At 44.4% G+C, this 64,813-nt stretch overlaps 1 protein-coding gene and 1 long non-coding RNA gene across 4 annotated transcripts; one reads left to right on the top strand and one right to left on the bottom strand.

The window, feature by feature from the left end:
- Positions 1 to 32,222: 32,222 nt before the first annotated feature.
- On the bottom strand, positions 32,223 to 47,596 carry BTNL9 (butyrophilin like 9). 3 transcript variants are annotated; one of them, XM_037002071.2, is made up of 11 exons: positions 47,423 to 47,596; positions 43,711 to 43,844; positions 41,645 to 41,992; positions 40,013 to 40,294; positions 37,134 to 37,262; positions 36,989 to 37,021; positions 36,740 to 36,760; positions 35,596 to 35,616; positions 35,340 to 35,366; positions 34,359 to 34,385; positions 32,223 to 33,522 (listed from the first exon to the last, which is right to left on the bottom strand). In XM_037002071.2, the coding sequence occupies exons 2-11, from the start codon at positions 43,820 to 43,822 to the stop codon at positions 32,897 to 32,899; spliced, it is 1,626 nt and encodes a 541-aa protein (XP_036857966.1). In that variant the 5' UTR covers positions 43,823 to 43,844; positions 47,423 to 47,596; the 3' UTR covers positions 32,223 to 32,896. The 3 variants fall into 3 exon arrangements, with proteins under 3 accessions (XP_036857966.1, XP_036857968.1, XP_036857967.1); XM_037002073.2 differs by lacking the exon at positions 47,423 to 47,596 and having other exon boundaries at positions 41,645 to 41,903; positions 43,711 to 43,848; XM_037002072.2 differs by lacking the exon at positions 47,423 to 47,596 and having other exon boundaries at positions 41,645 to 42,061; positions 43,711 to 43,848.
- A 6,072-nt stretch (positions 47,597 to 53,668) lies between these two features.
- Positions 53,669 to 59,516, top strand: LOC140845937 (uncharacterized). Its single transcript, XR_012124854.1, has 2 exons — positions 53,669 to 57,641; positions 58,039 to 59,516. It is a non-coding gene; the product is annotated as an uncharacterized lncRNA (long non-coding RNA).
- Positions 59,517 to 64,813: the final 5,297 nt, after the last annotated feature.

Below are 64,813 nucleotides of genomic sequence, written 5' to 3' on the forward strand. Positions count from 1 at the left end.
CAAGTCACTCTTAAGAGAAATTAAAGGGGACACTAACAAATGGAAACTTATCCCATGCTCATGGCTAGGAAGAATTAATATCGTCAAAATGGCCATCCTGCCCAAAGCAATATACAGATTTGATGCAATCCCTATCAAATTACCAGCAACATTCTTCAATGAACTGGAACAAATAATTCAAAAATTCATATGGAAACACCAAAGACCCCGAATAGCCAAAGCAATCCTGAAAAAGAAGAATAAAGTAGGGGGGATCTCACTCCCCAACTTCAAGCTCTACTACAAAGCCATAGTAATCAAGACAATTTGGTACTGGCACAAGAACAGAGCCACAGACCAGTGGAACAGATTAGAGACTCCAGACATTAACCCAGACATGTATGGTCAATTAATATTTGATAAAGGAGCCATGGACATACGATGGCAAAATGACAGTCTCTTCAACAGATGCCGTTGGCAAAACTGGACAGCTACATGTAGGAGAATGAAACTGGACCTTTGTCTAACCCCATATACAAAGGTAAACTCAAAATGGATCAAAGACCTGAATGTAAGTCATGAAACCATTAAACTTTTGGAAAAAAACATAGGCAAAAACCTCTTAGACATAAACATGAGTGACCTCTTCTTAAACATATCTTCCCGGGCAAGGAAAACAACACCAAAAATGAGCAAGTGGGACTACATTAAGCTGAAAAGCTTCTGTACAGCAAAAGACACCATCAATGGAACAAAAAGGAACCCTACAGTATGGGAGAATATATTTGAAAATGACAGATCCGATAAAGGCTTGACGTCCAGCATATATAAAGAGCTCACACGCCTCAACAAACAAAAAACAAATAACCCAATTAAGAAATGGGCAGAGGAACTGAACAGACAGTTCTCTAGAAAAGAAATACAGATGGCCAAGAGACACATGAAAAGATGCTCCACATCGCTAATTATCAGAGAAATGCAAATTAAAACTACAATGAGGTATCACCTCACACCAGTAAGGATGGCTGCCATCCAAAAGACAAACAACAACAAATGTTGGAGAGGCTGTGGAGAAAGGGGAACCCTCCTACACTGCTGGTGGGAATGTAAATTAGTTCAACCATTGTGGAAAGCAGTATGGAGGTGCATCAAAATGCTCAAAACAGACCTACCATTTGACCCAGGAATACCACTCCTAGGAATTTACCCTAAGAATGCAGCAATCGAGTTTGAGAAAGACAGATGCACCCCTATCTTTATCACAGCACTATTTATAATAGCCAAGAATTGGAAGCAACCTAAATGTCCATCGGTAGATGAGTGGATGAAGAAGATGTGGTACATATACACAATGGAATACTACTCAGCCATAAGAAGTGAAAAAATCCTACCATTTGCAGCAACATGGATGGAGCTGGAGAGTATTATGCTCAGTGAAATAAGCCAAGCGGAGAAAGAGAAATACCAAATGATTTCACTCATCTGAGGAGTATAAGAACAAAGGAAAAACTGAAGGAACAAAACAGCAGTGGAATTACAGAACCCAAAAATGGACTAACAGGTACCAAAGGGAAAGGAACTGGGGAGGATGGGTGGGCAGGGAGGGATAAGGGGGGTAAGAAGAAGGGGGGTATTAAGATTAGCATGCAAAGGGGGGGTAGGGAGAAAGGGGAGGGAGAGCTGTACAACACAGAGTGGACAATTAGTGATTCTACAACATTTTGCTATGCTGATGGACAGTGACTGTAAGGTGGTTTTTAGGAGGGACTTGGTATAGGGGAGAGCATAGTAAACATAGTATTCTTCATGTAGGTGTAGATTAAAGATTTAAAAAAAAAAGGAAAAAGAAGAAAGAAAGAAAGAAAAGTGGGATTACTCCTTGATAGGATAAAACAATTGGTAAATCAAAGATCAACGCATGCTTTAAATATCCTTAATGTTGATCACTGAAAGGGTGTCAGATGATCGGCTATGGAGGTACTCTTTTCTGATAATATTCCTTTCTCTTAATAAAAAAAAAAAAAGCAGTTCCTGTGTGCTGACCTCCAATGAGTTCTACACAGTGGTATAGAGGGCATGTCAAAGTGTGGGCAAAGGGTCTGTTTGTTTCTGTGCAGAAGATCAAGGCCTAGCTTGGATACCCAGAAAATGGACTAAGATACGATATGAGGAGGAGCTTCCGGCATCAGCACTCTCTGGAGGACTCGTGCCGGGGGATGATCATCAAAAAGCCTCCACAGGGATCCGGACGATGCTGCGGTTGTGGCTGCATCCACCCCACCATCTCCTGGACTTGCCAAGGAATGAGGAGGGAGATGTCTAGGCTGGCATGTGCCTACAGTGAGACAATGAATTTGACTGGATCTGTACTGTTGGAACTCAACCAGGAGTTGGGAGGGGTGCAAGTTGTAGCGCTCCAAAATCTTATGACTATAGACTATCTACGGTTAAAAGAACATATGGGATGTGAACAGATCCCAGAAATGGGTTGCTTTAATTTGTCTGATTTCTCTCAGACTGTTCAAGTACAGTTGGACAATATCCATCATATCATAGACAAATTTTCACAAATGCCTAGGGTGCCTAACTGGGTTTCTTGGCTTCACTGGAGATGGCTGGTAATTAGAGATCTGCTTAGTTTATGTCACCATATTCCTATTATGTTAATATGTGTGCACAAGTTAGTTAGTAGTTTAAAACCTATACATGCTTTAGGTACTCTACAAGAAGATATGTCAAAGAAATAATCAATCCTCCCATGTTTTCTTCCATATGCTACCTCTATAGCTTTTCTTCTTCCTTCCTAATTACAACCCTTAAATAGAATTCGTGCCTCATATCAAATTTACCGAGCATCATAATTCCTCCAGGTGGTAAAGATACCTCGAGACAAGTGCTGGGCATAGAAGCCACAGGGCATAAATCTGCAAAGAAGTAAAAAGCTAACCTTTGCAAACAATATGGCTTCTCTCTCACTTACCAACTTTACATTTCCCTGTATGGCCCCAGAAGATGACTGGTTAGCCAGAGATGGGTAAGATTCCTCAAGGGAGGAACAACCTAAGACAGGCACAGTCGCAGGGGGGCCATCAGGTGAGAAATTGGGGATCAACAGTGGTGAAACTTAGAACCTCACCCCCCCCCCTGTTTTGAGAGAAAGCTTCTGCATCCGTGGATGTTTTATTGCCCTTGTCTAGCTCGGATTAGCACATAGTCTACAGGCACACACATGATCATCTACAATTGCTCTCTTACAACACTAAACTATGTTTTCTACCTTTATCTTGCATCTACCTACCACTTCAGCATTTTATCAAAAATAAAAATAATAATAATAATAAAGGGAGCAATGTGGGATCCACATATAAATCAGGTATAAAAATCAAAGAAATATTCATTTTTGACCTGATTGTTTATAGTTCATAATGCATGATCAAAACCGAAAGTTTCTGTGATGACTGCCCTTGTACTCTTCACCATGTAAGAACTTATTCACTATGTAAGAATTCGTTCACCATGTAAGAACTTGTTCGTTATGCTTCAGAAGATTGGAGACTGACGAGAATTAGGCTTGAGATGGATTAATTTTTGTGCATTGAGCATTGACCCCCCTATACAGAATTTTATTGTTGTTAACAACCATTTGATCAATAAATATGAGAGATGCCCTCACACAAAAAAAAAACATAAAAAACATCACTTAAACAATAACTAAAGCCAATAAGCAACAAAGACATATCTGAGGAGGGTGAAGGATCTGATTTACAGACTTACCACATCATAATATTAAAAATGCCTGATTTTCAATGAAATATTACAAAACATAAAGAAAAAAGAAAGCATGGTCCATTCACAGAAAAAGTGAACAGAAATGTCCTTGAGAAAGCACAGACACTAGACCTACTAGACAAAGACAATTATTCAACTGACTTAAATATTCTCAAAGAGTTGAAGGAAACCATGGAGAAATAAAACTAGAAGAACAATGTGTGAATAAGTAAATATCAGTAAATAAATGGAAGTTATGAAAAGGAACCAAAAAAAATTCTGGGTCTGAAAAAGTGTAATAACTGAAATGAAAGCTGACTAGAGGCTTTCAGTAGCTGATCATTTTCTTCTGATGGAGGAAAATCAGTGAACTTAATGATAGGTCAATTCTGATTATCTGGTCAAAGAGCAAGAAGGAAAAATAATATATGTCTCCTGGGAGGTCTTTGGAAAACCATCAGGTATAGCAATATAGGCATTTGGGAATTCAAGAAACAGAGGAGACAAAGGTACAATAAGAATATTGAAAGAAAACTTTTCAGATGAGATAAAAGAAATGGATCAATGCATTTAAGTTCAGTGAACTCCAGGATGCAAATCGATCCAGGCAGATACATTATAATCAAATTTTTGGAAACCATAGACAAAGAGAGAACCTTGAAAAAACAAGGGAGAAACAACTAATCACGTACATCGGCACAATAAGATTAACAGGAAGTGGTGGTGAGGGGGGGAGATAGCCAAGTAGGAATGCAAGGCAGAAACCTCCTCCCACAAAAACACCAAGGAAGCAACTACAGCAAATACAACCAAACCTGAAAATGACCGGAAGACTGCAGAACAGACACCTATGCCTGTTGAAGAAGAGAAGACCACACAGAGAAGGATAAAGTGGAAGAGATGAGACTGAGCAGGTCCAAGACATTCCCTTATCTCAGCCCATAGGCAGGAGGAAGAGGAATGGAGCTGGGGGTGGAGAGGCACTCATGAACACCTGAGATCTGCTCTGGAAACATGAGTCCAGGTTGCACTGGGTCCTGGTGATGAATGGGGCTAGACACCAGGGAGAGCTGAAGCACCTGGGGAGGCTGAGATTCTTGCCACTTGTGGAAGACAAGCATGTTCCACTGGCACTGCTGAATCCCAAAGCAGAGGCAGCAGTTTGAATTATTTGCCAGAAGTGGGAGGGGTGAAAGGGTGGATGAGAGTTGGACAGAGCTCTCTCTGCAGGAGAAAGGGCAGGTGGATGACACTTCCCCATATTTTGCTTCGCCCAACTTCACGTACTCTTGGGAGCCACAAATGCTCCATCCACCGTGCTGGTAGGTCAACCCAAGGTGCTTCCCTGTGCATCTGTCTACCCGCTAAGCTTAGCAACATCAGACTTTGCTAGTTGGCAGGCAAAGGGAGGCTTTCCCACCTTTCCTGACCCTGTCTCAGCCCAATTAGAGAGTTGCCTGCAGAAGCCATCTCCAAACCTGCCTTCCTCCTTTCAAGTGACACAGCCCAGTGCCTAGCACTGTGTGCCCACTCCAGAGCCATGCAAATGCCCCACCTATGCCATTAACCCAGCAGGCCCACCATAGCTGCAAGGCAGGCAGAGGGTGGCCCTATGCACAACAATCCCAGCAGAAGCACCACTGCTCTAATCACAAAGGGCCAGCTGAACAAGCTACCCTCCACAGAATACTGATAGAGACCACTGTAGGCAGTGAGAAAGATGGCCCTACACATAGCCCAACAACAGCAATTGAAGCTCTTCCACAAGGAGAACCAGGCACTGGAGAATAGTGTCTTGAGCTTCTGGGAACCACAGGATGCCTTCTTCATAAAGTCATTACTCTCTAGACCAGGAAACATAGCAGGTCCATCTAATATAAAGAAAGAAACAAAGAAACCCTGACAAAATGAGGAGACAGAGAAATATGTTCCAAACAAAACTACAGGACAAGACATCAGGAAGAGGGCTAGATGAAATGGACATCACTGATCCTCTGAACAAAAATTACAAAGTAACAGTCATAAAGATGCTCACTGATGTATGGAAAAGTATTGAAGATCTGAGGGAGGACTTCAACAAAGAGACAGAAGAGCTGAAAAAGCCACACAGAGCTAAGGATACAATAACTGAAATGAATGCACAATGGAGGGAATGAATAGTAGATAGCTGCAAGTAGAGGAGAGAGTCAGTGAGCTGGAAATTACAGAACAGGATGAAGCTGAGGAACAAAGAGAAAAAGGAATCTAGGAATGAAAGAATGCTAAAAGATCTGTGTGACAACTCCAAAGGAAACAATATTTGCATAATAGGGGTACCAGAAGGAGAAAAGAGAAACAAAGGGATGGAAGTCTCTTTGAGGAAATCATTATTGAAAGCCTCCCCAACCTGGGGAAGGAAATAGACTCTCACATCATGGGATCAGAGAGCTCCTGAAAAAAGAAACCTGAGGAAGATAACACCAAGATATATACTAATTTAAAATGACAAAGATTAAGGATAAGGAGAGGGTATTGAAAACACTCAGGTACAGAAAAAAGATTACTTATAAGGGAAACGCTATCAGGCTATCAGCAGACTTCTCAGCAGAAACTCCCAGAAGGGAGTGGCATGAAATATTAATGCATTGAAACAGAAGGCCATTCAACCAAGAATCTTCTACCCAGCAAAATTACCATTCAATTTTAAAGGAGGGATTAAATATTTTCCAGATAAATGAAGACTGAAGGAATTTATAATCACTAAACTGGCATTACAGAATATGTTAAAGAGATGTCCATAGATGGAAATGTTCCTATTCCTAAATAGTTTCCACCAGTGAAAAGAAACTGACAGTAAAGGTAGTAGACCGATTACTTATCAAGCAAGTATGGAATTAAAACAAAACAAAAGTAATAAAACCAACTATATACAAAATCAGTCAAGGGATGCACAAAAAAAATGCAGATTGTGACATCTAATACATGGAGTATACAGAAGGAAGAAGAAAAAAATAGTACTTTTAGATTGTGTTTGAAATAGAGCAGTTAGCAACTTAATATACTGTTATATAGTCAGGAAGCTATCCTTGAACTTTTGGTACTACCCACAAACCTAAAGCCTATAATAGATACACAAAAAATATTTTTAAATAACTCCAACCACAACAATAAAGAAAAATTTAAATAACAAGAGAAGAGTATAAGACAGGAAGAAAGGAGAGAGGAGCTATAAAAATGGGAAACAATTAATAAAATGACAATAAATACATACCTATCAATAATTACCTAAAATGTAAATGGACTAAATGCACTAATAAAAAGACATAGAGTGGAAGAATAGATAAAGAAACAAGACCCATCTATATGCTGCCTACAGGAGACTCATTTCAGACCAAAGATACACAGACTAAAAGTGAAGGGATGGACAAAGATATTCCATGCAAATAATAAGGGAGAAAAAAGCAGGAATAATAGTATATTACTTATATCAGATGAAACAGATTTCAAAACAAAGAAAGTAACAAGAGACAAAGAAGGACATTCCATAATGATAAAAGGATCAGTCCATCAACAGGATATAACCATTATAAATATCTATGCACCCACATAAGAGCACCTAAATATGAAAAACAAATACTTACAGAATTAAAGGAGGAAATAGACTGCAACACATTCATTTTAGGAGATCTTAACACATCACTCACATCAATAGACAGATCAACCAGACAGAAAATAAACAAGGAAACAGAGATACTGAACAATACATTAGCTCAGAGGGACATAACAGTTATCTACAGAACATCCCACCCAAAAGCAGCAAGATACACATTCTTCTCAAGTGTATATGGAATGTTTTCCAGAATATATCACAAACTAGGCCACAAGAAGAGCCTCAATAAACTCAAAAAGATTAAAATTGTTTCAAACATCTTCTCAGACACCATGGTATGAAACTAGAAATAAATTACACAAAGAAAACAAGCCTACAGATTCATGGATGCTAAACAACATGCTTCTAAACAATCAATGGATCAATGACCAAATTAAAACAGAAATCAAGCAATACATGGAGACAAGTGAAAACAAAAATTCAACAGTCCAAAATTGTGGGAGGTGACAAAGGCAGTACTGAGGGGGATGTACATAGCAGTGCAGATCAACCCCAGGAAACAAGAGGAATCCCAAGTAAACAGTCTAAACTCACAACTAAAGAAACTACAAAAAGAAGAACAAATGAAACCTTAAGATAGCACAAGTAGGGACGTAATAAAGATCAGAGCAGAAATAAATAATCTAAAGAAGAATAAAACAACAGAAAAAATATCAACAAAACAAAGAGCTGGTTCTTTGAGAAAATAAACAAAACCCCAATAGTTAAACCCCTAGCAAGACTTATCAAAAAAAAGAGAGAATGTACACAAATAAAATCAGAAATGAAGAAGGAATAGTCACAATAGAAACCACAGAAATACAAAGAATTATTAAAGAATACTGTGAAAAAATTACATGCCAATAAATTGGACAACCTAGAAGAAATGGATAAATTCCTACAAAAATACAACCTTCCAAGACTGACCCAGGAAGAAACAGAAAATCTGAACAGACCAATTACCAGCAATGAAATTAAATTAGCACTCAAAAAACTACCAACAAAGAAAAACACAGGACCAGATGGCTTCACTGTTGAATGCTACCTAACATTTAGAGAGGAGCTAATACCCATCCTCTTTAAAGTATTCCAAAGAGCAGAGAAGGAATATTTACAAACTCATTCTATGAGGCCAGATAGCTCTAATATCAAAATCAGACAAAAACATTACAAAAAAGAAAATTATAGACCAATATCCCCGAAGAACATAGTAGCAAAATGAATTTAAGAATACATCAAATGGATCATCCATCACGACCAAGTGGGATTTATTCCAGGGATGCAAGAATGGTACAACATTTGTAAGTCAATCAATATCATACACTTCATTAAAAAAAGGATAAAAATCACATGGAATATTATTCAGCCATCAAAAATAAAGAAATCCTGCCATTTGAAACAACATGGATGGACCTAGAGGGTATTATGCTAAGTGAAATAAGCTAGGTGGAGAAAGACAAATGCCATATGATTTCGCTTATTTGTGGAATATAAGAACAAAACAAAACAAAATGAACAAAATAGCAGTGGACTTATAGACTTGAGAAGTGACTGGTGGTTACCATGAGGAGAGGTGTCGGCATGGGTGTGTGGGTAGGGAATTTTAGGGGTATAAAATGACACAAGAATTCTCAATCACAATGTAATCTGGTCATGGGGAAGTAGTACAGCATGGAGAATATAGTCAATGATTCTGTAACATCTTCCTGGTGTTGACACATAGTAATTGCACTAATGGGGGTGAGGATTTAATAATATGGATAACTGTTGAATTGCTTTGATGTATACTTGAAACCAATATAAGATTGTGTATCAATGATACTTCAATTGAGGGAAAAAAAAGGATTATCAGATTTGTCATCAGAGACCATGGAGACCCAAAGAAAGTTCGCTTGCCATTTTAGATTACTTAAGAAATCTAAAGGAGAAATTAGACATTGCTATTGAAACAAAAGCTGAGGGAGTTTATTGTTAGTAGGCCTTCTGTACAAGAAATACTAAGGGAGTTATTCAGGTTGACACGAAAGGACATTAGACAGTAACTTGAAGCCATATGAAGAAATAAAAAACTCTGGTAAAAGTAACATATGTAAATATAATACCTAATATTACTGCATTTTTGGTTTGTAAGTTTTTATTTTCCACATTATTTAGAAGAGAAATACATTTAACAATAATTATAAATCTGTTAATTGCATATAATGTATAAAGTTTTATATTAGTGACAAGGACAATATAAAGGGCAATAGAGCTATGTAGGAACACAGTTTTTATGTTATAAAAGCTAAGTTCATAATAATTAAAATTAGATTATTACAAGTTTAGGATATTAATTGTAATCCCTATGGTAAACAGAATTTTTAAAATATACAGAAAGAGAAATGAGAATGGAATCAAAACAGTACACTGCCAAAAAATCAGTTATATGCAATGAAGGCAATAATGGAAGAAGGGAGAAACAGAAAAAGACATCACATATAGAAAATAAATATCAAAGTGGCAGAAGTCACTCTGTCCTTATCAACAATTACTCAAATGTCAATGGTTTAAACACTTCAGTAAAGAGGCAAAGATTGACAGAATAAATTTTTTAAACATGATTAAACTATATCCTATTGATAGAATCAAACATAATAAAATATCTAGGAATAAATTTAATCAATGAAGTGAAATATCTGAATAATGAAAACTACAAGACTTTTTTTGAAAGAAAGAAAAAACCACACAAATGGAGATATCTTATATTCATGGATTAGAAGAATTAATATTGTTAGCTGTCCATAATATCCACATCCATCTGTAGATTCAATTCAGTCCCTATCAAAATTCCAATGGCATTATTCACAGAATAGAAAAAACAATCCTGAAATTTGTATGGACTGACAAAAGGCCCCAAATAGCCAGTTAAAGCAACCCTGTGAAAGAACAAAGTTGGACAAATCACACATCCTGATTTCAAACTGTACTACAAAGTTGTAGTTATTAAAACAGTATGGTACTAGTAAAAACAGACAATAGACCAATGGAACAGACTAGAGAACCCAGAATTAATCCCCAAATACATGGTCAACTAATATTTAACAAGGGAACTGAGAACATCCAATGGGGAAAGGAAGTCTCTTAAACAAATAATGTGGAATACTGGATACATGCATGCAGAACAATGAAATTGGATCTCTATACTACTCACAAAAAAGAACTCAACATGGATCAAAGACTTAAACACAAGACTTGATGCCATAAAACTCCTAGGAGAAAACAGGTAACAAGCTCCTTGACATTGTTCTTGGCAATGATTTCTTGGATATTACACCAAAAGCATAGACAACAAGAGTAAAATTTAACAAATAGGACTATGTCAAACTTAAAAGCTTCTTCACAGCAAGAATAACAATCAACAAAAAGAAAAGGTAGAATGGGAGAACATTTTTGCAAACCATGTATCTGATAAGTTAATATCCAAAATATATAAGAACTCAAACAACTCAATAATGATAACCAAAAAACACAAATACTCTGATTTAAAATGGCAGAGAAACTAAAAAATAGACATTTTTCCAAAGAAGATATCCAAATGGCTAACAGGCACATGAAAAGATGCTCCACATCACTGATCATCAGGGAAATGCAAATCAAAACCACAATGAGATATCTCCTCACACCTATCAGATGACCGTCATCAAGAAAACAGTATTAACAAGTGTTGGTGAGGATGGGGGGGAAAGGGAACCCATGTACACTGTTGGTGGGAATATAAATTGGTGCAGTCATTATGGAAACAAGTATTGAGTTCCTCAAAAATGAAAACTAGATCTGCCATCTGATCCAGCAATTACACTGAAAGGAAGTGAAAACAGGACATCAAAGAGATATCTGGACTCCCACGTTTGTTGCCATATTATTTACAATAGCCAAGATACAGAAATGACCAAAGTACCCATCTATGGACGAATGGTAAAGATGTGGTATTTATACACAATAGAATGTTCTTATTCAGCCATAAGAAAGACAGCCTGTCATATGAGACAACATGGATAGATCTTGAGGGCATTATTCTAAGATAAGTCAGACAAAACTGTACACTATCACTTATATGTGGAATCTAAAAAATCCAAACTCATAAAACTTAGAGTATGAGGGTAAACTTAGAGTACAAGGGTAATTACCAGGGGTTGGGGTGGATGTATGGGACAGATGTTTAAAGTTATGAATTGGCAAGTAGTAAATAAGTCCTTGAGATCTAATGCACAGTATATTGAATATAGACTACAAAGCTTTCCCACTCCTGGCTGCCTTTGAGTCTCTGCTGAAATACCAGTGATGGTGGCTGACTCGCGTGCTATAGCAAACTCCAAATAAATAGCTTTTGTTTTTCTCATTTGGCTGGTCTTTATTTTCACAGTGCTCAATCATTATTTTTTTAATAAACTTTAAGTACCAATAATTGTGTTAAAAAACAAAACTAAGTGAATTTGTTGTCAGGAAGGTATAAGATAAATTCTAGCCCAAATAAGCAGGCGATGAGAGACAACAAAGGGCCCAGCAGTTTATTTGAGCAAAATTCCCGGGTGATGTTCCTCAGTCTGAAACACAGGCTGGGCAAGTCACACTTGATCAGGGAGGTGGGGGCTTATAAGCGGTTAGGAGGGGGAGGAGTGGGCAAGCTATCCTAGGGGGCGTGGAGAGGTATGATTGGCTAAAGATGACATAATAGACAACTAGAAACTTTTTTTCCTTCCAAGAGGGAGGAGGCTGACATCCGGGTCTTAGTTGTCACATCAGCAGGATGGAATTCAGGAAGAGCTGTCCCCTTTCCATATAAGGCATGGACCTTGGGGTCTGGTCTGTTCTCCTTTTACGGTATCTCTCTGTTCTGTTTGCATGTCCTTGTTTTTCCTTCCTCCAGCTTAACAGAAGGCAGTGCAGGCAAGCTCCAGACGTGAGCAGCTGGTGGAGTTTAAGCAGGGGTGGAATATTCATCATGATGGAGGGGGATTTCCAGGAAATAGGGTGATGCCCTCTTTTTGTCCTCAGATGGTCTTCCTTGGAACTGTCTTGGTGCCAGGGATGTGATATTAGTCTGTTAATCAGCACATAATGCACTTTGAGGTGAAGTCAGGGTCCCCTTCTCCTTATGTTGGAACCAATCAGTTTTGGCAGGTCTGTTACATATACCCTCGCTACTCACATCTGGGAGAACAGTTTAAATGGGATGTTTAGAATATAAACAAGCACCTAATTGAATGTAAGCACCATCCAAAGTCCCCAACTCCCTCTCTGTTCATATCTGTCTATCCACCTACTATAAAAAATTGAGGATCTAATTGGCATTTGTAACTCTGGGGGGAAAATCCCAGGGCAAAATACCTTTGAAACTGGCATCAGTTAAAGGGAGAGATAAAGTTAACAAACCCGTTTACTCTTACAAGCAGCCATCCTGTCTCTTTCTTGACTAAGCTGTAGCAGCAGAGAGCTCCACCCAACCTCTCTGGTCCAGATAAGCCCTCACACGCCCTTGTAATTACCTATTGATATATACATGGACCACTTCTCTGCACCCCTTGAAATACCTATTGATATGCAGATGTACTAAAGCCAGGCAAGAGATTCTGGAAATATTACAATTTTACCCACATCCCACCCCTCCAGAAATCTTGCCTCACAATCTACACGTTCCCCATCTTCCACAATGGTCCCTGGGCAAGAAAACTGGAGCATTGTAACCAGGCTAATAACATAAAATAGCAATAGCAATAAAATCATGACAATCCTCAAGCGGGAGGATTCAGCTAGGTTCAAAGTCCTAGGCAGATGAAGTCCATAGCTCGTCCTTTCCACAGGCGGTCAGTAGTCGAACAGGTAGGGAGTTCAGAGCAATCATCACAAGGCAGCTGCAGGCAGGGGGCGCATCCAGGCCACAGGGATTGTAGGAGAAAATAACCGTAAGGGCAATAAGATACATGTTTTAATGACACCAGCATAGGCAAATCTTGTCCATCAGTTAGGATGCATGCAAGAGAGTGGCCCTGTGATAGGACACTGGCAGAACTGGGATTTGGTCCTGGTCTAGTACACCGGACTTTCACCCCCCTCCCTGTGGGAGTTACAGATGGGTCAGTATATAGAGGTATGTGCACTGGCTGTAAAGATAAAACAAAATTTCCCCGTAAGATGCCTTACCTCCCAGACATTTTGGGTACACTACCATGATCTTTGGGGGCCACTCTGCCATTACTCCAGGAATACACATGAGGCCATTTCCCCAAGGTGCCAGGCCACAGAGCATCCCAGTAAGAGGGTGCTAGAAATGGATTTATTATGGGAATAGGACTCTAGCTGGTGATTTGTTGAAGGAAGCAGGGTTGATCCTATGACTGGGTGTTGTGGTAAATCCTACCTGTGATAAAGCCATAATGGGGCAAGAGAGGCATTGGCCCGGAGAGGGGTGGTTAGTATTCTGTGGTTTGCACTGTGACCTTGTTTTTGCCTGAACTTAGAGAAGACTGTGGAGTATTTGCTGCCTTCTCACCTCCTCCCAGGCTCACTCAGAGTGGCCTTGATGTTGGTGTTCTGTGAAACTGCTTCTGTTCCCCAGGGAAACACCAGGGCCTGGTGGTGAGCTGGCTTATGGCGCCAGGCCAGTTTTGACTTGTCAGGGGCTGCTTTTCTCTTTCCTAGGATTTCTCAGTGTAATGAATGTTAAAGTAATTGACTTGCTGCTGAGAAAATAAAGACTGCTTTACTTACCATACTCCAAAATACAGAATAAGGAGATAAAAGTAAGCAAGCAAACCAAGGGATACATTCACCTTCAACTAACAGTAGAGAGCTCCTCCTAAATTTTAAATCTCAAAGGATTGATATTGGATATAATAATCTGTTTATCAAGATATTCATGTATAAAGCAGATAAATGACAAATTGGTAGATTGTTAACTGGCCAAAAGGCAGAGTTTGATTAACATCCCCGATATACGAAAAAACCTGTTAAATAGAGATACATTTTCACAGAAACAGGGACAAAACCCCTAAACAGTAGTAATTCATGGAAGAAACAGAAATTCATGACCAACGAGTATGAAAAGCTAGTGTGTTTGTTGATTCCTTTTTATCATGAGATACCTTTCCACCCAGCAAGTTCTTACACAGATTGAAAAACTCTGCCTGCAGGCAGAAAGAGGGTGGAGCTGGCTGCTGTTGGGCAAACAGGACAGAGATACAGCCCATCTGGGGTGGGGCTCCGGGTGGGGCCCCAGAATGCATTCCTGACCAGCTCCTGGCGGTTGCACCCTGGCCACTGCGAGCGGAAGTGCCAAGTTGTAGTGGTGCACATCCTACCCCCACAGAAGTCACAGCTGCCTACAGATCACATTGCTATTACATTGTAATTGTTGCAGATGCCTCAAAATACTGTTTTCACTTATTTGAAATGACATCATTTCTAGACCCATTGCTGTGGAGCTTGTTATTTATTGTCTAGTAAGTACATATCACCGTTTGGTTGAATATGATATTACTCTTATTAGACTATTTTTGACAGAAAAAAATGGCTTGCCCAATAAAGCACATTTGTTTTAACTTTTGATGGCCATATGTTAATACAGTGGTTTTCCTTTGGAATACTATGTATCTTGTGGTTTTACAAACTCTGAGCAGAGGCCTGTGGTACAATAAGGGTAAAGATCCCTGCTTTGGTGCAATGGTGCTCCTCCTTCGAGGAACTCATTAGAATTACCTGCAAGCCTTAAGTGCTTTTATCTGGGTCCCAACTGAGGACTTTGGATTTAATTGATCTGGAGTGGACCACATGCTTCTAATAGGCAGCTGAAGTTCAGAACCATTGCTTGCCGTGACCTCTTCCCCTTGAAATCCTGGAACGGGGAGAGTAAACCTGAGGCGAGCCTCCAGTCCCGCTGGGAACCAGCTGTCTCTCCCCAGCACACTGTCCCGGAGCAGAGAAAGGCCCAGACTCTTGGGCCTTGATCAGTGAGTCTCTTCAGTTGATTACTTAAGTCACCCAGCTTACTTGTTGATGGAGCAGATTTTGAGATCTATCTCCAGAGGTTCTGATTTAGTCCGTTGGGCATAGGCTTAAAAAGGTACTTTCCCAAAAAGCCTCCGGGTAGACAGGTGCAGGTGAGCCACCCACACCTGGGGTGCCTCATGGGGGCTGTTCTTGTTCTTTGCACTTGGCTCGGGCCTCTCCCCTCTGCAAAGCCTGCTCCAGTCCTCCTCACTAAGCCCCTCACACCGTCTCACACCTGGAAGCCTGTGTTCCTCCTGTGGATGTGCTGTCAGTTGTCTCCCAATTGCTTTCTGCTGCCCTGGGGTGGGGACGCCTGGAGAAAGGAAAGGTACTAACTCCAGAGGGAAAACCCCACTCCCCATCCATTGCTTCTAGTAAGAGCTAAGGAAGGCACAAACCTCCCGTCCTCCGACCTCCCCCCAGCCCACCCAGCCAGTTTCTTGTCCTTGGCCTCCAGCCCCTCCCATCTCCTCCAACCCTGTGCTCATTGACTATCCTCCGCCCGCTTCCCCAGCCTTGTTTCCTGCCCACTGTGGGGGTTCCCAAGGTCCAACCGTGGCCTCATTGTGATTGATTCCAGTTGTCTCTCAGTAGCGGGGCACTCCTTGGGAAGAGTGTTCATCCCTGGTCCCCAGTGCCCAGCATTTAGGGGACTTTACTGAATCCATGTTCCATTCCCACCCAGGCGGACTGCAAACGCCTTGATAAAGTCTCTCACGGAGGCTTGCAGGTGAGGTGGGAGAAGCGGCTGTACGAGGAGCACTGGCAGCTGTTGGTGATTGGCTGATCCACCCAGCAGCTCAAGGCCCCTCTGCAGGGGGTCTCCAGGGGCCTCACCCCCTTCCACAGCCTGGCAGGGATGCTGCGCCTGCAGATAAAGCGCGTGAGTGACCCCTGCTGTCACGGGGCCAGTGCCTCTCAGTGCAAACAGTTCTTAGTGAAAGTGGTCCAGGTTGGAGATGAATGTGGTAGGATTTAGCCCAAGGGTCTACACGGTCATAAAATCACCTGAGCAGCTCCAGGGTGGGGGAAGGGTGCAAAACCGTGGCCAAGGTAATTGATTGAGTACAAGCTCTCCTTGAGCAAGGTAACCTGCTTTGCTGTTGCCCAAACAAAATGACAATCCTCCCAAATATGAATCTGGCCATACTGGCCAGAGCACGTTCTGCCCGGTTACAGCATGAAGTGGTGGTGATCCTGTTTTATTCTAGAGACTGAAGGGGAGAGAGGGCAGCAGGCTCAGCACCTTGTTTCAGTGCCCTAAGGGACAGCTTGTCAAAGTGGACTTAGCCCGAGGTGGGCTGGGAGAGCAGAGGGACCTACCGCTGCAGTCCAGGCACTGGATCTGGTGATAAATGGTGTGATTCTGGGCTAACTGGGAAGGCCAAGCTGAGAGAGTTTGCTGACATTCTAGGTTGGTGTGCTGTCCTTTGATAAAGTGTTAAGGATGGCACCAAGACTGTGTATTGAGTGACAGAAAGAGCTCAGTCAGTTACCTTACCTGCAGGGGAGCAGGCTGGCTGGGGGAGGCTGGAGACGGCAGCGGTCCCTTCTGTCCAGGTTATGCTCGCAGTGCCTCTCAGACACCCTACTTACCCTCACCACCTGTCCAGGCCACCATTCCCTTCTGCTGAAACCTGAGAAATGACCTGTCTCCCTACACTCACTTGTCACATCCAGACGACTCATTTTCTAGCTTCTGCATCCTGAAAGAATACTTAAAAGTGAAAAATCTGATTTGAATTGTAGGCATGACTGTCTTCCAAGGCCTCCCGGCCTGGCCCACAAGCCCTCCAGGTGCTCTCCTTACCCCAGGCCTGCTGCAGTTTTTAGGTTCTCCCTGCCTCTGCCACATGCACTGTGCCCCTTCCCTTCCCTGTTGCTTTCTGCTGAGCATGCACGTAACTCCTCATCTTTCAGACCTCTCCTCCTCCTAGAAGCCCTCCTTGTCCCTGCCCTATCCACTGCTCAGGTAGGGACCCCACCATGCCCCACTTCACCTCCCAGGGCTCTCCCTGTCTCTCCTGCTTGATTTTGCAGAGGGCTTTGTGCTGCCTCATGGGTCTCTACTGAGCCTCATCCCTTTTCTTTTCAACTAGCATCACTGCCATATTTCTCCCGGAATTCCTCTGGCTCCGTCACACTGTGGTTCTGAGCTACTGACCGACCGTTCACAGGTGTGTGGCTCTGGGTCCCAGCCCTGCATTCTCTGCACTGGTGAAAACCTGCTTTCCTCAGATCTAGGCTCCCTTTTTTCTTATTAATAGGCTTTATTGTTCAGAGCAGTGTTAGGTGTAAGATAAATTTTAGCCAAAATAAGCAGGCAAAGAGAGGCAACAAAGGGCCAAGTAGTTTATTTGAATGCCACTCCCAGGTGATGTTCCACAGTCTGAAATAAAGGCCAGGGAAGTCACACCCGGTCAGGGAGGTGGAGGCTTATAAGGGGTTAGGAGGGGGAGGAGTGGGCAAGCTATCCTAGGGGACGTGGAGAGGTATGATTGGCTAAAGGTGACATAATAGATAACTAGAAACTTTTTTCCTTCCAGGAGGGAGGAGGCTGACATCTGGGTCTTAGTCGGCACATCAGCAGGATGGAATTCAGGAAGAGCTGTCCCCTTTCCATATCAGGCACGGACCTTGGGGTCTGGTCTGTTCTCCCCCTATGGCATCTCTCTGTTCTGTTTGCATGTCCTTCTTTTTCCTTCCTCCAGCCTAACATTAGGTTTACAGAACACTGAGCTGAAAGCACAGAGGGTCCCTGTATACTCTCCTCCCTGTCACCCGCCTCTGTGATTAACACCTTGCATTTGTGTGATACATTTGTCTCAAGTGGCAAACCCACATTATTATTAACTAAAGTTCCCAGTTTACACTGGGGCTCACTCTTGGTTTGGATAGTCTATCGTTTTGCCAAAAGCATAATGTCACGTATTCACCATCACAGTATCATACAGAATAGTTTCACTGCTGCAGAAATGCCCTGTGCTCCACGGATTCACCCTCCCTGTCTTCCCCTGTGACCCTGGCAACCATTGCTCTTTTTACTGACTCAATAGTTTGCCTTTCTGAGAATGTCATATGGTTGGAGTCATACAGTATGTACTCTTTTAGACTGGCTTTTTCTAATCACTAATATGCATCTAAGGTTTTTCCATGTCTTTTCCTCACTCAATAGATCATTTCTTTTATTGGTGAATAATATTCTATTGTCTGGATGTACCACACTTTGTTTATCCATTCACCTTTTGGAGAACATCTTGGTTGCTTCCATTTTTTGGCAATCATGAATACAGCTGTCATAAGCATTCACATTCACATCTTTGGGTGTACATAAGTTTTCAGCTCATTTAGGTTAGAGCGAGGTTGCTGGATCATATGGCAAGACTGTCTTATGGCTATGAGACTATGTTTAGCTGTGTAAGAAACTTCTAAACTATCTTTCAAAGTAATTGTATCATTTGGCACTCCCAACCAGCAATGAATGAGAGTTAATATTACTCCACATCCTTGTCAGCATTTGGTGTTTTTCAATGTTTTGGATTTTAGCCATTCTAACAGGTATGTAGTGATATGTCCTTGTTTTAATTTGCAGTTCTCTAATGGTGCAATTCTCTAAGTTGGGTATGTTTTCATTATATGTTTACTATCTGTATATCTTCTTTGGTAAGGTGCCTGTTCAGATCTTTTGTCCATTTTTAAATTGGATTGTTTTTCTTATTGTTGAGTTTTAAGTGTTCTTTGTATATTTTGGATACAAGTCATTTATCAGATACATATGCAGCAAATATTTTCTCCTACTTTGTGGCTTGTCTTTTCATTTTTTTAAACAGTGTCTTTAATAGAGCAGTAGCTTTTAGTTTTAATGAAGTCTGACATATAAATTTTTTCTTTCACAGATCATGTTTTTAGTGTTATATCTAAAATCTCATCACCAGACCCAAGGTCACCTAGATTTTCTCCTCTGTTATCTTCCAGAAGTTTTATAGTTTTGCATTCTATATTTAAGCCCATGATCCATTTTGAATTTTTGTTAAAGGTGTAAAATCAATGTCTGGATTTATTTTATTTTTTGCATGTGTTTCAGTAGTATTGGACTGCTACTGGCCAGTTGTTCCAGTAGCATTCCTTGTCAAAGATCAGTTGGCTGTATTTCTGTGGGTTTATTTCTAGGTTCTCTATTCTTTTCTGTTGTTGTTTTCTTTAAAAAAAATTTTATTATCAATTAATATTTGATAAAGGAGCCATGGACATACAATGGCAAAATGACAGTCTCTTCAACAGATGGTGCTGGCAAAACTGGACAGCTACATGTAGGAGAATGAAACTGGACCTTTGTCTAACCCCATATACAAAGGTAAACTCAAAATGGATCAAAGACCTGAATGTAAGTCATGAAACCATTAAACTCTTGGAAAAAAAAACATAGACTAAAACCTCTTAGACATAAACATGAGTGACCTCTTCTTGAACATATCTCCCTGGGCAAGGAAAACAACACCAAAAATGAGCAAGTGGGACTACATTAAGCTGAAAAGCTTCTATACAGCAAAAGACACCATCAATGGAACAAAAAGGAACCCTACAGTATGGGAGAATATATTTGAAAATGACAGATCCGATAAAGGCTTGACGTCTAGAATATATAAAGAGCTCACACGCCTCAACAAACAAAAAACAAATAACCCAATTAAGAAATGGGCAGAGGAACTGAACAGACAGTTCTCTAGAAAAGAAATACAGATGGCCAAGAGACACATGAAAAGATGCTCCACATCGCTAATTATCAGAGAAATGCAAATTAAAACTACAATGAGGTATCACCTCACACCAGTAAGGATAGCTGCCATCCAAAAGACAAACAACAACAAATGTTGGCGAGGCTGTGGAGAAAGGGGAACCCTCCTACACTGCTGGTGGGAATGTAAATTAGTTCAACCATTGTGGAAAGCAGTATGGAGGTTCATCAAAATGCTCAAAACAGACTTACCATTTGACCCAGGAATCCCACTCCTAGGAATTTACCCTAAGAACGCAGCAATCAAGTTTGAGAAAGACAGATGCACCCCTATGTTTATCGCAGCACTATTTACAATAGCCAAGAATTGGAATCAACCTAAATGTCCATCGGTAGATGAATGGATAAAGAAGATGTGGTACATATACACAATGGAATACTACTCAGCCATAAGAAGTGGAAAAATCCAACCATTTGCAGCAACATGGATGGAGCTGGAGAGTATTATGCTCAGTGAAATAAGCCAAGCGGAGAAAGAGAAATACCAAATGATTTCACTCATCTGAGGAGTATAAGAACAAAGGAAAAACTGAAGGAACAAAACAGCAGCGGAATTACAGAACCCAAAAATGGACTAACAGGTACCAAAGGGAAAGGAACTGGGGAGGATGGGTGGGCAGGGAGGGATAAGGGGAGTAAGAAGAAGGGGGGTATTAAGATTAGCATGCATAGTGGGGGGAGGGAGAAAGGGGAGGGAGGGCTCTACAATACAGAGAGGACAAGTAGTGATTCTACATTTTGCTATGCTGATGGACAGTGACCGTAAGGTGGTTTTTAGCGGGGACCTGATATAGGGGAGAGCATAGTAAACATAGTATTCTTCATGTAAGTGTAGATTAAAGATTAAAAAAAAAAAAAGAAAGAAAGAAAAGAGGGATTACTCCTTGATAGGATAAAACAATTGGTAAATCAAAGATTAATGCATGCTTTAAATATCCTTAATGTTGATCACTTAAAGGGTGTCAGATGATCAGCTATGAAGGTACTCTTTTCTGATAATATTCCTTTCTCTTAATAAAAAAAAAAATCAGTTCCTGTGTGCTGACCTCCAATGAGTTCTACACAGTGGTATAGAGGGCATGTCAAAGTGTGGGCAAAGGGTCTGTTTGTTTCTATGCAGAAGATCAAGGCCTAGCTTGGATACCCAGAAAATGAACTAAGATACGATATGAGGAGGAGCCTCCGGCATCAGCAATCTCTGGAGGACTCGTGCCGGGGTATGATCATCAAAAAGCCTCCACAGGGATCCGGGCAATGCTGCGGTTGTGGCTGCGTCCACCCCACCGTTTCCTGGACTTGCCATTGGAATGAGGAGGGAGATGTCTAGGCTGGCATGTTCATACAGTGAGACAACGAATTTGACTGGATCTGTACTGTTTGAACTCAATCAGGAGTTGGGAGGGGTGCAAGTTGTAGCGCTTCAAAATCTCATGACTATAGACTATCTACGGTTAAAAGAACATATGGGATGTGAACAGATCCCAGAAATGGGCTGCTTTAATTTGTCTGATTTCTCTCAGACTGTTCAAGTACAGTTGGACAATATCCATCATATCATAGACAAATTTTCACAAATGCCTAGGGTGCCTAAATGGTTTTCTTGGCTTCACTGGAGACGGCTGGTAATTATAGATTTGCTTTGTTTATGTCACTGTATTCCTATTATGTTAATATGTGTGCGCAAGTTAGTTAGTAGTTTAAAACCTATAAATACTTAAGGTACTCTACAAGAAGATATGTCAAAGAAATAATCAATCCTCCCATGTTTTCTTCCATATGCTGCCTCTATAGCTTTTCTTCTTCCTTCCTAATTACAACCCTTAAATAGAATTCGTGCCTCATATCGAATTTACCGAGTATCATAATTCCTCCAGGGGGTAAAGATACCTCGAGACAAGTGCTGGGCATAGAAGCCACAGGGCATAAATCTGCAAGGAAGTAAAAAGCTAACCTTTTCAAACAATATGGCTTCTCTCTCACTTACCAACTTTACAATTCCCTGTATGTCCCCGGAAGATGACTGGTTAGCCAGAGACAGGTAAGATTCCTCAAGGGAGGAACAACCTAAGACAGGCACAGTCGCAGGGGGGCCATCAGGTGAGAAATTGGGGAACAACAGTGGTGAAGCTTAGAACCTCACCCCCACCCCCCTGTGTTGAGAGAAAGCTTCTGCATCCATGGATGTTTTATTGCCCTTGTCTAGCTCGGATTAGCACATAGTCTACAGGCACACACCTGATCAACTACAATTGCTCTCCTACAACACTAAACTATGTTTTCTACCTTTATCTTGCATCTACCTACCACTTCAGCAGTTTATTAAAAATAAAAATAATAATAATAATAAAGGGAGAAATGTGGGATCCACATATAAATCAAGTATAAAAGTCAAATGAATATTCATATTTGACCTGATTGTTTATAGTTCATAATGTGTGATCAGAACCGAAAGTTTCTGTGATGACTGCCCTTGTACTGTTCACCATGTAAGAACTTATTCACTATGTAAGAATTCGTTCACTATGTAAGAACTTGCTCATTATGCTTCAGAAGATTGGAGACTGACGAGAACTAGGCTTGAGATGGATTAATGATTGTGCATTGAGCATTGACCCCCCCATACAGAATTTTATTGTTGTTAACAACCATTTGATCAATAAATATGAGAGATGCCCTCTCAAAAAAAAAATTTTTTTATTATCAAATGTACATCACAATAGTTCAACAGTCCCCCTCCTGTCCCTCCTGCCCCACCCACTCCCCTCTCCCTTGGTAACCACTACTCACTTCTCATTGTCTATGAGTCTAATGCTATTTGGTTCCTTCTATTTTGCTTTGTTTTTATATTCCACAAATAAGTGAAATCATATGCTATTTGTCTTTCTCTGCTTGGCTTGTTTCACTGAGTATAATACCCTCTAATCCATTCATGTTGTTCCAAATGGCAGGATTTCTTTCATTTTTGTAGCTGAATAATATTCCATTGTGTATATGTATATGTACCACATCTTATTTACCCATTCATCTATTGATGGACACTTTGGTTGCTTCTATATTTTGGCAATTGCAAACAGTACAGTGATAAACATAGGGGTGCATATATCCTTGTAAATTAAGGATTTTGTTTTCTTCAGATGTATTCTTTTCCATTAATTTATTTATTCTTTTTTCAGTATTATACTGCTTGTTTACTATAGCTTTATAGTAAGTCTTGATATTGGATAACATTAATCTTCTGATTTGTTCTTCAGTATTTGGTTGGTATTCTGTGTCTTTTGCCTATCCATATAAACTTCAGAATTATTTTGTTACTATTCACAAAAAAACTTGCTTGGATTTTGATTGGGTTGCATTGAATCTGTAGATAAAAGTAGGAAGAACTGACATTTTAACAAAATATTGAGTCTTACTGTCCATGAACATGGAAGCTCTCTCCATTTATTTAGAACTTTATTTATTTATTTTATCAGAGTTCTGTAGATTTCTTCATATAGATTTTGTACATATTTTTTCAATTTATTCCTAAGTAGTACTTCATTTATTATGGTGTTAATGTGTTGATGTTCTGTTTTTAGTTTCAAATCCTAGTCATTCATTGCTGGTATACAGGAAAACAAATGACTTTGGTATAACTTTGTATTCTGTAAATTTGCTATCACTTCTTAGCTTCAAGAGTTTTTTGTCAATTCTTTGGGATTTTCTATATAGACAATCATATCATCTATAAGCAATGACACAAACTTTTATTTTTTCCTTCCGAATCTGTACAACTTTAATACCCTTTTCTTGTCTTATTGCATTATCTAAGACTTCCAGTATAATATTGAATGGAGTGGCAAAGGGAGAACATTCTTATGTTATTCCCAATCTTAAGAAGAAAGCATCTACTTTCACACCATGAAATATCACTTTAGTTATACATTTTTATAAATGTTCCTTATCAAGTTAAGGATGTTCTCTACTCCTAGTTTGCTGAGTCCATATAATTTATGGGTGTTGGATTTTGTCAATTTTTCTGCATCTATTTATATGATAGGTGATTTTTTTCTTTAGCTTGCTGATGGGATGGATTACATTGATTTTTGAATATGAAACATCCTGGGATAAGACTTGGTTATGGTATATAATTCTTTTTATACATTATTGAATTATATTTGCTAACAATTTATTGAGGGTTATGACATCTATGCTGGCCTTACAGAATGAGTTAGGGAATGTTAGCCCTACTTGTATTTTCTGGAAGAGATTGTAGAAAAATTGAAATAATTTACTTTGTTATATATAATAACAGCCTAAGTGTTTGGTAGAATTCACTAGTTAACCCATGTGGACATGGTGCATTTTCGTTTGGAAGATTAGCAATTATTTTTTCAGTTTCTTTAATACCTACAGGCCTATTCAGATTGCCTGTTTGTTTTTGTGTGGGTTTTAGTAGATTAGGTCTTTTAAGGAATTGGTCCATTTCATCTAAGTTGTCAAATTCGTAGGCATAGAGTTGCTCATAGTGTTCCTTTATTACACTTTTAGTGTTCATGGGATCAGTAGTGATGGCCCCTTTTTCATTCTGCCATTAGTAATTTGTGTTTTCTTTCTTTTTTCTCTCAAGTAGCCTGGCTACAGGTTTATGAATTGTATTGATCTTTTCAAACAATCAGATTTTGGTTATAGTGATTATTTTTTTCTATGGTTTTCCTACCTACATTTCCATTGATTTCTGCTTCATTTTTTTATTTCTTTTCTTAATCTTTGCATTTATATAGCTCTTCTTTCTCTAGTTCTCTAAAATGGAAATTTGTTTTGGTTCTGTTACTCTGTCTACAGACTGTTTTTTTCTTGTGTTTTAGCATGTCTTGTAATTTTTGTTGAAAACCAGGGATGTATTGGACAATAGGGATGAGATAATTTGCCTTTAGTGTGATGTTTTATGTTGGTCTGGCTGGAGTTACACTGTTTGCTGTAACTGCTGGTACCTGAGGCTTCAAAATGTCCTCACTGCCCCTGTTTTGGTCTCCCTTAGAAAGTTCTCTTTAAATAAGAGTCTGAGCCTTGCAGTTTTTCAGCTATAATCCTCTGTTATTGTGTAGGGGTCCAGCTGAGGAAGCATGTATGGTCCTTTGATTTGGTCTCAGTCTTTGTGGGCCTGTTCCCCTGAGAAAAGGCCTTCACAAGTGCTTCTCAGCTTCTTCCTGCTTAGATGTTCTAGGGAGGCGAGAGGGGGCTGAGTTTGCTAATTGCCCTTCCCCAGGTCAGATAAAGTAGTTTTACTTGAGTCCTTGATAGAGAGAATTGGAGGAAGGACAGAATGTTCTGGTGTATTTCAAACTGGTGCTTTTCTCCTGCCCCTGGTGGAAGCATGAGAATAGTCCTCGATTTTCAAGCAAGAACCTAGTGGGGCACCTGCAGGTAAAATTCAAGGAAGTGTGGGCATCCAGTTTTAGTTTTGAACCCTAAGCTAGTCTATACTGTGCCTCCAGCAGTTGGTCAGTTATGGTTTAAATGTCCCAACTGGTTCTGGTTCTACCTCTTAGGCTCTGGAGAAGCTCTGGTTCTCTGTATCTGCCTCTCTCTCTCTGCCCACCTAGTTTTCAGAGCAAGAGTTTGGCCTGTGACCTCACTTCTCTGATGGATCTAAAAAGAGATGTTTTTTAGTTTATTCAGTTGTTTTCTTGTGAGGATGGGTGTAGAGGTCCGAGCCGCGGCCGAGGTCGGACCCCAACCCTTCTAAGATGGCGCTCACATCCGGTAATGGCACATCCCACGCATCTGCTCCGCCGAGTAGGAGAAGCCCCCTCCCAGACCTTATAAGTAGTTCCGTGCTCGTGCACACCGCATCATTTCCGCCCTGTCGCCAATAGAGTTAAAGGTCACGCATGCTCTCCCCTTTGATTGGTCTAGGAAACATATATATAGCGGTAGTTAGGCGTAGTGAGGAGAAGACAGCAGAACCATAAGTCAGCGAGCCATCCTGCAGAGCCAAGAGGAATAAGCTAGAGAGAAACTAAAAGAGCTCCTATTCATACTTGCCTGCGTACAAGCTGCAATCTTTCTGTAACACCGCCTGTGAGAAGAAATTAAAGCGGATTAAAACCGAACCAGGTCTCCTGTGATCGCGTCGACTGGACCCACGGGAAGCGGGCGCGATAGATGGGAGTGATACTTGAAAATTCTTTACAGTGCAGAGCAAAAACGAAGTCTAGGCTACATTTTTCTGTGCATGATCTTCCATCCCTGGGCTGCCAGCAGAAGGACCTAATTCCATTTCAGTGACCCATTTCCTTCCATTGACCCAGCTTAGTTTTATGCTACTGGTCCTTTCTCTCACTTCTTTGACCGAGGACAACTTGTCCAGCAAGAAGGTGCAGTTAAATGTGGTCAGTACTGGCCACATGCGAGGTGTGAGCTTCCAGGTTAGCAGAAAGCATATGACAGGCAGACTCCAGCTTGTGTGGGGTTCATCCTTCCAAAACCAGCTTCAGGGTCCAACAAAGACTGCTGGTGCCCCTGTGTTGTCCTGCTCAGTGCAGCTTTTCTGTTTCCCTAGGGCTCTCCCATATCTGTCACTGACCAGCTCACCCTCCAGGGGAGGTTTGGAGAGCATCCCGGGGAGGCAGATACACAGAGCCCAGCCATGACATGGTTTTGGAATTCGGTCTGCAAAATCTTCTGCAAATTATCACTGGGACAGAGGAAGACGGTGAGAATTCCTTGGCTGGATGCTGACTGTGGCAGCCAGCACACAGGGGTCTGCTGGTTGGAGAAAGAGCCCCTAAGTCTCATCAGTTTGAGGGGACCCCTGAGCCTTGGCCCCTGTGGGATCCAGTTCTGGGCCAGGACTTGGGAGGCACAATGCTGCCTGGTGCCAGGATGTCGCTGCCAGTGGAAGGGTCTGGGAAGGAAGCAGGCAATGTGCTGGACATGGGGTGAAGGCCAGGCCCAGGGGGCAGTGTCCAGCCAGGGAAGCCCATGCTGGGGGAAGGCTGGGAATGCACCAGTTACTCAGTTGGCAATAATTGTTTTAAATTATTTTTGAAAATACTTTTTTTAACCTTTATGAATCAGAATGGTTACATCTGGAACACATTCTGTTCCCATCAGTTTGTGGTTGTTAGAGACTGGTTCTGTAGCCTGAGAGGAAGCTTAATTCTGAAAAATGTACCTTCTACAACAGTGTCAATATGAAAAGCATTTTTAGAAATACACTTTGCTGCTATGAATACACACTGATAAGCTGGGCTTTCAGTATCTGATGCGGCCAGTCTTCAAGAGGAAAAGCAAACATTGCTGTCCCCTGAAACATCTACCAGATCCCATGCTGCTGTGTGTACATGAATGGAACTACTTTTATGGTTGCTGAATGTGTGTGTGTGTGTGTAATGTCTATTTTGAATTTGCCTACTTTTGCTTTCATTCTTCATAATTTCTCATTTTATAGGATTGACCATAAACTGTATATAAAAGAAATGTGTGAAATAAATAAATGGCCAAAGAGGAGCTCATTTCCTTTGGGGGTGGGAAGAACTCTGGGGAAGGGGGTCGTCCAGGCCTTGGGAGTGGGATGTTCATGGTGAGAGGCAGTTTTCTGCCCTCCATGGAGAGGAGAGTGGGGGAACTTGCCACTCCTCTAAGCCAGTCCTAAATGAATTATATTTCACTTTTCAGTATGCCCACAAGAAGAGGAGTATCTTGTTTGGTAGGATTGTTGATCTGCCCAGAGGAAGAGAAAACTCAGGGCAATGGTCCTCGAGGAGAGCCTGCCCAACTCGCCCTCAACACACACATAAGCTGTGAGTTCCCTCTGGGACAAAAGACTATCTGGGAAGCTGTCCACATTGAGCCTCTTTGTATTGTGCTAGATGAAATAAGTCAGAGACAGACAGATACCATATGATCTCACATATATGTGGAATATAAAAAATAAAGCAAAACATAAATAGACTCAACACAGAACAGACTGGTGGTTGATACAGGGGAGGAAGATGACGGATGGTTGAAATAGCTGAAGGTGAAAGATAGTCAGACTGTTTAACATATTGATCTGAGTTTTGGTTACATGAATGTGTACACATGTCAATTCATTGAGCTGTATGCTAAGATTTGTGCATTTTATTGTGTGCACCTCAATTAACACACAAAATATGAGCACACATAAAAAAAACAGCCACTTTACTGCATCCTTTCCAAGCATGCTGTCTGCCAGGTGAGGGGACCCTGTGTCACAAGGGCATTGGGGTGTCCCAGCATGAATACATGGAGCAGAGGTTGGGGTTCAGCTGGGGAAACTGAGGAATGGGGATGCCCCAGGGGAGGTTGTGGCTGCACCATTTTTCCCATGTCTTCTTGCTTCAGCACTGAGGGAACAGCAAGAGCCTGATGAGGGAGGAAGAGGAGGTTTCTAGAGGCAGAATAGCTCCCTCCCTGCTGCAGGCCCCCAGCCAGTTGGGGGTCAGAATTGGATATGAGATCAGGGTTTGCAAATGGGGCAAATCCTTTGATAATTAAAGTTATATGAACACCAGGGGCCCTGCTGAAGATGCTGTGGAGGGACAGGAAGGAAGGACTGTGCAGAAGTAATGAAAGGCAGTGATTTGAAAACCATGAAAGACAGGGAGTGTGTCATGTCACTACTCTATAGTGTTGACTGCTCCATCAGATGGTTTAAATGATACATTTTTAAAATATTTTCTTGTGAATGTTTCCCACTGACAAGAGGCCAATGCAAAAGAAGCATTGGCTTACTTTTTAAATGACAGAGGCACCCTATGCTCCTGTAAAAGTGTGTGGTGGCACAGTGCCCCATGGCATGAATAGACCATAGTTTATTTATCTGTCCTGGTCATAAGTAGGTGGTTTCCACCCTCTGCTTTCACACTGCTTCAACATGCTCTTGTACCTCTATGTGCTGCTGTGAATATTTCTGCAGAACATATTCCTTCCCTGGACTGTTGGGTCAGAGGATGTTCACATTTAGAAATTGGTAGATATTACCAAAATTGACCTCAAGATCGCTGCACGGGTTTATAAGCCCACCAAAAATGTGTGGGAGTGCTCATTCTGTGCATATATTTGTCTTCTTGTATAAAATTCCCATGAGGCCAGCGAGAACTTGTCTTGCATCTGTTGCTGAGGTCAAAGTCCTCTCTCATCTCTGCTAGCCTTTGTGAGTTAGCATCCCTGGGCTGCCTCAAGCAGGGGAAGGCTTACATCATAGGTGTGTTTTGTACACTGGATTAGGGTCCCAGTGTTGAGGGACAGCTGCATGGAAAATGGAAACAGTGGGGAGAACTGAATATACCATGTCTTATTTTTAGAAACCTGTGCAAGGGTCATGGGATGTGAGCTGGAAGGAGACTGGATTTCTACTCTGAATGTTCCTACCTCCTGAGTGGCCTCCTGCATGGCCTTTATGGTTCACAAACCATGTAGCTGAATGTCTGAGTTCCCTTCAACCTTAAAGCTGGGCTTCCCCATTATTTAAAATGCCCAGATGGAGCTATTAGTTATTAAAAAATAATTTAATGTTGCCTTTTGTATCAGCTATATGTTTGCTCTTAGTTATACATTAAAAATAATCTTAAAGGAATAGATAATAGTTATGTATGGTCAAGGAACATATTTTTAATGCTGCCATAAAAACACTTGTGAGTTGGACCCCAATATAATTGCATACTAATGCAAAGAATTTGCGTTATCATATATGGTATTTTAATAAGGCTATCATTTTATCATAGTAGGTGGCCAAGCATATTTTCAGAAACTCAAAAATACACTTACTCGATATGTTAGAGAAATAAATCATGCTAGATGGCCACACCCCCTATGTAAAATCACATAAAACCAGTGGCGTGTTACAGCTGTCTCCTGAGATCCTATCGCAGGCTTCTCTTGCCAACTCCACCAGCACCTTGAAATCACACAGAGTCGGCAACTTTATACCACAGAAATCAGCAAATGCTACAGAAAGCCAGTTCTTAAATATTTGTCTGACACTACTGCTTTTCTTTATCATTCTACATGTTAGTATATTTTTGAATGAATCATTTAAGAGGAAGGTACAAACATATCCCATCACTCCCTAATATTTAAGTATACATTTTCTTAAAATAAGAACTTTTCACATCAAAATCAGGAAATTACCATATATCCAATATTACTATCTGATCAATAGCCATTTTTCAAAATATCTTTTTCTCCAAATGCTGTCTTTTCTAGGCCCGGGGTCCCATCCTGGGTCCCTATTACATGCAGTTGTCAATCCCCTTCAATCTGGAACTGTTCCTTAGTCTTGCCTTGCCTTTCATGACCTTGATGTTTTTGAAGAGTGTAAGTTTGTCTGATGTTGATTTATGAATTTGGGGGCAGGAATACCTCAAAAATGATGCTGTTGTGTTCTTTTAACTGCACTATGTCATGTGGTAACATATGTCACATCTGGTGTGCTAACTTCTGTCACTTGGTTAAGATGGTATCTGCCAGTCTCCACTGCAAAGTTGATTGGTAAGTGTTTTGTAGTTCTAAAGTAATAAGTAAGTAATTCATATTTTGTGGGGAGATACTTTGAGACCTCTATTGTAGGGTAGAACTTTCTCTTCTCCCCATTTGTTTATCCATTTTTTATACATATCAGTGCAGAAATATACACTCTTGGACTTCAATTTTACTCAACCTGTAACTGCCGTTAATTACTGTGATGTTCAGATTTGACCAATGGGAGTTCCTTCAAGCTGGTTTTTCTGTCTAAATGACATTTCCCCATCATTCTTTGAGTACTTCCTTACTTTCTGGTATGTTTTAGACCCATTCTGGTATGTTTTTTTTCAACACCACCAAGGTGTTAACTCTAACACGATTTACCTAGAGTTAGATTTACTTGTGTCAGATCCCACAGATTAAGGACTCAATCCTACAAGACTGGCCCCCACTTCACATGCCAATCACAAGACCAGGTTATTGCCTGTGTTTCTGACCTATCTGCTATAAGTCAGAGGTTCCCACAACCACCTCCTTGTGTTTTATTAATTTGCTAGAGCGGCTCAGAGAACTCAGGAAAAGTTTCCTTACTAGATTACTGACTGGTTTATTGTGAAAGGAAAAAGCCAGGAATAGCCAGATGGAAGAGATGAACAGGGAAAGGTATGGGGAAAGGGTGGGGAGCTTCCATGCTTTCTGGGTGCATCAGTCTCCCTCCTTCTCTAGGCCCTCTTCCATTCACCACCTTGGAAGCTCTGCAAACCCCATCCTTTTGGGTTATGGAGGCTTCATTACTCATAATTGGTTAAATCACTGGCCACTGGTGTTCGACCTCAATCTCCAGCCACACCCCTCTCCCTGAAGTCTGGGGGTGGGAGTGGGGTCTAAATGTCAGCCTTCTAACCACATAGTTGGTACCCCCAGCAACCATCCCCTATCTTTAGGAGCTTTCCAAAAGTCATCTCATTGGCATAAATCAGGTGTGGTTGGAAGGGGATTGTTATGAATATCAAAAGATCTCCTTATCCGTCTCATCACTTAGGAAATGCCAAGGTTTTAAAAGCTCTGTGCCAGAATCTAGAATGAAGACCAAATATATATTTACTATAAATCATAATATCACACCCATCATGTATTTTTCCTTTTCAAACTCTGGAGTCCACCATTTCTCCAAAGAGGCTTCTTTTAATGGAAAATTTACTAAAAACCAAGGTCTGGGTGCTAGATGTGCTCATTCATACTGGGGTGTTATTTTTTTCTAAGCCCTCAAAGCAGACAGAGGTAGGAACATATATTTATCTACTTACCTATGTCTGTGTGTGGGTTCCTGTTATATACACAGTAAAAACCAACAATTTCGTGCCTCTTTATCCCCTTCACCCCATGGTAACCAGCAGTCACTTCTCAGTTCACTTCTGTGAGTCTACTGCTGTTTTGTTCATTTTGTTTTGCTGTGTTTTTAGAGTCCACATGTAAGTGAAATCAATTTTTATCTTTCTCCATCTTTTTGTATTTTTTAATTTCCTTTCTCTGAGAAACCTGACTCTTAGCACACTTGGGGAATTTTCTTATTTGCTCAAACCTTTATTGTGCAATTCTTGTCATGATTCATTTTAATTTTCACATTGCCCCATGATTGGTCAGTGCAGCCTGTTCGCCCTAGCTCCCACGTCCCAGTCAGTTTAGGGGCAAATTAGTGCTTTATGGCTCAGGGTGTTCCAGAGTCATCGGCCCAATCCTGGAATCAGCTCTTTGTCTAAGTTCATTTCAGTGGGAACTGACATGTAACGGGGATCTGGGCCTAAGTGCGCTTACTGCTTATGAGGTGTCATTGCTTCTAGACATTTTTTAGAACTAGAAAATACATGCAAAAATGCACACAAGTTAACCGATACTTTCAATCCAACCCAATGAGGTTTCTCCTTTCTCACATTCTAGTTTCTTTCCCATCTCCTGCAGTGGGCACCCTGGCTCCTGGCAACATCAATTACTCTACTCATTGGCTCAGTCCTGTTACACACAAAAGAGCTTTGGAATTGCCTCTTTTACTTAAAGAAATCATATACATACACTACACCCCTACGCAGCAAAGGTCCCCCTCTGTCCCCTTCCTGCTGCTCTGAGCCGTTAGCCTTTGCCGACATTCCCGCGACGCTCCCTGCGCCCTGGAGGGAGCGGCAGAGCAGGGCCCTGGCCGTGTACTCAGGACCCCGTCCTGCGGCCAGGACAGTGCCTCACCACAGGCCCCAGGTGGGGTCCGAGGGCTCATAGGGCTGTAACCAGGTGTCACTGTCGTTCTCTTCGGGGAAGCAGGTGCCTCTAGCTGGCAACGGGCAGATGGTGAGGGGATCCGGGTGCGCGCTGCCGTCGTGGGCGCGCGGCCTGAAGTAGGCGCAGAGCGCCCCCGAGAAGGAGTCGGTGAAGGTGAAGATTTGGGAGCCGTCGGACACGTTGAAGAAGGCCAGCCTCCCCGCGTCGCAGTCCAGGAAGACGCCCACGCGCCGGGGAGGCACGCGCACGCGGAGCGCCACGCGGTGCGGGTCCAGCACGAAGTACTCGCAGCCGTTCCACAGCCCCAGCACCCAGTAGCCGCTGGCTGGGCTCAGGCGCGCCGCGCCCGCGCGCGGCACCGCGGCAAGACAGGCGCCCAGGAACCAGCGGCTGCGCCGGCCCACGTGCACCTCCCAGTAGTGGCGACCGGCCGAGAAGCGCTCGCGGCTCAGCACGCACGTCTGCTCCGAGAAGCTCTGCGGGCCGCCCGCCGCCGGGCCCGGCGCAGCCGCGCGCGAGGACACGCTCCTGCCGTCCTCTGAGACTTGCAGGCTGGGGTGCGCCGAGGCGGGGTCCAGGGTCACGTCCACTGAGCAGAGGCTCGGGTTAGCGCCCTCGCAGGGCGGTTCTGGACCCTGCCTGTCCCTCCCGCCGCAGGCAAGCCTCCACTTCTCCTGGCTTAGCAATGAGTGCAATAGTTTTCCCCACCCCCAACCCCGAAAACCTCCAAGAATTGAAGCAGCGAACATTTGAAAGTGATAGGAATCCCGTTTCTTTCCTGGGCTGGAAGTTTCCTGAATTCCATACTAGATGCCATGGACAGCAGACCTTGCAAGCAAGGTAAATTCCCCTGAGTCCTAGTCAAGAGGAAAGAGCTCTGGCCTGGTTCTGTTCCTGACTGATCTCGCCACTCTGTGTGCCTTTGAGATCCTAACGTGAGCTCTGGGCCTCAGCTGCACAGCAATTTAAGATTTTAAAACTGAAAGGGACCTCTGAGATGATCCAGTCTTGTACCCTGCACTCCAGCACCCCACCCACAAAACACACCTATCTGATGGATGGGAATCCTGAGGATCTCTTCTGTTGGATGAGACATTCCTTACACATCCTGTATTCTCCTGTAAACAGGCTCTAGCAACCTTCCTGCTGGGTGTTAAGAAACCTAGTAAAATCCTATGTGGGTGTGTGCAAACAAATGTGCGCATGTGTGAGTGCAATCATGTGTGCATGCAAGCATGTATGTGCGTGTGTGCACATGCAGGTGTACATCTCACATTATGTGTGTGTGCAAAAGTATGTGTGTGTGTCTACGTGTGCAGGACTGTATTTGGCTCCTGGGCAGGTCTTTCCTCTAACCTCAGATCTCTCCACCCCCCTTCTGTTGAAGACCCAGCCAACCCAAGCCACAAGTCACAGTCCAGTTACCTGCATATTGTTGGGCTGCTCTCCACTCTGAAACCAAATAGAAAGGAAAAAGAGGTTCAGAGATCTGAGTCAGTAACTGTGTACTCCTGAGGCTCGAGATGCATGAGGAATGCCTGCAAATGACCCATTCCCACCATGACAGCTGATTTGGATCCAGACAGGTCTAGATTTACCCAAGAATTTGGGATTCGGCAGGGCTGGCGTCAGTGCTGGGTTATACCAAAGCTGCATGCAGGCCAGATCTGTGCTGGGAGTGCAGGAGAACAAAATGTGTGCAAAGAAAACTAATTCAAGTGGCCAGGATGCCCTGAGTATGGGCTGAAGCCTGGATCTCTGATGGGTGGGCCAGTCCCCGGGAGGCCCAGGTGAGCATGGCTGTTTGAGGCTGTTCATTCAGTGTTGTTTGTGGTGGTGTGCAGTGAGAGGCAGACGGGACATCTACTGCAGGGGTGGCTGGCTGAACTGGAGCACTCTGCAGCAAGAATCAGATGGCAGCAGGGATGGATATTAAAATAGTGAGGAGCAAGAAAAGCGAGGAGCAGCACGAAGCTGTAATGCCATTTACAGAAACTAAAATGCATGTTCAGAAAACAGAAATGCACATTTTGCAAGAATATATACAAAATAAAGATACACATTAGACTGCTTACTTTACATGGGGGATGGAGAAAGGTACAGGGAGAAACATTTACTTATAGGGTAAAATGCCTGTTCCAGATGCGTGAGTTAGAGTCTGAGGGTGGGCAAGGAATACAGGTGATTCTGAGGTGCAGCCAGGATTGGCACCAATGGTTAACACTATGCTTATACCCCAGGATAATATAAAAATAAATATAAAAGTAAAACTTGAATATAACCTTTATCAAGTGGCATAGATCAATATGCCACCTGGCTGTGGAATAAGCCAGAATGAAACATGGATGGTTAGAGTGAGTGATGGGATGTGAAGTGGACTGTGGGATGGAAATGAGCTTCACTCACCAGCCTGGCCTTCAGCCCTTCTCCAGTCTGAAGCAGCCAAGGAAAAACAGAATTAGAACAGCACATCCCTGCAGCTTCCCCACTCACATGTCACCTCTTGCACCCACCCCTGCCCCTCTCCCTTTTCTCCTGCCACCCACACAGCCAGCAAGGCTCCAGCCTGGGCATCTTACCTGGTTGGGGGACAAGAACATACATGGATAACTAGATGTTAAAAGGTGGACAAGAAGAAATAGTTCTAAGAAGTGTCACTTACCAAGCTCTGTCTGAAGCTTCTCTGTAAGCAGAACACAGGGGGAAAACATCAGCCTTTGGATGAGTGATGAGTGGAACCACCTTCCCAAGGCAGTTAGGCTGCTGTGAAGAGGTTCGTTAGCCTTAAACCACTGCTCACTCCAGTCCCACACTAGTCTCTCCACTGCCAGTCTGCAGGATTCTTACATTTCATACTGTTCTTTGCTCTAAGGCAGAAATCTGCACAGGGCCCAGAAGGGAAAGCAGGTCTTGGTACTAAAGGAGCCTCTTTCCAGGGCTCAGGTCTGGTCTGAAGAGGCTACTGGTCATTTGCCCTGAAATCAGAAGCTTTCCCTGGGGAGGAGGTCCTAGGCACTGAGCACAACCTACAGTGAGCCTCAGGGTCACATACTGGGTACATTATTTACAGGACAGGGAAGGAGGACATCATAGCCAATTATTTCCCCTGGCCAATACCAAGACTCTGAGAATCTGCCACTGGAAATGCATGCCTTTGATTTCTCCACCCTGAGTCTTCTTTCAAAAGTAAATGATGCCAGAAAGGAAACACTGTTCCTAATTCAGACTATGATGTTAATGACTTGTTATAGCTGCTCCCTCTGCAGGACTGGTAGACTGCAAGACCAGCTTCTCCAACCTCAAACTTTTTGTCTGGAATTCTACTGGACATGTGCCATCCATGCTCTTCTCCGCCATCACCCCTTCCTTTAAATTCATTCTCCCTCCTCTGTTCAGACACACACACCCCTAGGTGTGAATCCCCCTAGGGAGAAAAGTGAATCTGATAAATTAATCTCACTTTAGTGCAAATGAAAAGTGCCACCCTTCTCAGTGGTATCTGCATTAAAAAGAGAAAGCTATCCTATGGAGATGAACCAGTGGGGGTAAACATTTAATGGTGGAATTGTAACTATATCTTATAATTTTCAGGGGAGGGGCCGGCAGGGTCCGTCCAGCGGGTCTAAGGCCAGACCCCCTTGGCAGCTGCACAGGAGTCCGTCTGGGGGTGGAGAGGTGGGGGGCATAGGGGGACGGGTTTACAATTAGATCGTTGCCATACATCGCTCTCCAAACGGAGCCTGAAATCACAACTCGCCCCGCCTAGCCCCGCAGCAAGCCCTGGGAACGTGTCACCCAGAACTTACCCAATTCCGCTCTGAGTTTCCCTGGAGAAGAGACGAAGAAAAGAGGAAAATCTGGGTAAGCACAGAGGCCTCGCTCCCGCGAGGTTCAAAGACCCGGCCCCTCCGCGTGGGCGCAACGCGCGGGAGGCGTGGCTCCGAAGCAGGGGAAGCGCAGAGCTGCCCGCCTCCCGGCCTCAGGGCTGAGTGCTCGCCTTCCAGCCCAGCAGGGCCTGCAGGGATGTGGGCAGGGTCGCGCCCCTTCCCCCTCACCTTTGTCCTTCTCTGCCTGCTTCCGGAGCTTTTCTGAAAGGACGGACGAGGGACGGACGTGAGCGCACCGGGGCCCGCGTCCTGCCGCCGCCTCCACGCCGCCCTCCCGGCACCAGCGCCCGGAGGCCCGGCCTAGGCCCCCTACCTCGCGACCTGCGGTGCTTCCGGACGAAGAACAGCGCCAGCGCCGCGAGGAGAGCCAGGAAGAGCGGCAGCGCCACCAGGGTCCCCAGCAGAGCTCCCTTCCAGGGGGAGGGTCCGGGTAAAAACACGTCTGAAAGACACCCGCGGGGAGCTGTCTCACTTTAGGCGCCACTGCACCGAAGTGACAAGACTGGACCCTGCGTGCCGGGAGCTTCCGCGGGGCAGGGGCGGCGACTGGGATCCCGAGCAGCAGCCCGGGACTGACGTGCTGGCGGGCGGGAGAAGGCGCGGCAAGGTGAGGACGTCCGAGCGGGGAGCCGATGCAGCCCAGAACTTCTGTGACCTCGGCCCTGACGCCCCTGTCCTCCCCACAACTGCCCTGTGTCTGTAGGACGCGGGAACGTAAAGCGTTGGTATCTGAATCCCAGGAGATTAATGCTCTCTACGCACCGCCCAAGCCAGAAGGCTTCTTGCCAAACACTTGGGTTCTACTTCTCATCACACCCTTGGCAGAACTGACAGCAAAGCCGCGTGGGGCGCACTGCTTCCCGCTTTCCTGCTCAGGCCCCCGGGGAGGACCTGCCGGAGGCAGGATGTGCCGGGTCCACTGGGGCAGTGGCTGGACAGCAAAGAGTTACCGGCAAAAATGGAGACTGACCCTTCAGAAACTCCTGTGTCGATTTAATAGAATAACTCAGTAATTTTGTCTGTTGAGGAAACATGTTAAAAATGGTGCTTTTTATCTCAGGGGTCTTTTTATAAAAAAATAGTTTTCTTTTTTTATTGTGGTAAAATATACATAAAAGGTACCGTCTTAACCATCTTTTGGCACACGGTCCGGCGGCATGTACACTCACACTGTTGTGTAGCCATCGCCATCCATCTCCAGAACTTTTTCATCTTCCCTGGCTGAAACTCTACACCCAGGAAACACTGACCCCGACAACCCCCTTTCTACTCTCTGTCTCTATAAAATGACTAGGTATCTCATTTAAGTGGAATTGTACGATATCTGTTCTTTTGTGTCTCGCTTACCATAATGTGTTATTTTCTTTTTAAATTTTATTCTTCTAGCAGTGCATTTTTATTGTCTCGCGCAAAGTATTGGGCCGCGATGGATTGATTAGTCCTTAACTGCAGAAAGTTTGAAAGCGCTGACCCACAGGCTAAGAGCAAGAACTCAGGCCCTGATGCTTCCCTGTCCCTTTCCCTCTCCTGCCTCTGTCCTGCCCCCCAAAAGCCATGCAAGTTCCCATCTCAGGACCTCTACCTGGGTGCCCTCCTCATAGGTATGACTCACATAGCAAAGGAGAAACACAAATCTAAAACAAAAACACCTGGATTTTCCCTGGTGCAAATAGAGAAAGAGACTCCCTACTTCCCTTGTCTTAGAGTATTAACTTTAGAAAACTTATAAAGCCTTTCACTATCCCTTTGAGATGTATGTAAATCTTTTTGAAAGCTAAATAAACTCTTGCCGGCTTTACAACCCAGGACTATTTTTCTTTAGGAGCTCAGAGCATCTCTTTGAGATGAAAACATCCAGGAGAAGCTGCCTGTATTCCTCTTGGGAGTTTTACTCAGGTGCCTGGTTCCAGGTTGTAACTACATGCTTGTGATAGAGACATATATGCAGTGTTTTATTTTTCCTTTGGATAAAGACAATTAGCTGGATATTATGCTAAGTGAAATAAGCCAGGTGGAGAAAGACAAATACCATGTGATTTCACATATTTGTGGAATCTAAAAACAAAAGAAAACAAAATGAACAAAACAGCAGTAGACTCATAGACCCTGAGGTGTGACTGGTGGTTACCTCGGGGGAGGGGCTGGGTGGGTGGGTAAAATAGGTGAAGGGGATAAAGGGGCCCAAAATCTCAATCATAACATAAATTAGTCACAGGGATGAATGTACAGCATAGAGAATATTGTCAGTGGTTCTGTAACAGCTTTCTGTGTTGACACATAGTAACTACACTAGTTGGGGTGAGGATCTAATAATGTAGGTAAATGTTGAATAACTATATATATATATATATATATTACCAATATAATATTATATATTCACTATACTTCAATTAAAAAAATTAGCTAACCCTGATGGCCACCCTAATTACCAGGTGAATTTCAGATGAATTATGTGCGACCCATGGTGCTGTAAAGTCCTCTTACTTGAGGACAATCTATCCATTATGAGAGTGAGGTTTCTTTCTGTTATTATAATTATTGATATGGACCAATGTGAAAAATGGCACATACGTTAGGTTTACCCTCAAGACTTGGAACAATTAAACACTAAACCCTTCAGTGGGTGCCTAATAACAAGACTTCGATCCTAGATAATGGCCTCCCCTTCAACTCACTGCCTGTCTTCTTACCTGATCCACCACTTTTAACTCCACCTATGTGCCTCAGCACCCTCCCCTGCTTCACTTTTCTCTATAGCACCGAACATCTTCTAATGTAAGATGTAACTCACTCTCTTATTTGTCCATTTTCCCCACTGGAATGTGAACCTGAGGGTAGGGGTTCAGGCACATTGTAGGCACCCAATAAATACTGTGTGAGGGATGAAATTAGGAATACATGCACTGTCATGATGACCTCTAATGAGTAGCTTCTGGATTTTAGCACATGACCCTTAGTACATAACATTAGCTTGCTTGCCCCCGTCCCCCACCCCAGGTATTTTGGATGAATTGTAGCAGTTGTACTCTTAGTAGCTTCCTGGTATCCAAGTTGCTGACTTTTCAGGTATCAAGGTCAGCCCACCCCCTACACAGTCAGGCCCAAGTCCCATTGTGTCTTTATAGATGGCCTTGAGGATAATGGGCACGGAGGACACAATGACTAGGAAGATGGTGAACTGGCACCACTGACCTGCTATCTGGACCATGAACTCTTTCTTCTCGATCAGGAGGGTGTTCTGGATGGAGCAGGACACATTGCTGTGGGCCCCACCTCGGACAACCACAGATGTTTCCAGATTGAAGAGGCCCCTGGTGTCCTGGACGATGGCTTCTGTCTCTGGAGGCAGGCACTGCCCCCGATAGTCTCTCCACTGAGCCTGGGGCTTGGGGTACCAGCCACTGGAGCGGCACCTCAGCTGAATGCCTCCCTCCTTGAAGCCTTCAAGGGAGATGTGAGGGTCCGAGCCCAGCCCTGGGAGAGGCAGGAAGAAGGGGAAAGATCAGGCTCCTTCCCAGAAGTTGTATGTGAAATTCATGCCACCATTCACCATTTGCAGTTGCCATAAGGCATCTTGAACTGAGACTGCTGTTCACCCAGGAGTGGCCCACAGCCCTCCACTCCCCAGCCGGTAAATGACAGTCTAAATCAGGGGTGGCATGTGGGACATGGGGACGGTAAGACCCATAAGGGACATTTGGAAATATATTGGGGTGCCATTTGGCTGGGAAGGGCTACTGGCATTTAGTCATATTATGCAAGGACAGTCTCCTGGAGTAAAGAAAAATCCCATCCCAAATTTAAATGGATTGCCTTTTCTCTTTCTTGAATCCCACCAGGCTGTGTGCTGTGTCACATAAACTCCTTTATCTCCCCATCCTTGCGGAGAGAGCTTTTATGTAAAACATTAATGTTAGTTTAAATGTCAAGACTGTGTGTGTGTATATGTGTGTGTGTGGATATACACACACACACATATACACACACACGGGAAAGCACCCCACCGCTGCACCCAATCCTCCCTTAGGTAGGCATTTGCATTTGTTTCCAGTGCCTCCCTCCTGTGTCTTCTGTGAAGGGTTTGTCTTTCTTTCTTAGACAAATGTTTATAGGCTATAGAACCTCTTTGCAGCTTCTTTTTTTTCCCCTTAAAATCCTAGAAATTGCTCCCCTCCAGTGCATACAGCTCCTCATTTTTTCCACTGCATAGTGTGAATGACTCCATTGTGTGAGGAGCCATACCCAGCACCTATCCTTGGACGCTTAGGTAGCTTCCCATGTTGTACAGTTACAAATAATGCTTCCAAGATTAAACTTATACCTATGCCTTTTTCATATTGGAGCTGTGGTAGGTGAATCGTCAGAGAAACTACTACAGGTGGGTTTGCTGCTGAACGGGTACACGCTGAGGCTGTCCTCTTAGCTATTGCCAAGTTCTCTGGCCCTGAAGCTTCACGACTCTGAGCTCCACCAATGCAGCACAGAGCAGAGGGCCTGCTTACTCACAGCTCTGCCACGGTGTGTGCTCAAAATGGTGAACTTTTGCCAATCTGAGAGGTAAAAATTTGCATCTCAGTGTAGCTTTATGTGCCTCTCTCTCCCTGTAAGTAAGCCTTTATGTTTAAGGGCCATGTGTGTTTCCTTTTTGTGAACATTTCTTTTGCTCGTTTTCTAATGAATCCTTCTTTTTAATAGGTTTTTGTTTGTTTGTTTGTCTGTTTGTTTAATGAGAGCTATTTTCCCGTTCTCTGTGTTTCTCTTTCTACTCTTGAGTAGAGCAGCCCTTTTCTCCCGGCCCTGCTGGAGCTTGGCCAGGTCACGCACCTGCAACTTCCAGATCCCAGATGGCTTCCCCAGAGAAGTTGCTGGAGAGGAAGCGGCACCCGTAGGGGCCCTGGTCTGCCGGGACGATGCCTTGGAGGAGCAGCGCCACGCTGCCGTCCATGATGTCATCCTTGAAGAGTTGGGTCCTGTTCTGGAACTGCGCCATCTGGCGGCCGGGGAGCTCCTGCCCCTCCTGGTACAGGTGCACCACGTCAGAGGCCTGGCTTCGGAACCAGAGGATCTCCATGTCCCCGGCGTCCTGGTACGGTGACAGGTGGCACGGGAATTCCACCTCCTCCCCGACGACGGCCAGGATGGACTCCCCAGGGCCTACCACCCTGACCTCCTCTGGGACGAGAAGTCAGAATCAGCCCTCCTCAAATATAAGTTTATCACATCCCTTTGCAGCTCAGGAATCTACAGGAAACCATTCAAATGATGAAAGTGAGACATTCTACAGGACAACTGGCCTGGTTTCTTGAGCAAGTAATTGTCAGGAAAAGAGTGAATGTGCCAGACCTAAAAATACACAAGGGATATTCCAACCAGATACAATGTGTGGTGCTGGACTGATAATTGATTTGAACCAACCAGTGTACATGTTATTTGGGGGACATTTTTATGAATATGGCCAGGGTATTAAATGAAATGGAATCTTTGACCAGAAAAAGAAAAGAAAAAAAAAAGCCCTGCAAGTTTCCAAACTATATGTGCACTATCCTCTTATTTGATTTAAAAATGACATTTTTATATGTGCACAGAAAAAGTTCTGAAAAGAGATATACCAAACTGTTGATGGTATTAGTTTGGATGATGGGAATAGCTGTTTTCCTATTTTTGTTTTCTCTGATTTTCTAAGTTTTTATAATGCACATGGACAGATTCTGTCACAAAGGGTATTCAAATAATCAATGGAGGCTGCTTGCTTATGGGGTTTCCTATCAAAAGGTCAAATCGCGCTTTTGAGATTTTTACTGATCAGGACGTTTCGTTTGGTGTCTCTTCAGGGGTGTCTCCGTATGGCCTCTCTACTTCCTGCTTTCTGCGGCTGCCTGGAGAGCTGTCGCACACACTGTGCCTCCCCGCATGTCCTCATTCTCTCTGCCTTCTGTGCCCCTCCCGTGCTTCCTTCAAAGCCCAGCTGAGTCCCCTTCCAAAGCCCCTCCATTATGGGTGACCCCATCCTGCACTTTGCTCACAGAACATGGCACTTTCCTATGTTGACCCCATTGACACCCCTTGTTCCCCACTGGGTGTAGCCCCAACACCCTCCCTATCACCTTCCCTCTTCAGGTGCATTCCAGCTGTCTCTTCCCTCACACTGATGCCTGGCCCTCTCCCTGGGCACACCCTGCCTCAGTTTACCCTCCATCTGTCATCTTCCTGGAGAATGTGTATTCCATAAGGTTCTACTCAAACAGTACCTCCTCTCTGTGGCTCTTCTTGGCTTTCTGAAAAAACAAATTGCTCTCTTACCTGTGCTTCCAAGTTTTTATGCATTTTCTCTTGTGGCCCTGGTCACACAGCTGGAGAGTCATTTATTTCACATCTGTCCCCTACCATGACCTGCTTGAGTACCTGGGCCTTGGTATCCCTGGTTTGCAGCTCAGAGAATTAGGAATTCATTTGCATAATTAGTTATACTCTCTGTTAGCTGTTTCTTTCAGGAGAGATAGGAGGCCAGAGGTCCTTCCTGTCCTTTGAAAGCAATGGCTTATATGCAGAAGTGGAGCTAAAAATATTTACCAACTGGCTCAACCCAGGCACAGACCAATAAATTTCTTGGCACCCTTCTGCTATGTCTCTGCCATACATGTGAGCTGTGGATCCTGGGGGGGGGGGTGTATAAAGGGTGCTGGGTGGCTGGGGAGGTGATGGAGGAGCCCTGTGAGGCTGCATGGTGTTCAGGGGCAGTGGCTCTTTAACAACTGGGATAGAAAGCTTGCAATTTATCACCTTCCTTGGCTGGGTACCAGGTACAGGATCTCAGCCCTGGGAGGACCTGGGAGGAGGGTGCAGCAGCAGCCCACCTCTGGGCTGGCTGGGCTGCAGGTCAGACATACTACCTGAGTTCGGCTTTCCAGGCTGGAGAAGGAGGAGGAGGTGGGTGAGGAAGAAGAGCCTGCTGGGCAGAGGAACTCGCTGAGGGGAGTTCAGGGAGTCTGCGGATTCCATCATCGCTCTTCAGCAGTGAGGCCACCTGGGGAGGGACGGAGAGGCGGGAGGGATGAGGAGGAATGGGCCGAGGCCTGGCAGGCCCCACCTTCTGTCACTGCCTCAGTTGTTTTTTGCAGGCTACCAGCCCCAGTGCCTGGCTTCTTTTAAACTGCAGCCGGATGTGAGAGCTGCTTCTAATTTTATCAGGAGGCACTGCCAATGAAACTCATGGAGCTGCAAGGGGACAGGGTCAGAGGGTCCCAGAGGAAGCAGCTTCTGAGCTTCGCATTGTTTAGGGCCAGGAACAGAGCCACACATTGTGTGGGGGCTGCACTAGGACTTAGACTTTCCCCAAACAAAGGGAAACCATCTGGGCCCAGAGGCATTTCCATTTGCCCTGCCCCAACTTGCTCCCACTTCCCTTTGACCTGGAACATCAGGTCCACACAACACAGGAACAAACAGGGGGTTCTGATCTTTCAGATCTGGGTCACAAACATGACAGCTGCCTGCCCACTCCACCACATTGGGAACACCTTCCTGCAGCCCTGAGCCCTCAGGTGGAGCCTCCAGCTGGTCAGCTGGTGGCCATCTCTGAGTGTGCAGCATCCTCCAGGCCACAGGGATGGGGTCATCCCATCTAGTCACACCCTGCATGTGTGGTCCAAGGGACCAGCCCCAGCGCAGGTTAGCACCATCCGTTTCTGCTCCTGATGCCCCCCTGGGACCTGCAGTACCTTCTCAGTCTGCTAGCAGGCAGTGTGGGTAGCCCAAGCATCTCAGGAGATATACTGGCCTCTCCACATTTCCCCCTGGTTAGTTGTGAGGTTTTAGGCAGATTTTGTAACTGATTGTACCTCCATTTCTTTCCTTTAACAATGGCAGAACCGAAGCCAACTCAGAGGGTTGCTAAGCCTCCCACCAAAGGGTTGGGTGCCCTTTAAACAAAGGCCGGCATGTCCTCCCTCTGGCTCCACCATCAGGCAATCCCCCCATCTTCATCCACAGACTACAGCCCTCTCTGTTCAAGCTGTCACAGCCCCCTGAGGGGAAGGCCCCAGTGGGTTTCTCTAGCCCCCCACTTCCCCTTCCTTCTGCTCCCCCCACTCTTTGTGTGGTTCTCCTTCCTCTCAGACCTGTGATGTGGCAAATGTTCCTGGATCCTGCAGCTGCAGAGCCCCAGAGCACAGTCAGCAGTACCACTGGCAGGGTGTAGACAAGGCTTTTTAAAAGCTGCTGAGCCCTGAGCAGAAGAGTGGCCACAGGAGGGGTGCAGGTGAGTAATGGGATGGGGTGCCCCCACCACCCCTAAGCTGGAAGGATCCCAGCCTATAGGAATATAGTGGGCACAGGGGAGACGGGTGGTGGCCTGTGAGGGGAGAGGGCCAGAGACTGGGCACCCCACCTCCTGGAGCTCATATGCAGGTAGGCAGGCAGGGGGACAAACTGGAGCAGCTCCATCATGCTTCAGAAGAGAACCTTCAGTGGGAGGAGACCAGGGACCCCCAGGGGCGTCCTGGGGCCTTTAAAGGCCAGCAGCTCTTGGAACCACAAGCCACAGGTGCCAGCATGAGCGGGGCCCTGGGCCAAGGTCCAGGCTCTGGCCCCTTTGGCTGGCAATGCAAAGGGCCCCACAGCCTTTGCCCTTCCTCTCCCCCTGCCTGTCCCCTGCTCTTCTTTTTCGTGCCTGGGTCCTTTCCTCTGTACCGTCCACACGGAGTCCCACGAGGGCGAAGCCATGAGGGCATATCGGCCCCTGCTGGTACCTTCCAAAACGAGGGTCTCAGAGCACACAGCCTGTTCGGATCGGCCAAGGTGGTGTCAGGTGGTAACGGGAGCCCCTTACTTGTAGTGGCCTGGCATACTACTGGCCCGCAGGGCAGGGCTCACAGGAGGGTCACGCGCCCCTTTTCCTGGGAAGGGGACGCTGGCCTCCCTGGGGGCGGTGTGTTCCCAGCCCCAGAATTGCTGACGGGACTGCAGCTCTCTGCTGTGACACACCTGTGTGGTTCCATCACTGAGGCTGCAGGTGGGCAGGTCACAAACACACACACACATGCGTAGGGGTCCACGTGCCCAGGGCGATAAAAACCACAAGAACTAAGCACTAACTACCTCCTGCATACCTACCTATGCCAGTACTATTGTTATTTCTAATAGGTCCAGACCCCAGGCAAAGAAAGTAGCCACTGGAGGCTGGGGGACTCTGTCCTGAGCACACAGCCAGGAGGTGGGGGAAGTGAGCTACCCCCAGGCTCCGTGCTTCTCTAGCTGTAGGTCCTTCACCAGCTGTGGCATGTGTCAGGGCTGCATGCACCCTTAGTCCTCCTGACCCTTGTTAGGGCCACCTGCCCACAGCGCTCACTCTGACAGCATCTCTTGTGCCCTGGGTCCCCTTGTGTCAGCCACAAGACCATCCAACTGACTGGCCAACACATGAGTATAAATCCAAACGGCCACTGCTGGTAAAATAGCTCAAAGCCAGTGTCCCTCAGACCTTACCAACAGTCTCTTCTGGACAGGAGGCACATGCTCCGTGGCCCCGTTGTTCCCAATGCACAAGAACATTGCCTTGAATCAGAGGCACACTGTCTGGTCATTTCCTTTAGGGACTTCAGAGGGGCTGAGCGCCCCTTTGCAACCCAAAGGGCCCCTTCCCCTCCCTGCTGGCAGCCTGAAGTTTGCCTATCCCAACCTCTCTCTCCACGTTAAAGGCTCTGATCCTCACTGGAGCACAGGTACCCTTGTGAGGGAAACTCCTTCCGACCTCAGCTATTTGCAGCATGGTGTTCAGTGGGTTTTAGATTCTGTTTCAGGAGAGGAGGTTCGGCAGGGAACAGGTGAGGGTCTGGACCTGGCAGGTATTTGGGGAAGATGGAGAGCCCATGGGAGGGAACGACAGCCAGAAACGGGCTCTCCAGCTGGAGCTATGCCTCCCTGGTAGGGTACATTCTCCTGGCTCTCCTGGGAGCCCCTGGGATGTCCCCCCTGAAGACACAAGGAGGAATGAGGGTTGTGCAACACCGATGCTGAAGAAATGCCAGCCTTTCCTTCTGCTCTCCCAGGCCTCCCTCCAGACAGTCCAGCATTCTCCTCCTGCACCTCCAATTCCCTAACCCCGGATGCTTTCTTGGGTGCCTCTTAAAGACTATGTTTTGCTTTTGCTACTTCTGTGAGCTTGGCTGTCTGTCCTTCTCCCAGTCCCTCTCCTGAGTGGTGCGCCCCAGGGGTAAGGCTTTGGCACTTACCCCTTCTAGCGTCTGCTGCAATGCTTTGCCCCCAACAAGCTGCCAAATAATGCTGACTGGCTTGCCTTGGTTTGATTTCAATAAGCCCACAAAAGGATTTCCATCCCTGATTTCCAAGGGAGATGAACCCCCGCAAGAAGGGACCCTCAAGGAGGCTGGTGGGGTGGGGGCGGGCACATCAGAATCCAGCTTTCCCAGGTGGACACCCCTGAACACTCCTCTCTCCTTGTCCACACAAAACATGCCCTCCTGCAGCCAGTCTCAGCTGATAGGTGGCACAAACCCGTCTCGTGCTCTCCCCAAACCCTTCATTTTCTGCTTTCCATTTCTGAAAGGTGGAGGTTTAGGCAGGTGTTGAGAATGAGCCACATACCTGGCGGGTGGCAGCAAAGGCTTTGGGCTGAGTCCTGGCAAATCTCAATCCCCTACGATCCCGGATACGAAGGCCCCGAACATGGGCTGGCCGCTGAGCTCAGGCATCCAGCTCATCTGAGGCAGAATCCCCCACCTGCCTTCCACCTTAAAGCACATGCCGCTCCCTCTGCCCTTTGCCATACAAACCCAGATGGAAAGAACAAAACGAGGAAGTCAGTCACATCCTGTCTCTGCAAGGAAAATCACCAGCTGAATGCCTATTAAAAAATGGCCCTTCACAGTCTTAGAAGCAGGGGAAAGGTACTGGGAGCTTCACAGTCACTGAAGGGAGACTCAGAGCAGGGAGAAAATGCTCCCGTCCATGGCCCGGGATGTTCGGGGCCGGGGAGGCAGGAGGGGCTGGCTGGCCCCGACTGGCCCCTGTCTCCTCATTGTCACAGCGAAAGATACAGAGACCTGGGTGGACTACCCACTAACTGAGGGCTTGGAGAGGGCTGGTGCCAACTCACCAGCCATACCCACCTCTGCAGGGCGAGGACAGTGAGGAACATAGCTTGGGAGCTTCGCTGTAAGTAGGACCTGAAAGAGCTGTTCACACACAACTGGGAAATGAGGTGGGGGCGCTGCACTGAGACTTCTGGGATGGCATGCAGCTCACGAGTGAGGAAACAAACACCACCCCACCCACCCTGCTGCCATGGACCACGATGCAGCCTAGGGGTCTGTGGGAGAAAGTGCAGGGGACCAATGTGGCAGCTCCCTGGCTGTACCCCACCCCCATGTCTTTCTTAGGGGACAGGTCAGAGCTGGGGCACAAGGTGGCACAAGCACATGCAGGATGCCTCAGGGACCCTGAGATGTACCTGAATTCTGGGGAGGGGCCTGGGCAGGCACCAGGGCTCCGAGTGAGCAGGTGGAGGTGAGAACAGTGAGCTAAAGGTGACACTTCGTGTTCAGGCAGGCCAGGGTGTGCGTCCTGGGCTTTTGCGTGTATGATGAAGTCCTAGGACAGGAAAATGGTCCGAGTGGTGAGATCAAACGGTGGGTGCATGTCCCTGGTGTGGAGAGAAAGGAGGGCTCAGGGACAGGTTAAACCTAAAATGGACCCTGAACAAAGAGCAGGATCAGGGAAGCGATGAGGGTGAGGGGTGGGGCGTGGATGTTCTGAGTGGATGGAGGGGTTACCTGTGGGAGAAGCGGCAGCTCTGGGCTTCAGGGAGAGTTTATGGAACTCACCAGTGGGAGGAAAGGCTGAATGAAAACAGGTGGAACCAAATTGCAAAGGACCTTGCTACCGCACAGGGAAGTGTAGCATTGGTCCGGGGGTGGTCAAGAGCCATTGGAAGTTCAAAGGACCAGAAGTTATGCAGGCTGGAGAAGCCAAGTGGCAGGTGTTCCACAGAGTTATTTGGAAATCTTAGCCCTGAGCTCATTGTCCTTCCTCTGGGTCCTGCACAGAGCGTGGGGACCAGCCCTCAACGTGGGGTCCTCTGAGGGAATCTGGGGGCAGAACAGCGGAAAAGCCCCTCCGCAGCACACAGACCATCTTCACACGTGGTGTGGGGCACCAGGAGATGGAGGGAAAGTCTGCCAAGCTTATAGAAGCGAAATTCCCACAGGCCAGGGAGAATTATGATTTTTTCCCCCCTGGAAAGTTGTGGGGTTCTTTAAATGGGGATAAAACATAGAAGGTATTCTTGAATCTCACCTTTATGTGGCCCTTCCTACCTCTGACAGGGAACAGAATATGAGATTCCAAAATATGTCACTTTGGCATAAAGATTATTTGGGGCTGAAGGCAAATGAGAATCACCAGATACAGAAAAAGTCACTGCCCTCCCCTCATCCGCCGAGGAGCAGGGCATTCATTTCCCTGGGGGAAGGCCTGCTCCCCTTCCATGCCAGGGAGGATGGACAGAGTCTGTACCTCAGATAAGTCTGCACAGACGAGGTAAGTCTGACACACAGTAGGTGCTCACTAGGATAATCCTTATCCTCCATTAGTTCTCCCATATATTTCCTAATCACTTCCCCAGAAATCGCCCCTGAAACCCAAAAACCTCTTTCCTTTAAGAAGGGTGTATATGCTCCTTCATCAAACCTTTCCTTTCACTTTCATCCCTCTTCTATGAACTCTCCTGCAGGTAAGTTGCAAGGTAAATCACACACCGTCTTCTCCTTTTAGCATGCTTCTCGTTAGTCGAGTTCACATCCCCCAGTCACTGAATCTAAGCCAGGATGGACATTTTTTCTCCCCTGACCCTTGTAAGTGAATCACAGTCCAAAGTGAGTCCAAAGCCCTTTTTAAGCTCGTGGGTAACTCCCTCCCTTTAGAATGCTAGGAGCCGCCCAGTAAAGTCTCAGGTGGGTTTTTCCCCCAAAACCTCTGTGCATTCCCCCAACACCTCTTTATTTCTGTAGCATTAACATTTCAGGGACATTTTACCTTCATTTTCACCTGGGTCTGCTCATCTGAGTTGGTGGTGGGGTTCCTGGTAATTGCGGTCACATGGGGATGCGTCGTCTCTACCTCCTGGTTTTTGTGCCAACAGCATTTACTGCACAGGGTCATCCTGGGGAGTGAGTGAGACAGTCTGCGAAGTGCCCGTACTTGGCACACAGTAGGTGCTTAGCTGAGGCTGGCTGCAGTTACCGTGGGTGTTACTGTGTGACTTCCCATTTGTGGGCCCTGCCAGCTCTGCCAAAGGTCCAGTGTCTATACAGCAAAAACTCAGTCTTGTCCATCTTACCTGATGCACACTGTCTGGGCTGACAGTTGACATACACCACAAATGCTAACTTACTAGTTCATGTTGGGACTTCATCTATGAGAAACTGAAATATTCACAAAGATAGGCATCTCACTTCTGCTCCCTTGGTAACCAGTCAGATGGCCAGTGAGGGTAAGGAGGACTAAGGAGGGTTTCTTTTAAATACATGTCAGTTCTCCCCCCATAACCAAATGCAGGAGCAAAGTGAGCTTTGTTTATAAAACATATGAGAAGCAAAAACATCAAAAGCCCACCACCTAGAAGCAGCCGCTCAGCACTTTGAATATCTTTCCAGCCTCTTTGCCTAGAATGGCTTTCTGTGTGTCTCTTTAAATCATTCACAGTGTGCTCAGCTTTTTATCCCGCTCTTTCTTTCAGTATGAGTATTTTCCACTTCTCTATCACGTCTGCTGCCTCTGATTTATGCAGTCAAGTGACAGAATTCCTGGGAGGTTTGTGACTGATCTATTCAGGTCTTCAACTAATTGGATGGGACCCACACGAATCAGGGAGAGGAGTCTGTTTTACTCAGTTACCAATTCAGATGGGAGTCTCACCCACCAACACCCTCGCTGACATACCCAGAGCAATGTTTGATCAAATGTCTGGGCACTCTGGCTCAGGGAAGATGACACACAATAAGCCATCACACCCCATCTTCTGCCCCACCCCCAGCCAAGTGTCTTAGATCCTCCTCTGCTTTGCCTCACGGTGACAAGCCAGCAGGAGGGGCTCCAGACATCGCATGGACCTTTAACCAAGAAGAGGGAACAGGCAGAATCAGCCTGCTTTCTTCTGTACTTGTTTTCTTTTTTTTATTTAAAACAATTTCCTAAAGCCACAGCAGACTTCCTCACACATCTCAATGGCCCAAACTGCTCACCTGGCCTTTAAGAAAGGTGGCACTGGAAAATGGAATATCTGGAAAAGTAGAGATCACGGTGCTTGGCCATTTTACACCAGTCCTGATTGGTCTGGGCGCATGGCTGCCCCTTATAATTTGGGGGATGTTAGTCAAGAAGAAGATGGAACAGCTGATGCATGTGTGTGTGAGGGAGTGTAAGTCTGGGGAGAGGAAATCCCAGGGGAAAATACCTCTAAAAACCAACATCAGTCAAAGGGAGAAATAAAGTTTAAAACCCGTTTATTGCTCAAAAACTGCAGTCTCAGGCTATCTTTCTCCTCTGCTCTGGAAGAAGCCAGCAAGCAAGCAAGCCAGCCAGCTTCCCTTAACCTCCCAGGTTCAGACACGCCCTCGGTTGCCCAGGTAATCACCCATTGATATGGAGATGAACTTTTCTCCACCCCTGAGGATATGCAAATGAACTAAAGCCAGGCGAGATATTCTGGAAATGTTATAATTTTATCCACAGGATAGGGAGGAGTAGGATCCAGCAGTCACCCCACATGGAAACCCCAGTCCAGGCCTGCCTCTCCTAGACTGCTCTCTAGGTATCTTTGATTTTGGGTTGATCATAAACTTGATTACATTTGTATAGTCAATTTCTTGGCTTCTCTTCTCAAAGCGGATTTTCTTTCTCATGCCTGAAGAGTGACACTTTAGCTCCCAGATGACAGCCTGGTCCCTCCCATTTCTGTGTCTCACGACTGCGGAGGGGGCCTTGCTGGGAACACCATGTACAGTGGAATCGAAACTCCCCAAGGTCCTGGCACTGGTGTCCAGGGGCTCTGTGGCTCTGCCCAGACCCCAGGGCAAACCGCTCGGCAGGAGCTCAGGTCCCCTCCCTGCTGCAGGCAGAAGCCTCTCACACTCTCATCCCCCACTGACTGGCAAATACCCTGGATGTGCTCACAGGTGGTGCTGCTCCTGCCAGCCTGTCTTCTGACCCAGTGCCCTATGCAGTGCCCTGCGCTGGCCTGGGCCAGGGGCTTCTCTGTGGGATGGAGATGAGAGCTGCTCCCTGACTCAGACAGCAGATGTGGCCCACACCTGCAGAATGAAGTCCGCAGACCACACACACACACACACACACAGACGCACACACGCACACACGCACGCACGCACGCCCCTGTTTACCGCACCCTCAGTATGATCACTCCCTGGCCTACCAGGGTCTCTATCACTCTAGAGAGAGATGGTTTAACTTCCTCTCTCGGGAGACTTTCCTACGTCCCTCTCCTCCTGCCCCCTGCTACCACCTTATCGTTGCACTTGGCACTGTGTAGTGTAATCACTTCTGTGTCTAAGCCTAGACTACCAGGGAATTTATGATCCGACTTAGTTTTGTGACCACTACGATAATGAATGCTACTTGGACATGAGATGGCAGACAGGTCAGTGCCTGCCACAGACCCTTTTCTAAATAATAGTTTGTATGTTAAAGTATTTCAGATCAATAGGGAAGGTAAAAAATGAGTAACTGGTAATGGGGCAGGCAATCAGTTCACTGCAGGCAAGGGAAGTTCTTATTCTAAAATGAATTCTAGGAAGATTGTTGTAAGTCCGGGGAGAGGAAATCCCGGGGTAAAATACCTCTAAAAACCAAAATCAGCCAAAGGGAGAAATAAAGTTTAAAACCCGTTTATTGCTCACAAACTGCAGTCTCGGGCTGTCTTTCTCCTCCGCTCTGGAAGAAGCCAGCAAGCAAGCAAGCCAGCCCCCTCCCCTTAACCTCCCAGGTTCAGACACGCCCTCGGTTGCCCAGGTAATCACCCATTGATATGGAGATGAACTTCTCTCTACCCTTGAGGAGTGATGCAAATGCAATAAAACCTTCTTTCTGCCTCTGAACGCCTATTGATATGCAGATGTACTAAAGCCAGGGGAGATATTCTGGAAATGTTACAATTTTACCCCCACACAGCAACCCCATAAAGTTAGTGCTGCTCCTATACCTGCTTTCCAGGGAGGAAGCCGAGACCAGGGAGAGTTAAGTGGCAGCCCAGGGTCACACTGCCCCCAGTGCTGTAAGAAGCGCAGAGCCCGCCACGATTCCAGAGAACACCTCGCACAGGGTGCCGTTTCCCATGCGCTCACCCTTCAAATTAGGGAAACGAAGGACAGCGCCTTTGATTTTCAGCCTCCCCAAGGTCTTATATAACTGAGTTAGTCCATGTGTACAGCAGGAAGTCCAATTCTTTCTCTTAAAAAAAAAATTGCCATCCTCCTGCCGAGTTGGCAGAGGCCTGTGTGGCATCCCTAGGCCTCCTACCTGGCCTTGGCGCCCTGCGGGCTGTGAGCAACCACTGGAGGCAACCAGGCAGCTGGGCTCCGACCAGCAGGTGCCAAAGCTGTTTCAGAACAGAGCATTTCCAAAATGACACAGATCTCAGCTGTGTGTCCTTGGGCAATTTTTCCCCTCTGTCTTCCCACCTGTAGATTGGGGGTTATCTACAGTGCCTTCATTTGAGGGTTTTGAGAAGATTCTATATATCAATATACGTAAAGTACTTAAAACTCTTCCCTACTGTTAAGTATCATTGTAGATGAAAGTTTCAGCTAATACTGTAGGATCTGAAGAATCAAAAGTTAGCATAAGTACAGCCATCTTAAGGCCTAAATACCACCCCCTAACCCAAAAGAAGGAAAATCATTAGAATCTTGAAAAACAAGTTAGTTAGCCTGTGTCAATTGTAGTGACCTTTAGTTAGCTAACCGTAAATCAGTTAATCATACACGCCTAGCTTATCTTACTAGAACCACCCTAGACATTCCGTAGGTGATCTCATCTAACCAGACCCCAGGATGTGGCGCCAGCAAAAGATTTATGAGCCTATAGAAAAAACCCTGTATTGTGATTATGGAAAATTCTACCCCTTTTGAAAATGCTATAAAACCTTCTGCCTTAGTGTGCTCGGGGTCCTCGTTGAGACCTGCTGCGACAGGCTGACTTGGACCCCAACTAGTTGGCTTCCGAATAAATTCCTCTTGCTTGTTGCATCAAGAAACGTCTTTGGTGAGTGATTTGGGGCGGCGCCTTCCTCAGGGGAATCCAACATTTGGGGGCTCGTCCGGGATCATGCGCTCACCCCGCTTCACTCCCAAAGTCGCTCTTGGAGGAAGAGGTAAGATTAGTGGCGCCTTGGTTTGTCTGTGTTCTGTTTTCTGTTTTTCAGTGAGACCGGTCAGAATTCTGAAAGGGGGTACCCACTGTCTGGCAGCTGTCCCGATCCCGTAAAGGGGTCGAGACTGCGGTCGGTAGACGTACTAGGAGCACCGCAGGCTGCAACCCTGGGGGACGCCTCGGGGAGGTTGGGAGGCCAGGGACGCCTGGTAGCCTCCCGTCTGTTTTTCCGGCAAGGTGAATCTGATGAGATAGGGTTGATTTTCAGGTGCCAGGAATATCAACCCTCTGATTCCTTTCGGTTTCTGTTTGAAAATCTGAGAAAAAACAAAAAGCGGCCGCTGTGTGTCTAATCTGTGTGTGTCTCTGTTTTTTGTGTCTTTCATGTGCCTAATAATTGTTATACTGACAAGGGGACAGACTCAGACAACCCCCTAAGTGTGTAAATGAATATATCTTTCTACCTCCGGATGGTATTAATGAAATTGATTTAAAGACAAGCGCTTGTGAAAATTGAGTGTTCTAAAACTTCCAGAAAACCTGGTAAAAAAGTGTTAAGCATTAATGCTAATTTGAGTTTGCCTGAGGCGGGCATGTCCTGGTAGTTGTCCGCTGCCTGAGTTTACCTAGAGTCATTTGAGTCATGTTATCTGCTAAATCTTTTAAGAATAGAATGCTTAGAAGCTTGGCTTTGTCTAGTGTTCAGTGGGGGTCTTGTGAGTAGGCTAGCATAGTTGTTGCAGGTAGGTGAACTGGATAAGTGTGGCAAGTGAACACCTTTTAAATTGTGTGTTGCAGTGTGTATGCCTACCTGCAGCCTGAGAATCTTTGTAGTAACTTAAAGCCTTAGAGTTTTGTTAAGTTGAGAAGATGTGCTCTGTGTTTGCTGGGAGATTGTGCTGTGAAGCTCATGGTTGCAGAAATTGTAGAATGTGTTCGTGAGTTTGTTGGTCTAGAAAATGTTAGTTTGACAGTTTGCAGTGTCCTGCTTCTCAGTGTTCACTAGAAGTTAAAGTTTCTAATGGTTTTAAGTTCTAATTAAAACCACTTAAAGTAATAAAGAAAAACATTTCTCTATGCTAAAAGATGTATGTTTTAATAAGAAAAAGTATAAAAAATGAAAACTCTTCTGCATGCTAAAGAATGTGTTTTGTGATAAAAGAAAGTAACTTTGTTCTAAAGTACAGCTATTTATTTAAAGAGAGACAAAGAGAGAAAACAGCGTGGTGCCTTTTGTTGTAGAAGATCCGCTCAGCCTGTTGCTTTGGGGGGAGGGTTAGGATGTTTAGAGATAAAGTGAGATAAACCCAGTCAAGCCGCAGGCAAGCCCAGGCATAATTCTCACCGGCTTATGTGCTTGGGACCATGGGGCAAATGAAGAATAAATTACTATATTCTTACAGATATAGTCATGCCTAGTGAAATTAAAGCAAGTGAGTCTTGATATCAAGTGCACAGCAAAATTAAAATCTCGTTTCCAGTTAAACAGTTTTCTTTAACTGTTAGTCTGCTCTTAATGTTAAAAGATCACAGCAGTTTCTCATGCTTAAAGTCTCAGTGAGTTGCCATGAAATCGTAATGTTAAAGGGACTAAAAGCTAAAGTTTGTTAACAACTGTATAACCTTTATTTGCCTTTGAAATATTTTGTTATTAAAAATGATTGCATGGCCTGAAAAATTGAATTCCTAAGCAGAATAGTAACAAAGCTTTTTTCAGCTGATTAAATGCACTTAGTTAACAAACCAAAATTTATTCTTAAAAATTAAACTGTAGAATCTGGACAAGATTATGTTTCTCCCAGAAAAACAGGTTTCACCGTAAAAGTTTAGATAGACGAACGTGTGACCACTTTTGAGAAAAGTTGTAATAGATTTTTTGAGAACCACCAGGTCTTCTTGTTTAATTTATATGCTGTATGTTTTAAAAAAACATGGGGGACTCTCCATATTTTTTAATGCAAATAATCTTAGAGCTTTTAATAGAATTTGCATAGCAGCTTATATCTACTATTAAAAAGTAAAACATTCTTGAAGATTTCAGGGAAGACCTGTAAACTTAAGCACTTTCTCTGTTTTTTGTATCTGGTCTTAGACACTTATGCTGAGTTATGTTCTTATTATTTTCACTGTTTGTAAGCTATTGATTGTAAGCCAAAGGTCATCATTTCTCAGTCCCTAAATGAAAAAGTAAAATGCCTGATCTCTTTCATCTCAAAGCATATTTCTGGTCATATCTGAATATCTGTGTGAAAGAAAGAGACATTTAAATTTGAGATTCTGCTTAAACTTTTAAGTTGAATTTGACTATAGCCATATTCATTCTTTGTATGTATCTCTAACAGGTCTTTTGTATGCCTGGTAATATTATACTCTGCCTTGAGTTTAGACAGTTCTTTCAGCTAAATATGAATTCTTATTGTAGCTTTTTTCCCCTCCTGAAGATGAAAGCAGAAGAATCTACCATCTGCTACCATTCTCTCAAGAATGCTTAGTAACCTAGAATTAGTTTGACTTTCTGTATGTTGTCTTTAAAAATTGACAGCAGCAGTCTCCCCTGCTGCCCCACTTTTTAAGATATCTCGTTTACTGTGCTGAGTATATAGACAATAAATGTGTAATGATAGTTCTAAAAAAATTAAATGCAAAAAGGTGCTTTTACCTCTAGTTAACTCTGATATTTTCCAGAGGGCCCCTGGAACATGTCAGAAGAATTTTTTCTCACTAGACAAAGTATTTGACTAATTTGGCTTATTTATCTGATATATATATATTTATTTACCAAGAAAGCACTGTCAAAGAGAATGATGCTAAACTTTGTTACTGAATGTTTTGTATTACAGAAATATCAGAATTTCCTTATGTCAACTGTTTTACAGTAAGCTCTCATCATATCTTTAACCATTGTCATTTGTAAGTCTTTTGTCATTTATAGTATTATCCCTAAACTGGTAAAGAACTAGATTTCAGCAGAACAGGTATTAGTTACATAAGATTACATAAACTAAAGAAAATGATTTTGTGTCTTTTTGTTTCAAATGTTGCTGGTAAAGTGTTTTAACCTTGTTCTCTTAAACTGACAACAGTTTAGTAAATGACTATCTTTATGAGCAGAATTGAAACATCCTTCTCTCTACTTGATCCCTCCAGAGTTTAAAAACTTTCAGTGACTGTTTTTGTATTCCATGGCAGTATGTTTATTTGCACGAGTTCAATAAGAATCTGCTTTCCTTGTGAGAAGACTACTTAAGAACACTGGTTATACTACCAGGGCTTTGACTGGAATGTCGTACCTGGGAGACATGTGTATAAACTCAGATGTGAACAACTTTAAAGAACTAAGATTGACTTTATAAAGCCAACAAAACCCCTTGGAAGAACTGGCCTGGTACCTTGCTTACAGAGTTCCCAGCAGCCTTACCAGGTGAGTAAAGAAGGTCACTTCCTGGCAGGTGCAGAGACCTCGAGAAGAGAAGAATTCATCCAAATCTACAGGTACTGCAGGCAAAGCCTGATGGCAAGTCTGGCTTGGCTGTCTGGCCTCAAGAAGCCTTTAAAAGTTCAATCTGAAATTCCTTACAAAAAGTTCCAGCAAAGCATATTTAAAAGAGCCTGTGTAATCAATTGCTCTTCTTGCTGCACCTGTGCAAATAATCAAGCCAGCTGTTAATTATTTTCTTAACCTAGTTACTTCTGGTAAAAATGAGAGTGATTTTAGAGAGAAGTATCGTTTCAATAATGCAGCCTCCTTCCAGAATAAAAAATCCAACTCCAGATGTTGCTACATAACCTAATAACACAATTTGTTTTATCTTGCCTAGAAGCCACAAAACTGCAAATAGTAATAAAAATGAAACCCAGAATAGAAGCGCCAGCCTTCTGAAGCCCTCTCAACTGACCAGTGATGGAGACCTAGCTGCACCCTTTACTGCGCCCCCTTCTCAGCATGAAGCAGCCAGAGCGGTCATCACCCCTCTTCCCTAGCAGCAGCTAGAGTCTCTATCTGTAGAAGAAAGAATGAGACCATACCCATAGCCTTCCCTGGTAAAAACAGGTATTTAATCCCTCCTCCCGAGAGATAGTGGGCTTGTAACACTGGAGTGACCCTATGTGTCTCTACTTCTGCCTTCAACTCCTCCCATGATTTCTGTATCATGGTCCAGCTGGTGCCCAGGTTGATGTATCATGATGATCTCTCATTCGTAGCTGAATTTGAACCTAAGCATAGATATAAGAGAGAGCCAGTCTCGCTGACCTTAGCCGTGTTGTTAGAGATAAGAGTCGCAGCTGGAGTGGGAACGGAGGCAGTCGCTATTGTTCAAGAGAACCAGCATTATGAAAGACTAAGGACTGCTATTGATGAAGACCTAAAAACCATAGAGCAATCCATTACAAAACTTGAAGAATCTCTGACTTCCCTCTCTGAGGTAGTCTTACAGAATAGACGAGGGCTAGATCTGCTGTTCCTAAAAGGAGGAGGACTGTGTGCAGCTTTAAGAGAAGAATGCTGCTTTTATGCAGATCATTCCGGGATAGTAAGAGATTCAATGTCAAAACTTAGAGAAAGGCTAGATCAGAGGAAGAGAGAGCGAGAAGCAGGCCAAGGACTGTTTGAATCTTAGTTCACTAGGTCCCCGTGGTTTACAACCCTGATATCCACTCTGGCTGGGCCCCTACTCATCCTTGTGTTGCTTCTAACTTTAAGACCCTGCATGTTAAACCGGTTAATAACTTTTGTTAGAGAAAGAGTGAGTGCCGTTCATGTACTAATGTTGAAGCAACAATACCACTCACTCACCTCACAAGAAGATACAAACATTCCATGATTGGAATGCCCCAAAAAGAGAAGTGGGGAAATGTAGGATCTGAAGAATCAAAAGTTAGCATAAGTACAGCCATCTTAAGGCCTAAATACCACCCCCTAACCCAAAAGAAGGAAAATCATTAGAATCTTGAAAAACAAGTTAGTTAGCCTGTGTCAATTGTAGTGACCTTTAGTTAGCTAACCGTAAATCAGTTAATCATACACGCCTAGCTTATCTTACTAGAACCACCCTAGACATTCCGTAGGTGATCTCATCTAACCAGACCCCAGGATGTGGCGCCAGCAAAAGATTTATGAGCCTATAGAAAAAACCCTGTATTGTGATTATGGAAAATTCTACCCCTTTTGAAAATGCTATAAAACCTTCTGCCTTAGTGTGCTCGGGGTCCTCGTTGAGACCTGCTGCGACAGGCTGACTTGGACCCCAACTAGTTGGCTTCCGAATAAATTCCTCTTGCTTGTTGCATCAAGAAACGTCTTTGGTGAGTGATTTGGGGCGGCGCCTTCCTCAGGGGAATCCAACAATACTTCCAGAAAAAAGACAGATCCCCTCTTGCACGGGGTCCCAAAATATGAATGGTAGAGAGCTGTTGTTTCTTCTAGATCTTTTCCCGGGATTGTGAGTTAGCTCTCAGAATAACTCAGGCTTCTCCATGTCCATTATTGCAGCTCAACAGCGACACCTGCCACCCACGAATTTTACACGTCCATTAAAAGCTGCTTGTGTGAAAGGAAATCATTGCCATCAATAGGCAAGCAGCAAAGAGGATAGCAACATTAATGGCAAATTCAAAAGGTGAATTTCTTTAACACAGAATGTGTTCCTGTGGTGAATGAAAACTCTAGAAAAGAAGTCAAGAGGATGCTTGACCTAAGAAGGGCAGGTGGTCCCTGGAGGAGATAACTGGAAGGGTAAGCAAATTAAATGAAGATATTATTTTTTTTTTGCCTGCAAATTTAGTGAAAAGACAAACTTGCTAAAACCCAGTCCTGGAGAGGCAAATGCGTAAAGGGCTCTACTTATGGTTGGGTGCCTCATAAACTGATACAAGTTGTCTTGAAAGTAGTTTAGTAGTCGGATTCCATTAGTTTTCTTACCTTTAATTTACTTTTTGAATAAAAGTGCATTCTCATGGTTAAAATGCAAAGAGTATACAAATGATGTGCATTGGAAATTCTCCTTCCCACCTTGCTTCTCCAGCAACCCAGTTATATCCCCATAGACAACCCATATTAGTTGTTTCTGGTGCAAACTTTCAGGAATATTTTTATAACATACACAAATATGTCCACATTCTTTGCATCCTGACACAAAGCACAGCATAATATAATTTGCAATGTTGATTTCTTTGCATCTTAAGAGATTTTCCCAGAGGATTGCATAAAGAGCTTCCTCTTTCTTTTTATGGCTATTAATCCATTGTTATGGGTTGTATCATCCCCCCTTCAAAAATTCATTTGTTGAAGTCCTAACCCCTAGAACCACACAATGACCTTATTTGGAAATAGGGTCATTGTAGACACAATTATTTAAGGTGAGCTCATACAGATGTAGTTAGGACCCTAATCCAACCTACTGGTGTGTGTGTGTGACTGGTTTCCTTATAAAAGGGGGAAATTTGGACACGGACTTGCACACAGGAAGAATGCTGTGAGGAGATGAAAGCAGAGATGGGGTGGTATGTCTTCAAGGAGTGCCAGAGATTGCCAGCAGACCACCAGCACTAGGTGAGAGGCATGGAACAGATTGTCCTCACATCCCTCAGAAGGAGCCAACTCTGCTGATACCTTACCTTGGGCTTCTATCCTCCAGAACTAGGAGACAATACATTCCTGTTGGTTAAGCCACCCTGTTTGTGGTACTTTGTTACAGCAGCCTGAGCAAACTCATCCACATGGAAGCACAATATGTACTTAATCATTTCCCTACTTTGGAATTTTAGGGGTTTTTCCAACCTTTTACTTTAAAAAGTTTTGCAGAGTAACTTTTTCATACACTGTTTCATGAGTGCATGACAACACCAGCATGGTGAATTCCTAGAGCAGGATGGATGTGGCAAGGATGCGAGTGTGGTGACCCTACTGCCACGTGCCTGCTCCGAGGCTGGGCAAGTCTGTGCCCCCACTGGCGCAGACAGTGCTTTCTGTCTGTTCTCGTCACTGTTAGGCTGGAGAAAGGAAAAACAAGGACATGCAAACATAACAGAGAGATGCCATAGGGGGAGAACAACCAGACCCCAAAGTCCATGCTGTATATGGAAAGGGGACAGCTCTCCCTGAATTCCATCCTGATGTGCCAACTGGGACCCGGATGTCAGCCTCCTCCCTCTTTGAAGGAAAAAAGTTTCTAGTTGACTATTATGTCACCTTTAGCCAATCATACCTCTCAACACCCGCCTAAGATAGTTTGCCCACTCCTCCCCCTCCTAATCCCTTATAAGCGCCCCACCTCCCTAACCAGGTGTGACTTCTCCGGCTTGTAGTACCCAGGCCATGAGAACATCACCCGGGGGTATTTAAATAAATTACCTGGCCCTTTGTTGCCTCTCATTGCCTGCTAATTCCGGCTAGAATTTATCTTACAGCCACCACAGTGTGGCATCTAACTTTCGGATCTTTGCCATTCTGGTTAAGAGAACAATGGCATCTCTGCGTGGTTTGCATTCATTTTTCTATTGGATTGCTGGTCTAATTAGTTTTGGAGGGCTCTTTGTCTATCAGGGAATTGTGTTACCCTTTTTGATATATAATGCAAATATTTTTTCCCAGTTAGTTATTTAAACTTCCACTTCTCCTGTGGTGGTTTTGCCACACAAAAAATATTGTATCTGTATGTATTTGAATGAATTATTCTTTATGCTTTCTGGGTTTTGTCACTACAACAAGAAAAAAAACCCTTCCCAACTCCAGTATGATCAAAGAAGTCTCCTGTGTTTTTTCTTCTAATGCTTTAAGGCAGGTGGTTAGAGCAATATTTTTGTAATACTTTTGATGCCGGGGTTCTTGTTCACAAAGCCAAAGAATGAACTTCACAAACACTCAAGGTAGGAGAGCAAGGTACAGACTTTTATTCAGAGGTAAAGTGAGAGGACAGAGATCCCAGCTCATGCTAGGAGGGGACAAGAGAGTCTGTGGTTGGCTCATTGTCTAGGGGTTTTATGCACGGTTGAGGATTTTCAGGAATGAGGGTAAAGGGTTAGGGGTGCAGACTTGTTGAATGGTCCCAGAAAGCTCATTCTTGATGAGTAAAAGAAGAAATTTTCTGCTCTGATTCTTTCTCAAGATAGCAGTTTCCCTCTGGCAGCATGTCAATTAAGACCGCCTACCCTGCCCCCAAGGTGGGCTGGGTTGTTGCCTGTTTGCTGAAGTAAGTTAAGAATCTTACTTTTTAACTTCTTGGGCTGTTTATAGTTGGGCTTGCTTACTAAATTAGTCTTTTTCCTAGGTTGCAGATTACTTGGTTAGGATCAAAGAAGGAAATACAGCACATAGGTATGGTTAAAATAAGCTGGGCCTTTTAGCAGGCTAAGGTAAATTTTACAGTGTCATGATTTAAATTGATACAGTGAAGTCACAGGTTATGCTGAGATACTTTTCTTTATCTGCAGAACACTCAAACATTCCAGGCCAAGTTGCTGCTGGCCTTTTGAATTTTAACTCATCTCACTGAAGATGTCTATATTCCTAGTCTGGTATCTTTACCCTAGAGAATTAGTGTGACTCTGACTTTGCGTAATGCTTATCACAGTTTCAATAGGGACTTCTTTGCACATTGCTACATTGTTCTGACTGTAATTATCTTGCTCTGCTTTTTCTCCGGAGGCCCTCACCCTACTCTGACTACACCCATGGTCCCTATCTCAATACCACAGAGCAGGTCTAGACATTCTGTTCTGGTTCGTAGATATATAGAAGAGACGGGTGTTGGAAAAGACAGGTGTGTGTGTGAAGACACAAGCTCAAATAAAAGGTGTCTGGCTTATATCAAGACTCATGGAAGAAAAACCATCTTCTAAAATAAAAATCACCTTTATTAAGATGATTTACATGCCTTCCCAATGATCCTCCCTCCTCATACTCATACTACCTTTCACTGAGCAAAGTCTCCCAACCTGGACAGAAGTATTGTTCTACCTTGCTGCCCAAAGGGAAAAACCCAGTCCTCCCACGCCAGGGCTGGGAACCAGCCAGCCAACACCACAAACTTTAATCTGGAGTGTGAATTCTCCTGGAGGGATTGTAAAGACTGGCTGAAGAAACATCTAGGGCTGTGCTGTCTCATAAAGAGGCATTAGCCACATGTGGCTATTTAAATTAAATGTAGTTAAAAATTCAGAGTATTTTCCAGTGCTCAATAGCTACATGCAGCTAGGCTACCATTTGGGGTAGCTCTGGGGGATTCTACTCCAAATCCTCAACTCACATAAGTACTTTTGCTTGAAATTTAGTTGCCTGAGAAGGGCCTGGGGCTCTACTACTTCCTGGGGTTGGCTGTTCCTTGGTGTACTCTAACACAGAACACACCTCGCAATGGCCCAGACTGAACTGCCAGGTGTGTGGAGTTCTGGCATTGAGTCCAGTGTGCTGCTAAAGGATACTGCTGGGGCCCGGGGGGTTGCCGTTGAGGTCTTGGGGCAATGAAGAGCAAAGAAGGAGGTGGGAGTCATCATGGCAGGTGCTCAAAAGAAGTCACTTTATTCTGCATAAAGCTCTACTTTTTATACTGCTACTGTGCTAATTCATGTTTACATAAGTATTGAAGATGTGCACATGTGTGGCCTTCATGGCCAGGTGTCTGGCCTTCAAGGCCCTTATCTAGCTCTAAGACAGGGACCATGGGTGTAGTCCCAGTAGGGTGAGGGCCTCTGGAAAAAGCAAGGCAAGATATTTGCAGTTAGAGCAATGTAACTACATTCAAGGAAACCCACTACTAAAACTCTGTGTTAAACATTCAGCTCTAGAGTCATTCATTCTTCGGTGAGGTCAGTTAATATTCCCCAGATAAAGAAGAGTAGCACATGTTTTTATTATGCTAATCATTTATAATCATGTGTAAGACTCACTTTAACATGCTAAAAGGCCCAGGCCTATGTGCTATCTTTCCTCCTTCAGGTCTGATGAGGTGATTTGCAAACTGGGCAACTAATTTAGCATGCAGGCCCAGCTGTAAACAACACAGTAAACGGCAACTAGGATTCCACCTTAAAGCTAAGATTGCATTTTAATACCCAAGAAGTTAAGACGTTAGAAATTCTTAACTTACTCTTTAGCAAAAAATACCTCAGTCCACCTTGGGGGCTGGGAGGTGGCCTTGTTTCATATGCCCCTAGACCAAGATGCTGGTATCTCAGGAAGAAATCATCAGAGCAGGAAGTTGCTTGTGTTAATTCTAAATATTCAGGGACCACTAAGTAAGTCCACACCCCTAAGCTTTCTTTCCTGTTCTCAAAAATCCTCAACTGCCTATAAAACCCCTAGACAATGCACCACCACTCCAGACGCCAGGAGCTCTGTCCTTTCACTTTATCTCTAAATAAAAGCCTGTACCTTGCTCTCCTACCTTGAGTGTTTGTGGAGCTCATTCTTTGGCTTCGTGAACAAGAACCCCAACATCAGCTCCTTACTCATGGGTACAATATTCTGTGTTTTCAAGGCCAGACATATCCGGGGTGAAGCAGCGGATAGCTGTCCTTATAGAACAGTAGTGACAGTGGGGGGGGGAGCGGGGGCCTTCCCTACAGACACCCCTTTTATTCCCTCCCACCTACCCA

This window comes from Manis javanica, chromosome 14, assembly GCF_040802235.1.
Source record: "Manis javanica isolate MJ-LG chromosome 14, MJ_LKY, whole genome shotgun sequence".
Classification (NCBI taxonomy): Eukaryota; Metazoa; Chordata; class Mammalia; order Pholidota; family Manidae; genus Manis; species Manis javanica.

What these genes read in the sequence shown, in the direction of transcription:
- BTNL9 (XM_037002071.2), bottom strand. Translation starts at nt 43,822, where the DNA reads ATGATGGAATCCGCAGACTCCCTGAACTCCCCTCAGCGAGTTCCTCTG. An exon ending in GAAGCTTCAGACAGAGCTTG is followed by an intron (nt 35,367 to 35,595) that starts GTAAGTGACACT and finishes TGGCTGCTTCAG; the next exon opens with ACTGGAGAAGGGCTGAAGGC. An exon ending in AAGGGCTGAAGGCCAGGCTG is followed by an intron (nt 34,386 to 35,339) that starts GTGAGTGAAGCT and finishes ATTTGGTTTCAG; the next exon opens with AGTGGAGAGCAGCCCAACAA.